This window comes from Cibotium barometz, chromosome 46 (genome assembly GCF_041138505.1).
Source record: "Cibotium barometz isolate CiBa-2024 chromosome 46, ASM4113850v1, whole genome shotgun sequence".
NCBI lineage: Eukaryota > Viridiplantae > Streptophyta > Polypodiopsida > Cyatheales > Cibotiaceae > Cibotium > Cibotium barometz.
This window is the reverse complement of record NC_141091.1, coordinates 40,269,978-40,342,066: the sequence shown is the minus strand read 5'-3', so window position 1 is coordinate 40,342,066 and position 72,089 is coordinate 40,269,978. Positions and strand designations below refer to the sequence as shown.

General features: G+C 42.5%; 2 protein-coding genes across 3 annotated transcripts; one reads left to right on the top strand and one right to left on the bottom strand.

Moving 5' to 3' along the window:
• Positions 1-26,588: 26,588 nt before the first annotated feature.
• Positions 26,589-27,874, top strand: LOC147612217 (uncharacterized). Its single transcript, XM_086784183.1, has 2 exons — positions 26,589-27,134; positions 27,176-27,874. Exons 1-2 carry the CDS (start codon positions 26,589-26,591, stop codon positions 27,740-27,742), a joined length of 1,113 nt encoding a protein of 370 aa, XP_086640309.1. The 3' UTR covers positions 27,743-27,874.
• Positions 27,875-28,290: 416 nt separating this feature from the next.
• On the bottom strand, positions 28,291-31,768 carry LOC147612216 (uncharacterized). 2 transcript variants are annotated; one of them, XM_086784105.1, is made up of 3 exons: positions 29,753-31,768; positions 29,011-29,611; positions 28,291-28,884 (listed from the first exon to the last, which is right to left on the bottom strand). In XM_086784105.1, exons 1-3 carry the CDS (start codon positions 31,667-31,669, stop codon positions 28,478-28,480), a joined length of 2,925 nt encoding a protein of 974 aa, XP_086640231.1. In that variant the 5' UTR covers positions 31,670-31,768; the 3' UTR covers positions 28,291-28,477. The 2 variants fall into 2 exon arrangements, with proteins under 2 accessions (XP_086640231.1, XP_086640230.1); XM_086784104.1 differs by having other exon boundaries at positions 29,011-31,767.
• Positions 31,769-72,089: the final 40,321 nt, after the last annotated feature.

Here is a 72,089-nt window from a genome sequence, read left to right as displayed (position 1 = left end):
CCCTCTACATGGTGATAGAGCAATCAACTGGGGCAAACCTAGATGCACCAATTGGGAAACAAAATGATGAGGCTGAGAGGGTATGTAAAAAAATTTTAAATTTTCTTGAAAATTTTTGTACGGGGCCTTAGGGGCCTGGGGAGCCCACACATGTAATCTGGCATGCATCGGGGCCCCTCCAGGCATGCCAACTGAAGGCTGGCAAGAATGGCCCTATGCAAAATCAAGGCCATCCTCGCAGCCTTCGGCTGCCATGCCTGGAGGGCCCCGATGCATGCCAGAATACATGTGTGGGGTCCCCAGGCCCCTGAGGCCCCGCACACAGACACTTTCAACTCATTTGAAAATATATTTTTTCATGTAATTGTATTTGAAATATTTTTTGATATTTTATTGTTGTAAGCAAATATTTTCTTCAGGAAATTGTCTATGTCGATGAGTTTGCAAGAGCTGGTGGAACAAGGGATGTTAGAGGAAGTCTCCAGGATGCAGCTTTGAAGGAGTATATTAGCAAGATCTTCCAAGACATCATTGTCTTTCACAAAGTATACTCCCCTGATGGACAAGCCTCTGTCATGAAGATCAAGGCTTTAACAAAGGGTTCTGCATTCAAGTCCATGTCTGTGACATCAAGCTTAGAGAGAAGGTGGTGCATGTGAAGTGCTCCAAGCTCTTATATTTGTTCAAAGCTCATCGTGGACGAAAGATTCATTCACTTGTTGGCCTAGGCCTTGCTACCGGGAAGATTGATCTTCATGCTATCCAACTCCAGCTAGAAGGAATTTTTATTGTAATTCCTTTGCTTAAAGCTCTTACTGACTTTGCTGAGCCTAGTACTAAGAGGCGCAGAGTTTAGGGTTTTTGTACTTGCTTCTATGTCATGATGTAACAGCTTCTATATTAATAAAAATATATATTTTGAATTTTTGTTGTATTCATGCAATCAACAAATAATATTTAATCATTAATTTAAAATTGAAATCACAATACAATTATGATTGCCAGATATAATCAAGTAGACACTTGGCAAGGATTTAAAAAAATATTTTCATTAAGTAAAGCATTTACATCGTGATCACATGAGATTACATTGTGGCATATACATAAGATTACAAGATCTCCCTAAACCTACAGCTCATCACCATAATCTTCCCTCCACTTTTGCATGTGTAGAACTAGCTGCATATCTTTGTTAATGATGGTGACTCTCTTGGCATGGACTGCTATGTACACTGTGTCACAAAAAATGTCCACTAAGAAAGCTTCAGCAGCCTCTTGACGAGCTTCCAAAGCTACTACTATCCATCGTGTGGGAGCCTCACTATTGCCAACCCGACGATGCAATCAAGATAACCGGCTCCCGTTCAAATCATCCATGATCTCCCTAACGAGGAGATGAAAAGGTCTCCTCGGGATCAAAAGGTCTGCCATCTTCTGATACTTTCTTATTTCTTGAAGAGCGACGGTGCCAGTTCTCCATTGACGTTTGCGATGTGTGGGCGGTGTTGGGGGCCTAATCTTCACGAGGATCAATCCTCCTGGCAGTCCGCTTGGTGCGAGCCATGTTCTTAAAGAAGATAAAACAAGAATAGAATGAAAATGAAAGACTCTAAACTTGTATTTATAACTTCAAAAACTGAAAATATAACTTATATTTATATTTTTATAGAATGAAAATAAATAACTCTTAAATTTTTTTTGTTCCATGTTTAAAGTAATATAATTTTTAGAGTAATTTCTATTATATTTTTTTTAGTAAAGATAATTTTTAAAAAAAATTCTAAATTCATTGAAATTTTATACACTTATAGTCTTTCATGCATACATGTTGTGTGAAAAATCCTAAATCCATATGAGGCCTGTGAACAAAAAAATAATGCTTTCGATAAACTTAAAAAACTATACGAGAGAAAAAGGTAATAACACCCAAGATATTGAAAAAGAAACATCAAATTGTACTTGTATTAAAAACACTTCTCATAGATTACAAGTATATTGAAACACAGGTTTACAATGAAAAGATGTAGGGGAGAAGAGAGCTTGAGCTCACAAGCACACACACACTCACAAAACCCTAAAAGAGAACACACAAGGTGAGAGGCTAAAAATCTTCTTCTTCTTCACACAACACTCAACACACCATATACAAAGATAAGAGTACACACAATATGAAAAGGTACTCAACCAAATACATACTAGGGTTCTCTGTAGTGTGAACCCAACTAAATGATCTGGCGCTATAACTATGCCAGTCTCTAGAATGGCTGTCACACAGCCTGTCATCCCACTGGCTGCATGTCACCCATGATCTCAAAACAACCATGCGAGTGGTGTAAGTGTGGGGTTTATCCCCTAGGCAGGTCATCAGTGTCCACCGCCTCACTAGATGAGCTCGATATCTCAACACTCTCCCTCGAGCTCAACTCCATCTCATGTACACCAATCGAATCCCTGAATCTATGGAGCTTCTTTGTGTACTACCCAATGCTTTGGTGAAGATGTCAGCGACTTGATCCTATGTGCTGACATAAACAAGGTCAACATCTCCTGCCAAAACCTTCTCTGTGACACAAAATGGTAGTGGACCTCTATATGCTTCGTGCGAGCATGAAAAACTAGGTTCCTGGCCAATTATATACTGCTAATGTTGTCACAGAAAATGACAACTTGCCTATCCACCACTGATAGACCCAAATCTGCAAGTAGGTTTCTCAACCAAGCTACCTCACATGCTGCCATAGCACCACCTCTGTACACGGCCTCTGTACTAAATAAGTAATCGTACGCTCCTTCTTGCTGCTCCAAGTCATAGCAGCACTCCCCAAAGAAAACATGAAGCCACTAGTAGATCTTCTATCTGAGATACTACCAGCCCAATCAGCATCCATATACACATATCTCTGTCCCAGTTTCATAAAATAGTCCACAATGCGAAGTAGACCTCACATACCTCAATATGCGTCTCAATGCATCCAAATGCGGCTTCCGAGGAACCTGCATAAACTGACTCACCAACCCAACAGCATAGCTCAAATTTGGCCTGGTGAATCGTCATGTAGATCAAGCTTCCTACTATGCGCTTATACATAGTAGGATCCTCCAAAATCTCTCCTGAATTTGCACTCAACTTCCCATTCTGATCCAATGGCACTGAGATAGGCTTACAGCTTGTCATACCATACTTGGACAACATGTCCAAGCCATACTGCCTCTGCACTAATCCAATACCATGTGGTGACCTAATCACATCAATGTCCAAGCCATACTACCTCTGCACTAATCCAATACCATGTGGTGACCTAATCACCTCAATGCCCAAGAAATATCTGAGCTCTCCTAAATCCTTCATCTCAAACTTCTGTCTAAGCCAGATCTTTACATCAAAGATCTCTGCATCATGGTCCCCCATAATGATCAGGTCATCTACATGGATGACAACAAGCACAACCCCTCTATCACTGTGTCTCACATATAGCGAGAAATTTGCATTGGCTACATGAAAGCCAATAGTGACAAGATATTCAAAAATCTTGTCAGACCATGCTCTTGGTGCTTGTTTTAAGCCATACAAGGCTTTCTTCAACCTGCACACATGCTCGGGGTGACTCACATCCTCATAACCAGATGGTTGCAACATATACACCTCTTCCTGCAAATTCCCATTCAAGAATGCATTCTTTACATCCATCTGATGTAAAGACCATTGCTTTGATGCAGCCACTGCTATCACAACTCTCACTATTGCCATCTTGGCAACAGAGCTAAAAGTTCTCTCATAAAATCAATGCCATATGTCTGCGCATATCCTTTGGCTACCAATCTAGCCTTGTACCTATTTATGCTTCCATCACTATTATGTTTTACTTTGTACACCCACTTGCATTTAATGGCTTTCTTGCCTTTAGGCAATTGTACTAAATCCCAAGTCTCATTTCCATATAGTACATCCATCTCCTCATCCATAGCTTTCTCCCAACACATATTTCCAACAGCCTCATCAATGCATGTGGGCTCTACCTATACAACTTTTGCCATGTATGCATAATAAGAAATTGTCTTTATATATACATGGTGTAACTCATTATTCACAAAATACATTTCTCTCAGCACATCCCAAAACTTGTACCTTCAAATTTTTGCATGCTTTTGCTTAGAATTTTTAGATTTTAGAGCTAAAATTTCACTAAAGTAAATTGAATTTTCTAAATATTTTAAAATTGAGAAAATCAAATTTACAAGTTGAAATAAAAATATTGCAATCTATTCATTAGAGTTTGCATATTTGCTGTTTTTGGAGGCTTGGATGAGGGACATCACATATCCATCACTACAAGAGTCATTCTAGAATATATGTCTTAGTACATGGTCTTGAGTGGATAAGGTTAAGAAACTTCTAAAATCCAACTAGATGCAGCAGCTATTTTGGTAGTTTCTTCCCTCCGTTCACTCATCTCAGAAAATTGCATGAAAATAAAAATATTAAATAGATGGTGGGTTAATGGTTGTGGGGTTTAATGATTGCATGAATATATAAAGAGTAGTATATAGACTTTTTGTAAATTATAATAGTTGAATGTAACTACAAGGAATATACCTAGTACTGACATTTTCTATAAAGACGGTGGATTATTGGTGGCTATGGGGTTTAATGATTACATGAACATATGAAGAGTTCTATATGGACTTTCCATAAACTATAATAATTGAATGTAACTACTATTAACAATCCTAATATGGGATTGATCATGGTGATAGACACAAGATTAAGCATAAGATTAAGGTGGGTTATACCACACTAAAAACTCTATTACTAGAGAGAGAGAGAGAGAGAGAGAGATTGCACACTTAACACAAGAGCTCTATTGCATATCACAATGAACCATACAATGATATAGGCTTTCTAGCCTTATCCCACTTTACACATCATCATTCATGTGGCAACTCCTTTTCCACTCTTTTGGTCAACACTCACATACTCACACACCAGCATGTGGCATTCTTATCTTACCACAATATCTTGCACCTCTAGGATGATTTCCCACACTCATCCAAATAACCCATTTATTTTACATTGCACATTTAACCACTCCTCCTCAATGTAAACTTGGTTGTATGAATACAATCTCTCCAATCAATTTGACCAACTCACTTCTCACCCCCCTCCCCAAGCAATTTGGCATTGGTAATCTCAACACTCCCCCTCAATGCAAATTGGAGTGTTCAACAAGTGTGTGTGCATGTATCTAATAGGATAAAAATTGTGATATTTTTATCTCTCCTCTCTCTTGGATCAAACCAAATAAAAAAGGGAGCTAAACTGATCCAAATCTTGTCCAAATTCATCCAAACTGAAGTTAGAAAATTTTAGAACTTAGTTGGACTCAGTTAGTGGCCTCCCTCACCTATAAATAGACCCTCATTCTTTTGTATTCTCATCTGTGAACTATACCATGCCAGTATTACATTAAAATAATGATATATTCTATTATCCTTTAACAATCCTCTACATTTTGGAGAGATTGGAGCCTCTCTCTCTCTCTCTCTCTTCAACCTTCCTTGGAGCTTTCCTCTCAACACACTAACCAATTGATTGGTTGGGGGCTTCTTCTAAGATAGAGAAGCAAGCAAAAACAAGAGGTAAAGTGTAATTTTATGGTTTTTCTCTACTATTCTCAATGTTTTCACTTCTCAATCCCTATCAAGTTTGGGAAGTTTCTAAATTAAGTGTTTAAAATGTAAATCAAGCTTTTCTTAAGAGTTGTAATGAATAATTAAGAAAAGTTTACATCTATGCTTAATTAGGATGCTTTTTATGTTTATCTCTCTCGCCCAAAAAAATGGTTATTCCTATGACCAATTCTCTATTTAAATGATGCTTCTCATTGATAAATTCTCAATTCATAAATCAAACTCTAGGCTTGTGAAGCTAGAGGTTAAGAAAGTGGCTTTTTATACTTTTATGCTTCTAAAATTATGATAATCTTACGATTTAAATCCATAAATTAGATTTACATTTAGAAGATAGTTATACTATCATAATTGTATTACTAAGTTTATTCTTTTCAAAAATATTAAAAATTATCATTAATAGCAGCGGAGCTATGGTAAAATTTTTAAGAAATTCATACATAATTCATTCTTATGCATAACGTGAAAAGAGGACTTCCTAACATATTCTAGGATTGGTCATCCTATGCTAAAAGAATGATTTTCATCACATTCAATGGAAAACTATTTTTTAAGGTTTATGTATAATTAAATAAGTAAGAAAAGAGAAAATTATGGTAATTATATTTAAATGATAAAAGAGGAATTTCCATGACATTTGGAATTCAATCATTAAAATGAAAAAAGTGAAATTCTTAGCATATTGAATTAATGGATACTTTTATTAAAATTCAAAGAGAAATTTTAGATAAATTTATTTTATGCATGAGAAATATTTAAATGATAAAAGAGGAATTTCTAATACATTTGGAATTCAATCATTTAAATGGAAAAAGTGAAATTCTTTGCATATTGAATTAATGAATATTTTTACTAAAGAAAAAAGAGAAATTTTAGATAAATTTATTTGATGGTAAAAGAGGAATTCCCATGACATTTAGAATTCAATAAATTAAATGTAAAAAGAGGAATTCCCATGATATTTAAAATCCAAGAAATTAAATGGAAAAAAGAGAAATTTTTACTATAATTCAATTTATGAATATTTATCAAAAATGGAATTTTGAGCATTATTGAAAAGTATGGGTAGAATTGATTTTTGTAAATCCCATGAATTCTTTTATTCAAAAGAAGAATATTGAATACAATTCATTTGAGAAATTGAGAAAGAATATGGAAATAGCCGTCGAAAAAAAAGAACCTTTATATAGGCCATGCAATTGGTAGAAATTTAGAAAAAGTCCCATTATCGGTATCGAAGTAGGAAAAGCTACTAAATGGGAAAAAGATGTGAATGGGATGTGATAGGATGAGAACGGATGTGATAAGATGTGAATGGGATGTGAATGGATGTGATAAGATGTAAATGGGATGTGAATGGATGTGATAAGATGTAAATGGGATGCGATAGGATGTGAATGAATGTGATAAGATGTAAATGGGATGTGATAGGATGTGAATGGATGTGATAAGATATAAATGGGATGTGATAGGATGGGAATGGATGTGATAATATGTAAATGGGATGCGATAGGATATGAGTGGATGTGATAAGATGTGAATGGGATGTGGTGTGATGTAAATGAATGTGGATGAGATGTGAAGTAAATGGATGTGTATATGAAAGAATGTGATGTAAATGAATGTGGATGTGAATGATGAGATAAGAATGAGAGGCTATGTGAAAGGATAAGATGTAAAGTGAATGAATGTGGATGTGTATGTGAAAGAATGTGATGTAAATGAATGTGGATGTGAAAGAATGTGATGTAAATGAATGTGGATGTGAATGATGAGATGAGAATGAGATGTGAGGTTATGTGAAAGGATGAGATGTAAAGTAAATGGATGTGGATGTGTATGTGAAAGAATGTCATGTAAATGGATGTGGATGTGAATGGATGTGATGTGAATGGATGTGATGTGATGTAAAGGGATGTGGGTTTGATGTGATGTAAAGGGATGTGGATGTGAATGTGATGAGATGTGAAGTGATAAAAGTGAATGTGAATGAATGGATGGATGTGAATGTGAATGAATGGATGGATGTGAATAGTCGTGCATGTGAATGACTGGATGGATGCGGATGAATGAGATGGGATGTGTATGAATGAGATATGATGTGGATAGATGTGGATGTGATATAATGTGGATAGAATATATATGATGGGGTGGTGATGAGAATGAATATGATGGAAATGAATGGATGTGATAAGATGGATGTTAATGGATGTGATATAAATGAATGTGATGAATGTGAATGGATGTGATGTGATGTGATGTGAATCGGGATAGATGTGAATGGATGAGATGTGATGTGAATCAGGATAGATGTGAATGGACGAGATGTGATGTGATGTGATGTAAATCGGGATAGATGTGAATGGACGAGATGTGATGTGAAATGGATGTGATATGATGTGATGTAATGTGGATCGGGATAGATATGAATGGATGAGATGTGAATGAATGTAATGTGATGAGATGTGGACATGGGTAGATGCAAATGGATGAGATGTGATAAGGATAAATGTGGATAGATGTGATAAGAATAAATGTGGATAGATGTGATGAGATGGAATATGATGTGATTGGATAGATGTGATAAGGATAAATGTGGATAGATGTGATAAGGATAAATGTGGATAGATGAGATGGAATATGATGTCATTGGATGAGAATGGATGAAGGACGATGGGAATGGGAATACATATGATTGGACGTGGATTAAGAAATGTAGATTGATGTGAAACAATGTGCAAAGACGAGAGTTCGTTATAGAAACTATATTTATGACCTGTTTTTAAATGACTATTTTATGTTAAGAATGCTGGGTAAGCATTTTGACCGTCTTGTGAATGAGGCCGTTAGGGGAGACCTAAGTGATAAAATTGCAACAAGACGGAGAGTCAATGGAGGACGTCTCGCGTAGCAAGGTCGGTCTTGACCAGCCTCCTCGTTGGTTTGATTTAAACGGTGAGCTTTCAGTACCGTGGATGAGGGACCAAGGAAGCAGCCTATGAGTGAAGCACTAGGTGACCTGCGAGCGAAGGATCCTAGAGGGTTCTCACCATATGGTGCTCGGGCTCTGGGTCGCCAAAGATACCCATGCTTGCATCGAGGAAGAAAATGGAACAAGTTGTTAGAGTTGTTTTTTGAACTCGGGCATGGATTTGGTTGATTGACCTTGTTGGTCCTTAACGGATGAGCCGATGGCTCTTTTATATGGATCTGTTGTGCTGATCTTCAACGGAGAGTCCATTTGGATTTTTATAAGTGAAAATATTTCCGGGTACTATGAGCTAGGAACTATTGAAAAGGCCCTTGAGTAGACAGGTGGTGAGCGTTCTGGTTGCCAATGATGCCATAGGTACACGAATGAAAGAATGATTGGAAATTAGAATTCAATCAGATATTTTGGAGGATTATGATCAATGATACTATGGTTTCATTAAAATATTATTTTAAAGACAGCTGAATCTGTGAAACAGGCAATTTCATATTAGGTGTGTAATTGGTGTGACTATCTTGAAGTTTGCATGAAGCGTCGGCAAAACATAACCAAATTCCTAAATGGATCCTATCACTACAATGGTTGGGCGATTGACTAACCCATGGGACTGGATGGGGTTAGGCTAGACTGATGGATCTCTTTAAAATGAGACTCAATTCAGTTATGGTACGATAGATGAAGTAAATCCTAGATAGTCCTTGTTCTATGGAAAAGAATCAACGTTTGTGCCTCTCCATGAGGAAAAAAGCGTTGGTCTCTATGATCCAACTGCGTCTTTTTCTTCATCTAACCATGTGACTTACGGGTTCGGTCGGATCAGTTTGGTTACTGTTGACCTTGACTACGTTAGAATAAAAATATCCATGGAGAAATCGCCCGTGCTTTGTGGGCGAGGGACGTTTTTGTGGGTTCTTCGGATTTGGAAGAACCAAGGGATTAGTCTCTTGTCCGGACATCCGTGGGCAAGGCCCCGAGTGACAGGCTCTGCCCTCTGCAAGAAGTGCTACTTCCGTTGCTAGCACTCGTGAATTCGTTGCGTGGAGGGGGCAGGGATCTTTCAGCTGGTATCAGAGCAAATTGGCAAAAGTGGAACAACTGAGAAGCCAGAAATGTCAAAAATTTATGAAGTACCAGTAAAAGATTGTAATTGTGTGATGAAATTCATAAAAATTGATATTCAGAATAAATATTCATAAATAGGTAATTGGGTCTTCAAATGGAAGTACCGCAATTGTATGGAATCCCTAACTTGCTTGAGGGCTAGACATGATGGTATTTACCTTATAATTCCAAGGACCGGGACTACCCGTATATACCGAGGCGTATATACCGAGGGTATAACTGCAGCTCTTTACTGGTAATATATATGAGTAAATTTAAGACTTTGAAATTATAAGCAAAAATGCTATCTAGATGATGAATTCCAATGCTGGTTGATATGATTTTAAAATTTTGGTTGAGAATTGATAAGTTGATTTGGATTCTGATTGAAAGATAATGATTCCTGAATTCTAGTTGAAAGATAATGATTCCTGATTGAAAGATAATGATTCCTGAATTCTAGTTGAAAGAAGATAAGTTGAACAAAACCACAATGAGGATGAATGGGACAAATCCCACTAATGATGTTAATAACTGGAATGGCGATAATGACTTCAGCAAATCACTATGAGATTAGTGGATTGTGCTGACAGATTGCTGTTGTTAACACTTGAACAGCAGATCAAGTTAAGGGATGACAAATTAAAAACCTGCTTAACTGAAATTCCCATGGAGGAATGTTTAGATGGAATTTTCGATCTAATGGACCAAAACTGTGTTAAGAATATGAATGATATGTTTTGAATGAATTGTTATCTAATAATGAGTTCTATATATTCTTCTATTAGAAGGGATCTTTATCCCATGATTCTGTGGGGGGAGGCTGACCAATCTAAAGAACCCCAGAATCAGTTGGATCTAAAGTCGTATTTGATTTATAAATAAAGGGACTTGACAAGAATTTTCAAATTGATAGGATCATGGAACGAGGTCGTTGTGGTAGGAATGATAACGCCCAACTCGATGAGGAAGAGCTTGACTTGGATGTTCGTAAAACTCTTCATAGATCATAGCCTCAACCTTTCAAGGGTGAAGGGGAAAACTTGGGCGATTCACTTTTCAAAGGCTTACTGTCCTCTATTCTCTCTAATCACTATTCGAAAGCTTACTATTCATTGCTATTCACTATTCGAAGGCTTGCTCTGTTCTATTCACTGCTATTCACTATTCTAAGACTTGCTCTATTGTTATCTCCTCGTCTTTTGCTTGAGTCTCATCCACCCGTAATAGTTTAGGCTCCCCAACAACACTCGTTCCACAACCGCAGCCTGCAAGAAGGAACGCTCATTACCAATGCTCGACACAGCAGCAATGTTTAATTACAGTCGCCCTACATGCATTTCAGGGAGACCGACGGGGAGTTCCTCAACTTTCAAGGTGAAACACCCTTCTTCTTTCTCTCAACAAGTCACACACACCACACACACACAAGATATCTAAAACTGTTCCTGTAAACATATCAGCACTCATCGCCATGCAAGCTTCTTTCAAAACACAAGCTCATCATCCTGTATGATGCATCACCATTATGCATGATGCTTGGAGGAACTGTTAAGAATGACAAGCTCTTTGGCATGGAGCATCCCTTAAAATTTGCAAGCTTCACTTCTTCCTTCCTTCTTCCTTCCATGAGGACCTGATCAAAATGGCAATCTCTTCACACTAGTATGCATGTACATCTTACTTAGTGTATTCATCACTTTCTCTATGTGTGTGTATGTAGATACCAGGGTGGTTGCAAGATGAGGGTACTCACTTTCATTCACTCTCTCTAAAATTGGGACATCCATGCATCTCGGGCGGAGTACCTCGATCGTGATAGTGCCGCGAATCAAAAGACGACACGTGCCTCCCAAGCCTAAATCGACATATCTCGATCGAGATGCCAACTAATGCCACGCTAGTAGGTCCGGGTTTCCAAGCGTCATCCATCCATGTCACCAATACATGTCACCGCCACCACAATATCTCGATCGAGATATCTATGCCACTCGGATCCACATCAGGGCCACGCTGTATCCCCGTAGGCATATTTGACTAGCACATCTCCATCGTCCACGTATCTCGAACGAGAAATTTACATCCAATCGCGACCATTCATTGTTCGAGGTAATCGGATACAATCTCCACCGTCCCCATATCTCGATCGAGATACTGAGTTCAAATCTCAGCCGTCCAAATATCTCGATCGAGATACAGAGATTCAATCTGCACCGTCCGAATATCTCGATCGAGATACGTAGATGCAATATCCACCGTCCAATTATCTCGATCAAGATACGGAAACGCAATCTATACCGTCCATTCACGTACGCTGGAAGATGCGATCTCGGCCGTTTAAATATCTCGATCGAGGTATATAATGAATCTTGACCGTCGAGATACCTTGTCGTGGTAATGCCTTTAAATCATGGCCGTCCATTTACCTCGAATGAGATAGTAATATCAAATCTCAGCCGTCGATCCTTCCCTAACCCTAGAATTAGGTGTGTATCTTGGCCGTATGTTGCACTAACCCTAATATCCAGAGCGTTAATCTTGCAAACCCTAAATTGCATGATGTTTCTGAACCTCGATCGAGGTTATAAAACCGGAAAACGTTTTTTTTGCCTCATTTTCACAAGTCGTTTTCACTCTCTTGCTCTCTTGATTTGGATTAGTATTAGTGAGCCCATTAGCTTTGTTTTTAGCTTCATTAGTGCTACTTAGCACTAAGCATTAGACCCTTCACATTAGACCCTTCACATTGGACCCTTCACATTTGGCTTAGGTTTTAGCATGGAGGGCCACGAGGAGGGCCGCTCATCTATTGCGGACCTCATCGCGGAGGTAGACCGCGAGTTAGCGGCTATCCATAGGAGTGCTAGAGACACTCCGTCTACATTACATATCGTGGCAGACTTGGAGGCGATGCTTGCGTCCCTTCGTAGCCTTCACGATATTGTTTATGTAGATGAGTGGATAGCCCACCATCGCGCTGCTCCTGTGTCACATGGCCTGATATATCGTCAGGTCTGTGATCTTGCTCCTATTAGGGATGGGGCTTTCCTAGATCTTTTCCTCGATAGTCGTGGGATGAGGCCCGGGGCGGGCAAGCCCCTCACTATTTCGCGGTGTTCGCATCCTCGTATGGCGGCACATATCTATAGTCGATATGTTGCCGCATATGGGAGGATGCCGAACAACCGCCAGATTCCCATATACTTCGCAAAGCAGTTATATGCGGAGTTTGTCTTAGGGGAGGAGGTCGATTACACCAGCCATCGTCCGGGTGGTGGTGCTGGCCGAGGCCGTCTCCAGGACTAGGGTAGGCGGCCTCCACTAGCCCTTCGTGTAGCACCTACCACAGATCCTTCATTTGTGCCATTGTCGACAGTAGAGGCTCTTGGCACGCAGGTCGGCATTGACGTACGGAGTACCACGGAGAGCATCCAGCACGTGGTGCGCCTATTCTCACGATCTATACCGACGACAGATGTGGAGGTATTTACATATATATTACGTCTTAAGTTTTTTTGGTCATTTATCTTCATGTTTATATGTACTTTTCTATATTTTTACATGAGCAGCATGGTTGATTGTGTCACGCAGGTTCCCACACCTACCACTCAGAGGCTCACTCAAGAGTTGGTAGAGGCGAGAGCGGAGATAGACCGCCTCCGAGCTGCATTACAGATGGCAGAGGCAGCTACTACTGCAGAGGCACAGCATCTGAGAGAGTCCGACATCCAGCAGGTAGGTTTCTCTTGCACGTTAAAGAGTTATAATTAAGGTCCTAAGTTACAAATTTCTTTAAGTAATACCTAATGAGAGACTAATCAAATATTTTAATGCTTTACTTTTTTGCGTAGGCTCGGACCGAGGTAGAGAGCTCCAGAGCTGAGGCACAGCATCATCAGATTATGGAGCAGATTGCCCAGCACAGGGCAGAGCAGCTGATGCTGCATGTTCGAGAGTATCATAGATCATCGGACGTGACAGTGCCTTACCTACCGTTATATCCACGGCCTGTCACACAGAGGTTTTTCGACGACCTCTCCCGCAGGATGCACCACCCTTCCTACGTGATGCGTGCTGCTGTTTATGTATCGAGGACATTGATAGTACAGGAGGATATGCCCTAGGATGTGGACATATTTTCCACTTGTCTTGCATCACCCAGGAGCTCGTCCGGTTCTCAGCATGCCCATCCTGCCGTGCACGCGTCGACCTAGCGACGTACAGGGTATTGGGCATCGATGATCTTCATCCAGGCCTTGTACGAGTAGATGCCAGGATTGGCAGGCCTGTCGACTTTACATCAGCTATCTATGGACTTGGGACTCGACGCCTTCGACGATAGAGCCCAGGAGCCTGAGGTGCCTCCTGAGATAGAGTGGAGCTCACATGAGTTCGACGCTTACCAGAGAGTCCTACATGAGAGCCAGGTGACAGCATATGAGCGCGTGGGTGGTGCTGGCCCTAGTGGCACAGCGGGTGATGGTGCTAGCAGCAGTGCTGCTTCTCATGAGCAGCGTGTCCTTACAGCAGAGGAGCTTACACGAGCAGAGTGGCAGACACGCACCATTGCAGATTATAGATTTTGGGTTTACAGACAGAGACGTCTTGCATTAGCACGACGTAGAGAGAGAGAGAGGGCCATAGCAGCTTTTGGGACTCGTGAGCTCCCGAGTACACCGGCACCAGCTCACGATCCTTCCTTTGAGGCAGACCTCCCCGCAGACATTCGACGACCCCCCGCAGCCGGCACAGCCTCCTCGACGTGCACAGCAGCCTCGACGCGCACGTCGACCGGCAGTTAGAGATGACGATTTTGATTGGGTTGCTGTTGATAGTGACTAAACTCAAACTAGCTGGGTTAGCTCACTTACATTGTACTTAGATTTTTGGGCAGTGATGACTAACCTCAGACTAGCTGGGGTAGCTCATTTTCATTCTGATGTACTTATTTGATGTTTATATCATTATGAGTTTTCTCATTATTGAGTATCATTACATTTTAGTTGATGTTCTTGATTTTATTATATTTTTTAACACTTTGGCTATCATATTGTTTGTTGAAAATCTCCATGCCATCGTACCCAAACATGCTCTGATGGGGACCAAACTTTGCAAGCATGGGGAGGGGACCCACCCCCACATGCTTGCAAAGTTTGGTCACAATTAGAACATGTTTGGATTGGTAATTGGCGCCCAGTGCGGGTTTTTGAAGTCTCTTGGTGCTTAAGAGGCCATGGAAAATCCGGGCCTTCCCCATACCATCGTACCCAAACATGCTCCGATGGGGACCAAACTTTGCAAGCATGTGGGGGTGGGTCCCCCCCACATGCTTGCAAAGTTTGGTCCCCATCAGAGCATGTTTGGATTGGCAATTGGCGCCCAGTGCGGGTTTTTCAAGTCTCTTGGTGCTTAAGAGGCCATGGAAAATCCGGGCCTTCCCCATACCATCGTACCCAAACATGCTCCGATGGGGACCAAAATTTGCAAGCATGTGGGGGTGGGTCCCCCCCACATGCTTGCAAAGTTTGGTCACAATCAGAGCATGTTTGGATTGGCAATTAGCGCCCAGTGCGGGTTTTTCAAGTCTCTTGGTGCTTAAGAGGCCATGGAAAATCCGGGCCTTCCCCATACCATCGTACCCAAACATGCTCTGCCGATGGGGACCAAACTTTGCAAGCATGTGGGGGTGGGTCCCCCCCACATGCTTGCAAAGTTTGGTCACAATCAGAGCATGTTTGGATTGGCACTTAGCGCCCAGTGCGGGTTTTTCAAGTCTCTTGGTGCTTAAGAGGCCATGGAAAATCCGGGCCTTCCCCATACCATCGTACCCAAACATGCTCCGATGGGGACCAAACTTTGCAAGCATGTGGGGGGTGGGTCCCCCCCACATGCTTGCAAAGTCTGGTTCCCATCAGAGCATGTTTGGATTGGCAATTGGCACCCAGTGCGGGTTTTTCAAGTCTCTTGGTGCTTAAGAGGCCATGGAAAATCCGGGCCTTCCCCATACCATCGTACCCAAACATGCTCCGATGGGGACCAAACTTTGCAAGCATGTGGGTGTGGGTCCCCCCCACATGCTTGCAAAGTTTGGTCCCCATCAGAGCATGTTTGGATTGGCAATTAGCGCCCAGTGCGGGTTTTTCAAGTCTCTTGGTGCTTAAGAGGCCATGGAAAATCCGGGCCTTCCCCATACCATCATACCCAAACATGCTCCGATGGGGACAAAACTTTGCAAGCATGTGGGGGTGGGTCCCCCCCACATGCTTACAAAGTTTGGTCACAATCACAGCATGTTTGGATTGGCAATTAGCGCCCAGTGCGGGTTTTTCAAGTCTCTTGGTGCTTAAGAGGCCATGGAAAATCCGGGCCTTCCCCATACCATCGTACCCAAACATGCTCCGATGGGGACCAAACTTTGCAAACATGTGGGGGTGGGTCCCCCCCACATGCTTGCAAAGTTTGGTCCCCCGATCAGAGCATGTTTGGAATGGCAATTGGCACCCAGTGCGGGTTTTTCAAGTCTCTTGGTGCTTAAGAGGCCATGGAAAATCCGGGCCTTCCCCATACCATCGTACCCAAACATGCTCCGATGGGGACCAAACTTTGCAAGCATGTGGGGGTGGGTCCCCCCCACATGCTTGCAAAGTTTTGTCCCCATCAGAGCATGTTTGGATTGGCAATTAGCGCCAGTGCGGGTTTTTCAAGTCTCTTGGTGCTTAAGAGGCCATGGAAAATCCGGGCCTTCCCCATACCATCGTACCCAAACATGCTCCGATGGGGACCAAACTTTGCAAGCATGTGGGGGTGGGTCCCCCCCATATGCTTGCAAAGTTTGGTCACAAGCAGAGCATGTTTGGATTGGCAATTAGCGCCCAATGCGGGTTTTTCAAGTCTCTTGGTGCTTAAGAGGCCATGGAAAATCCGGGCCTTCCCCATACCATCGTACCCAAACATGCTCCGATGGGGACCAAACTTTGCAAGCATGTGGGTGTGGGTCCCCCCCACATGCTTGCAAAGTTTGGTCACAATCAGAGCATGTTTGGATTGGCAATTAGTGCCCAGTGCGGGTTTTTCAAGCCTCTTGGTGCTTAAGGGGCCATGGAAAATCCGGGCCTTCCCCATACCATCGTACCCAAACATGCTCCGATGGGGACCAAACTTTGCAAGCATGTGGGGGTAGGTCCCCCCCACATGCTTGCAAAGTTTGGTCCCCATCAGAGCATGTTTGGATTGGCAATTAGCGCCCAGTGAGGGTTTCTCAAGTCTCTTGGTGCTTAAGAGGCCATGGAAAATCCGGGCCTTCCCCATACCATCGTACCCAAACATGCTCCGATGGGGACCAAACTTTGCAAGCATGTGGGGGTGGGTCCCCCCCACATTCTTGCAAAGTTTGGTTACAAGCAGAGCATGTTTGGATTGGCAATTAGCGCCCAGTGCGGGTTTTTCAAGTCTCTTGGTGCTTAAGAGGCCATGGAAAATCCGGGCCTTCCCCATACCATCGTACCCAAACATGCTCCGATGGGGACCAAACTTTGCAAGCATGTGGGGGTGGGTCCCCCCCACATGCTTGCAAAGTTTGGTCACAATCAGAGCATGTTTGGATTGGCAATTAGCGCCCAGTGCGGGATTTTTAAGTCTCTTGGTGCTTAAGAGGCCATGGAAAATCCGGGCCTTCCCCATACCATCGTACCCAAACATGCTCCGATGGGGACCAAACTTTGCAAAGTTTGGTCCCCATCGGAGCATGTTTGGGTACGATGGTATGGGGAAGGCCCGGATTTTCCATGGCCTCTTAAGCACCAAGAGACTTAAAAATCCCGCACTGGGCGCTAATTGCCAATCCAAACATGCTCTGATGGGGACCAAACTTTGCAAGCATGTGGGGGGGACCCACCCCCACATGCTTGCAAAGTTTGGTCCCCATCGGAGCATGTTTGGGTACGATGGCATGTTGAAGGCCCGGATTTTCCATGGCCTCTTAAGCACCAAGAGACTTGAAAAACCGGCACTGGGCGCTAATTGCCAATCCAAACATGCTCTGATGGGGACCAAACTTTGCAAGCATGTGGGGGGGACCCACCCCCACATGCTTGCAAAGTTTGGTCCCCATCGGAGCATGTTTGGGTACGATGGTATGGGGAAGGCCCGGATTTTCCATGGCCTCTTAAGCACCAAGAGACTTGAAAAACCCGCACTGGGCGCTAATTGCCAATCCAAACATGCTTTGATGGGGACCAAACTTTACAAGCATATGGGGGGACCCACCCCCACATGCTTGCAAAGTTTGGTCCCCATCGGAGCATGTTTGGGTACGATGGTATGGGGAAGGCCCGGATTTTCCATGGCCTCTTAAGCACTAACAGACTTGAAAAACCCGCACTGGGCGCTAATTGCCAATCCAAAAATGCTCTTATTGTGACCAAACTTTGCAAGCATGTGGGGGGGACCCACCCGCACATGCTTGCAAAGTTTGGTCCCCATCGGAGCATGTTTGGGTACGATGGTATGGAGAAGGCCCGGATTTTCCATGGCCTCTTAAGCACCAAGAGACTTGAAAAACCCGCACTGGACGCCAATTGCCAATCCAAACATGCTCCGATGGGGACCAAACTTTGCAAGCATGTGGGGGGGACCCACCCCCACATGCTTGCAAAGTTTGGTCCCCATCGGAGCATGTTTGGGTACGATGGTATGGGGAAGGCCCGGATTTTCCATGGCCTCTTAAGCACCAAGAGACTTGAAAAACCCGCACTGGGCGCCAATTGCCAATCCAAACATGCTCTGATTGTGACCAAACTTTGCAAGCATATGGGAGGGACCCACCCCCACATGCTTGCAAAGTTTGGTCCCCATCGGAGCATGTTTGGGTACGATGATATGGGGAAGGCCCGGATTTTCCATGGCCTCTTAAGCACCAAGAGACTTGAAAAACCCGCACTGGGTGCCAATTGCCAATCCAAACATGCTCTAATTGTGACCAAACTTTGCAAGCATGTGGGGGTGGGTCCCCTCCCCATGCTTGCAAAGTTTGGTCCCCATCAGAGCATGTTTGGGTACGATGGTATGGGGAAGGCCCGGATTTTCCATGGCCTCTTAAGCACTAACAGACTTGAAAAACCCGCACTGGGCGCCAATTGCCAATCCAAACATGCTCTGATTGTGACCAAACTTTGCAAGCATGTGGGGGGGCCCACCCCCACATGCTTGCAAAGTTTGGTCCCTATCGGAGCATGTTTGGGTACGATGGTATGGGGAAGGCCCGGATTTTCCATGGCCTCTTAAGCACCAAGAGACTTGAAAAACCCGCACTGGGCGCCACTTGCCAATCCAAACATGCTCTGATTGTGACCAAACTTTGCAAGCATGTGGGGGGGACCCACCCCCACATGCTTGCAAAGTTTTGTCCTCATCGGAGCATGCTGGGTACGATGGTATGGGGAAGGCCCGGATTTTCCATGGCCTCTTAAGCACCAAGAGACTTGAAAAACCCGCACTGGGCGCCAATTGCCAATCCAAACATGCTCTGATTGTGACCAAACTTTGCAAGCATGTGGGGGGGACCCACCCCCACATTCTTGCAAAGTTTGGTCCCCATCGGAGCATGTTTGGGTACGATGGTATGAGGAAGGCCCGGATTTTCCATGGCCTCTTAAGAACCAAGAGACTTGAAAAACCCGCACTGGGCGCTAATTGCCAATCCAAACATGCTCTAATTGTAACCAAACTTTGCAAGCATGTGGGGTGTCCCCTCCCCATGCTTGCAAAGTTTGGTCCCCATCGGAGCATGTTTGGGTACGATGGTATGGGGAAGGCCCGGATTTTCCATGGCCTCTTAAGCACCAAGAGACTTGAAAAACCCGCACTGGGCGCCAATTGCCATTCCAAACATGCTCTGATGGGGGGACCAAACTTTGCAAGCATGTGGGGGGGACCCACCCCCACATGCTTGCAAAGTTTGGTCCCCATCGGAGCATGTTTGGGTACGATGGTATGGGGAAGGCCCGGATTTTCCATGGCCTCTTAGGCACCAAGAGACTTAAAAAACCCGCACTGGGCGCTAATTGCCAATTCAAACATGCTCTGATGGGGACCAAACTTTGCAAGCATGTGAGGGGGACCCACCCCCACATGCTTGCAAAGTTTGGTCCCCATCGGAGCATGTTTGGGTACGATGGTATGGGGAAGGCCCGGATTTTCCATGGCCTCTTAAGCACCAAGAGACTTGAAAAACCCGCACTGGGCGCCAATTGCCAATCCAAACATGCTCTGATGGGGACCAAACTTTGCAAGCATGTGGGGGGGACGCACCCCCACATGCTTGCAAAGTTTGGTCCCCATCGGAGCATGTTTGGGTACGATGGTATGAGGAAGGCCCCGATTTTCCATGGCCTCTTAAGAACCAAGAGACTTGAAAAACCCGCACTGGGCGCTAATTGCCAATCCAAACATGCTCTGATTGTGACCAAACTTTGCAAGCATGTGGGGGTGGGTCCCCTCGCCATGCTTGCAAAGTTTGGTCACCATCAGAGCATGTTTGGGTACGATGGCATGGAGATTTTCAACAAACAATATGATAGCCAAAGTGTTAAAAAATATAATAAAATCAAGAACATCAACTAAAATGTAATGATACTCAATAATGAGAAAACTCATAATGATATAAACATCAAATAAGTACATCAGAATGAGAATGAGCTACCCCAGCTAGTCTGAGGTTAGTCACTGCCCAAAAATCTAAGTACAATGTAAGTGAGCTAACCCAGCTAGTCTGAGTTTAGTCACTATCAAGATAGAGATCTAGTCAGCAGCACCCTGTTTAGCTCTCAACTGCTCTAGAATGCTCTCATGGTCATCCACTCAAAGCCGAAAACGAGGGTGAGAACTGTGTTTTCGGCTCTGTACTCGAACAAGAGTGAGCCTGGTAGCAACCACTAGATGAGAGAACTGAAATGCCTCTAACTCCCACTTCCACTGCTGGAACTCAAGACTCCCCCGATGAAGTCGAATCTGCTGGTAGAACCGGCCTGCCACAATCATGCTATGGGCGTCATAAGAAAACCCATGATCATCCACTGTATCCTGGTCAAGCATGCACTTTGGCCTAGTGCAACTCATCAGATAGTAGTCTACTCCCTCGCTATTTCCCTCACTGGCAATAATAGCAAATACATCACCCTCCTGTAACAAATCTGTCAGGTCATCATAACTGACCATGAACGCAGGACCTGTGTGCTCACCACTGGGATGCTCGGGGGAGAGGAATGTCTGTATCCATGCATCTGCCCATCCTCTCGAGGCACAATGTGACCAATCGCCATCCATACATGCTCCACAGAAGCATGCAAACCGTCGTGTGTAAATTGTGGGGGCCGCCATGCACGTGCTCCTGATGGAATGTAAGCCCAAGGTGCCAGGTACTGTGTCACAATCATGGGAGGCTCTACGGTCAATCGTGCCACCATCCACATGCCAAAAAAATCTCCTGACAATCCGAGCATCACGTTTGGGGTACGATGATGCTGCACTCCCACACAAATGTTGGGAGCACCACTCGACTACGTGGCCCGCATCTCTGAACCACTGAGCATCCTGTCGCAGCTGATGACGCCTCAAGGCACGTTTCACACACGTGCTTGCACCATCATGCTCACCCTTCCCGTGACCAGTCTCAAAGAATGACCAAATCATTGGGATACTAGACTGCACATGCCACCTATAAATCCATAAAAGATAGTCTTAGTTATTGTTTTCTTTAAGATGTTCTAGTGAATTTAGTTTAATTGTAAATGTAAGAAAGCCATAAGTACAACCTGTAGAGCCAATAGAATTGACATGATGACTTGAACTGTGCGCCACAACCATCCGACCAAACCCATCGCTGGACATGTCTGATCCCACAATCTCCTAAAAAATCGTCATGGAGACGAAAACAGTGTTGCACAAAATGTGCATCATGTGAACGATCATCTCTGATATAGAAATGATACTCTCGAATAATGACACGGGTCTCGGGGGTACTCGCTATCCCATCTACATGAGCCTCTGCATGTCGATAGCTAATGTGGACCAAAATAGCAACCTGGTGAGGTAAGCAATACATACGTTTAGGACACAAAAAAACAATTAAGTAATGTAGCTCAAACATAAAACAAATATTACAAAATATAACCATTACCTGCTCTGAGAAGTAATACTCAGATTGTATCTCCTGAAAAGGTGTGAAAGTGTAGTTCTCTGCAAAATCAATCACAGAGATGACCACACCAATAGGAAACTCTGCTAGGCATGCTCGGAACTGACGATCCTGCCACTTGGCACAATGACTGTGCCGTATGTAGGGGTAGATCTGCTCCCTAAATGTGGCTGTGAAGTGACAACGTGGTGTATGTTTGTCCACGAGCTGCAACTTCCTGGACTGTCCACCACTCTGGAGCTGGTGTGTCACATACTCATAACGTTGCCATGCCACTATCTCTTGGTCACTTGCATCAAGATCTACCATATGTAGATGTGCAAGTGAACCACATGATGTGCAATTGCTCTCCACACAAGGCATCCTATGGAACTGGGCATCCTCCGTGCGTGCACACAAAAGAGAGTGGATGAAATCACGTGGACTACGAGGCAACTCTCTATGCCCACTAAGAGAACGGAACACATCATAAAAAAGTTTGAACTCAACATGGTAGCGACAACAACATGGTAGCTGACGTGAGTACCTCACAAACCAAGGCTTACACCCCTCAAATGACCTTTGCCCAATTTTAAGCTCTAGATACGAAGCCACAAACTGAGAATACAACTCAGTTTGGGACATTTCAAGAAAGCAAGCACCGTGCTCAATGAACACTCCTCTTGTCACTCTCTTACGCAAAGCTTTCTTGAAAACTGGCGATGCACGACAATTCTCCTCCCAAAAACTTTCTATCAAGGTTCTAGTGGTTTCATCTAGTAGGCGATCATGCCTAGCTAACGACCACTACTCGCCCACATAGCACCAACCTCATTGGCATCTAAACTTTGTCGCCTAATAGACCCAACTCTAAGTGCGTGTGGTGCTATGGAAAGGATGCGAGATGTGGCACTAACCTTACCCTTCATTTGGGAGCTACTTATGGCTGCCACAATAGCCCGTCGAGCAGCCAAAGCGTCCGCAGAGTTCCTCTTCTTGTTAACTATATAGGAATGACGAACACTTTGTAGCACCGCCATGCCAGCTCTCCTCTCTCTTCGACCTCCAATGTCGAAAAGCGCCCTGCAGTTGGCCATGTTGGGCAAATAAATCAAAGCATCAAGCACACATGCCTGTGATGAAGACGTGAGGTCTTTGAAATAGGATTGGAAGATTGCATGGGCACGACGATGTGCCCCTGACTTTGATAGTTCTTTCCTATCCACACGAAGGGCGCCCAAAGGAGGGGGGGTGGGTTCTTGTAGAAGAGAGGACTCAAGAAGGGCGGGTTCATGTGGATTATCTAAACTAAGGGGTAGTGGGGGGGAAGAGGGCAAAGGGAGAGGAAGTGGAAGAGGAGGAGCAAGGCTTGGATCATCGCCAACAGAAGGTGTTGCTCGTTGACGTGCTCTCCACTCTCTCTTTCTCTCACGAGCTACCCTTCTCCTCTCCTCCTCTTGAACTTGGTGGATGGGGGGGAGTCTAGTCCTATCACGTTTCTGACTCCTACGACTTTGAGAACCCATTCTCAAGGAAGCTAAGAGAGAAAATATTATAAAGGCTCAATGATGGGATAGTACTACAGATAAGTGTGGGATAGTACTAGAGATGTGTGATTATATAGGAAAAATAGGTTATCCACTTCAAATCTCACTGGATTTCCTATCTAAGATTGATTGGATAACTAAGATAAACATAAAGATAATTAAAGATAAACTATTATCCACTTAAAAATTAATATTATTTATAATATTTATTAACAAGTCTAAATATTTATCATTACTAGATATATAAATATATCTTTAAAGAAATCTTTTATTTTATAATTATATAACTACTTTTTTTTAAATAAAGTATTTTTTTCATATTTTATTCAAAGGTTTATTCTACATAAAAAATTTTCAAGAAATATAAAAATAAAAAATTTATTTTTTTAAAAATTAATAATATGATCTTTAATAATATTTTTATTGATCTAATCCCAAAATATAATCCTTTAAAATTAGTGATTTTAAATTCTTTTATTTAATAAGTTACATATATTTTATTATTTAAATTTCTATATTCTATTTCTCTAAATTACTAAATTAACTTTTCCAAAAATATGTTTTTGAAAAAAGAGGGGAGGTGGGAAGGAGATGCCATGTGTCACAAGCGTGCATGACACGTGGCATTCTCTTGACATGTGGCACTATTATGGTTGATGTGGCAATTCCATGATGTGGCATGCCATGTCACCATGTGCGAGGTGGCATGCAAAGGTGGCAAGATGATGTGGCATTAATGATGACTAGGATGATGAGGTGGGGAGTCAACTAGGTTGACCATGTTGACATGGAGGGTGGAGGTGGCAAGCTGCTTATGTGGATCCTCTCGATGCTCACGTGGACATAAAGTGGCATGCATATATAAGGTTTGGGCTTACCCAAGCCTCACACATGGAATGAAACCTAAGCTGTGAAGTTTACCAAGCCTAGATTTCCAAACCTAACTAGGATTGGTTTTAGACTTGAAAAGGAGAGAGTGGACACAATATGGGAATTTTCACTTGGGAGGATTGAAAATGGACCTTCCCATACTCAAATCAAGCCAAATTTTTTTTAATAAATTTATGGCAACAAGAGTATTGATCCCTTGAGTTTTTAGATTGAAAGATTCAATATTTAATTTTCTAGAATTAAATTACTATTGATTTAATGGGCCTCTGAAAGTCATAATAAATTTTCCAAAGTAAATCTACAAAAATCAAACCGTTAGATTTGTAATTTTATCTTATACCCACATTATACTAATCTTTCCCAATCTAATCATCACTAGATCCATACAATTTGAGCATTTTAAATGGTAGATGTGGTGGGAGGATAAAATAGTATGTTTTTTAACAATTCTAATATCTTTTAAATAATATAGAAAATAGTAGAATACATCAAAAATTACTCGATAAATCAAGTTAAGCTCTATGTTATTTGTATTTGTGATATGCAAAGTGGGAACATTGTATGAGTAATAATGTAAAAGTTATAGGCAATTTACTCACATTCACTATACCTGTCTAAACCTAGGACAGGGCCTGTATACAAACTTGGTTCCCAAAGAAAAGGGGATTTGCAATTATTGGATATTCGATCAGATTATAGTTTTAGGTGCCCAACTTTGCATATGATGTTTCATTAGAAGACCTTGAAGTGAAACTCCTTGGCTAACTATGAGAGATTGGCTATTCTTCTTGAAAAAATGCCTGTTTTTCAGCTAAAGCCAAGGGCGCCCACGACATGAAACTAGATAACCTCATCTTGCAACCACCCACCACATGCTTAGAAAGGCTATTTCATTGGTATCTCATTATTTTTTCTAACCCTAATTGGGAGTTACTATGACATTGTCAATACCACAGATTTTGGATGTTTCTTGAGAATAACATATTATGGTGTATTGTCCATCATTAACTAAACTTTCGTTCATTTTGCTTATAATTCATGTGGTGCAGGGTATAGCTAGTTCTAGAGTTGAGCATGTGATGGAGTTGTGCCACATAGCAGCTAACAAAAATACAGTTCCAAGAGATGTTTCTACCATTTTTCTTGGAGGGTAATCTAAAATTTTTAATACTCTAGATTGGAATAGTGATCATAAACACTATTAAGACTCAAGAGCTAGTTGCTTATGGTTTTTATGTTGTTTAATAGCTTTCTATGTCCTACAGCCCCTCTCTTTCTCATGAACTATCACTCCCTCTTTCAATTTTAGACATGACATCCATTGACACTATATTTTAGGACATACTTGCATGTGGAATGTAGAGATTTCCTCATTGTTGTCTGATACATTGAGTTTCTTTCCATTGTTATTACAGTAATTAGGAAGAGTAATCTAAAATTTTTAATACTTTGGATTGGAATAGTGATCATAAACACTATTAAGTGCTGGTTGTTCTATACTTTCTAGTCTCTCTCTTTCTCGTGAACTGTCACTCTCTCCTTCAATTTTAGACATGGCTAAATTTTGAGAAGGTGGCTAAATTCTTTGATATTGATGTGCCCACCGAAGAGTAAAAAGCAAAATGGCACATATTGGTCGCCCACCGAAGAGTAAAAAGCAAAAAAAACTTGACCAAATGCTTGGGTTGACCAAATGCTTGGCCATCAAATGCAAGCATTGATGCAAGTCGGGCAATTGATGGTCGGGCAATTGATGGTCATGGTGAAACTTCAGTAGCAATTGCCCAACAAGAGAATGCTGGAAGTAAAAAATACAGCAGGGTGTATTTGGACGGTTGGAAAACAACGTATCCTTGGGTTTGTGTGATCATAAATAACAAGGGCAATGAACACTTGAGGTGTAGATGGTGCACATTTTCAAGAAAGGGGAATCCTTTCGCAAAAGAAGGGTCTTCATCAATATAAAAGAATGCACTATGTGTGCATGGCAACTCCAAAGAACACAACGAGGCAAAACAAATATGGAGAGAACATGAGAAAAGGTCAGTTGTGCCTATGGAAAAGCATATTGCAGCCATGACAAATGATGAAAGAGGTAGGATCATAACAGTCATTCAAACTTTATGGTATGTCATGTGAACCTTTGGAAGAATTTCATTATCAATGTAACCTCCAACGGTTTTTTAGGACGCCAAATATGCCTATAGTGAGTGAGTATTCCTCTTACACAAGTACAAATGCTGGTAAAGAATTTGCAAAGGCAATCAAATTAGTATATTGGGATATATTGAAGAAAGAAATCAATAACAGTCCCTTTTACTCCATTCAGGTTGATGAAAGCACAGATATCACCATACACCAATACATGATTATCTATATAACTTTCGTTGAGGAGGGAGGGAATGGGTTAATCACTACAAAGTTTGTAAATCTTTTGCAAGTAAAAATTGCTACAGTTGAGGCTTTACATAATGCTTTGATAGGCTTTTTACAAGAAATGGGTTTACCTTTGTCGAAAATGATTGGAATTGCCACGGATGGAGCAAGTGTGATGATAGGTTCTAGTATAGGTTTGGTTACAAGGTTGAAGAACCACATTCCACATCTAGTGGGCTTCCATTGCATTGCACAGAGAGAGGCCCTTGTAGCTGGAGATGCTTTTAATGGCTTCAAAGAGTTTAAGCTCATGGATACGATAGCAAAAAGGCTTTATGCATGGGTAGCCAGGTCAGCCAAAAGGCATGTGATTCTCGCTGATGTTGTGAAGGAATTTGGTCTCGGTAGTATCATGTAAGCTTAGACCAAGCATTGTGGGAGAGGTTTAAAGCAGATTTTGATCTTTTTGTGGCATCAAAGTTCTTCAATCCAAAGGACTACAATGAGGATTTAACAAAGTTGGATGTCTCCACAAGAGAATGGCTACAAATTCTGTGTAATCACTTTGGACAAGGCCCGAATGCATTCATAAATGAGCTGGAGTGTAAAGGGGGACGTAGGTCTTTTATTACAAGAATGAGGAATTGTTTCAAGGGTAAGGATATGCACTCAGCTTGGCAAGATTATTGCAATCATGAAGAGTGGGAGCAGTCATTTCCATGGACTATGAAGCTTTGGAGAGTTCTTTTAGTGTTACCCCTTTCATCAGTGGCATGTGAGAGAGGGTTTTCAAAGATGAATAAGATCAAAGACAAGTTCCGAAACCATTTGTCGCTTGATATGCTTAGCTTATCAATGTTTATTGGTTTGAATACTCCAAAGGTAAAATACCGTGAAGATGTTCTTTGGGATGAATGTTTTGAAGCTTGGAAGCTTTTGAAGAACAGGAAATCTATACCCATGCAGACAGCTTGACTTGGGCTTGTGTTCTTACCATCCTTCTCTATCTATTATGCTGTAAATGGTGCCACTTGATGCTCATGAGTTATGGTTTTTTCTCACCTATCTTTTTGTTCCCACTCATGAGCCTTTTTGTGTCCTCATGCCAAAGGCTTTCCAATTATATATATGAGCAGCTTTGTACTAATCCTCTTTTGCAAGTAAACTTGTATATGTTTGGCATACTAATACATTCTATGTTACTTCTTGATTATTATTCATATACTCTTTTGGAAGTAGAAAAATTTGTATAAAGACTTTTGCATGTCAAAGGTTTTTTAAACATGTTAGTAGAAGGGCTCACTAAAAATTTGCCATGCTTACAAAAATGGCAAGACAACAGGCTAAATGTCTTTTGAAAATCCATGGTGCCCTTCAAATCCTAAGAGTGGTCTCCCCACATGTTAGTAGAAGGGCTCACTAAAAATTTGCCATGCTTACAAAAATGGCAAGACAACAGGCTAAATGTCTTTTGAAAATCCATGGTGCCCTTCAAATCCTAAGAGTGGTCTCCCCACTAGTTATATGGAAAAGGCCACTTTCAATTATGTGTACAAGACTACAGGCTAAATGTCTTTTGAAAATCCATGGTGCCCTTCAAATCCTAAGAGTGGTCTCCCCACTAGTTATATGGAAAAGGCCACTTTCAATTATGTGTACAAGAGGACTATAGACACTTTTTAAGTACAATGGCACTATTGAATGAGCGAATTAATGTTTGAAAACGCGTTTTGATATTTTGGGGCGATTTGGCGTGGCTTCTGTAAGCATCTTGACCACTTCATGCATGGTAGGGCGCTGGCGAGGCAGAGTTTGCGTGCAGTGGAGCGCAGCGAGCAGCAGGCGCACCATTTTGTCCAGGCATGAGGAGGAGGAGAGTCTAGGGTCCAATATTTCACACCTAAGCAAATGGTCGATCGCGACTCTCCCAACACCTTGCAGCCGCCTGTGCACCCACTTCACGATGAGCTCCGGGCCGAAGTCGGTGCCCCCTCCAGATTCCAATTCCGGGTCATGATCGATCAGCGCCGGCTTCCCCGTCACCAGCTCCATCAGCACAACGCCGAAGCTGTACACGTCACTTTTCTCCGTCACCCTTCTGATGTTGTGGCAGTGCTCTGCCCACAGTACGTAAAACTGTTAATCCACTTATAGCATAAGCATCGAAGCATTAACAAAGAGGGTTTGCATGGCCAGGAGAGCAACATCAGACAACCACACAATTCACATGAAGCAGCCCTCACCTGGGGCGATGTATCCAGGCGTACCCACCACATTTGTAGTGAACAGCACTTGCAAATTGTTGAGAATCCGGGCAACTCCGAAGTCAGCCACGTGAGGCCGGTAAGCAGCGTCCAAGAGTATGTTGTCAGACTTGAAATCTCTATGAACAATGGGGGGATTGCAGTCATGATGGAGATATGCCAAGCCTTGCGCTGCCCCCACGGCTATTTCGTACCTCCTTGCCGGATCAAGCACGCCGGAGGCTGAAGTGTCACCACACAGTGCATCCTTCAAGGTTCCGTTCTCCATGTACTCGTACACCAGCAGGCTAGTGTCGGAATTGTTGGAGTAGCAACACAGCAGCTTCACAACGTTGTTGTGCTTTACCCTTCCAAGAATTTCTATTTCTGCCTTGAATCCACCATCAGATTTCTTACCGGTTGCTTCTTTAACACGAGCGCCATCTTGGTGAATATGATTAAAGCAGCATCGGAGGTGTTTTACAGCCACAGTCTGGCCATTGCTCAATCTTTCTCTGTAAACATTTCCAGATGCTCCTGTCCCAACTAGGTTACCATTACGAGGAGTCCACTCCGTGATCTCCCGTGGCTCGAAGTCGAGCTTTTGGAAGGGTATCCACAAAGCGTCACATGGAGTTGTGGCAGCATTATTGTATGGGATATAACAGATCCTAATGAACATAATGAAGCCGAAGACAAGCAGGAGGAATGATGCAATGAACATTGATACTACAACAATTACCATTAAATGATGAACATTCGGCCTCGGAATTGAGCACGGTTTCACTCCAGGCAAGCTTTGGGCTGCAGTGCACAGGTCCGGATTCCCCTCAAAACCAGGTGAAACCCCCTGATCAAGCAGGAGGCCATCTGGGATGGGCCCTTGAAGATTGTTTTGGGAGACGTTAAAGAAACTGACCTTGAGATCGCTTAAAGAGGGAGGAATTGACCCACTCAGCTTATTCATGGATAAATCAAGAGAATTGAGGCTTAGCAGGCGACCTAGAGTGAATGGGATGGAGCCAGTGAGATGATTATGAGAGAGCTCAAGGTTGGAGAGGCGGGTGCAATTTCCCAGCTCGGCCGGTATATCTCCTGAAATCGCATTGCCTTGGAGCTGGAGGTCACTTAGGAAGACTAGGTCTCCTATGGAGGAAGGGATGTTTCCAGTGAGCTTATTGTCACTGGCTAATAAGTGAGAGAGATTCCAAAGGTGGTTGATTTCAACAGGCAAGCTACCGGTGAAGGCATTGTTCTGCAGGTAGAGAGTGGAGAGGTTAGAAGCCATGCCAATGGAGGATGGGATGTCGCCTTGCAGGAGGTTATTGGCGAGATCCAGAATGTTAAGACCGGGTAAGGTCCACACGCTCGGCGGAACAGTGCCGCGGAGACGGTTGAAACCTAGACGGAGGCGTAGCAGAGAGTAGCAGCCTCCGTAAGCAGCAGGAATGGTCCCTTCGAAGTTGTTGTATAGGGTGCTTACGTAAAGCAGAGCGCCCTTTCTGCAAAGATGCGGCGGCAGCGCTCCGCTGAAGTTGTTGATGGTGAGGTCGAAACTCCTGAGGTTAGAATAACTGCCAAACTCTGGGGGGAACTCTCCGGTAAAGGAATTGCCCGAGATTGTCAAGTCTTTCAACGGAAGCTGGCCGAACCCGGACGGCAGATTTCCCGTGAGGTGATTGTAGGACAACCTCAAAATGCTGAGGTTCTTCAGCGAAGAGAAACTGGACGGCAAGGAGCCGGAGAGATGATTGTAGGACAAGTCCAGCGTTGTGAGAGCAGAGAGCACTCCGATGTCGGCCGGGATGGGCCCCACCAAGGAGTTGTTCCAGAGCTCCAGCGCCACCAGTCGGCGGAAGGTTGTGATGTAATCTGGAATACGCCCTGTGAGGCTGTTGAGCGCGAAGTCCAGGGTTTGGAGACCAGTGAGGCTGGAGAGAGTGGGCGGGATGTGGCCAGTGAGGCCGCAGCTAGTGAGCCAGAGGTAAGTCAGGCGCGTGAAGTTGCCAAGCTCGCGCGGTAGGGGGCCAGGTGTGAAAGGGTTGTAGGCCAGGGCAAGATACTCCAGCTGCCGGAGCTGTGCCAGGAAGGGAGGGAGACAAGCGCCGACGTTGAGAAGGTTGCCGTTAAGAGCTAGCGTCGACAGCCGCGGCAGTCTGCCGAAGCTCTCCGGTATGGCGCCCGTGAAATTGTTATTGGACAAGTCAAGCACTTGCAGGTTGGGCAGGCGGTCAATGCGCTGCGGGAGGGCGCCCACGAGCCAGTTGCTGGAGAGGTTGAGGGTGGTGAGGTTGGTGCAAGAGTCGAGCAGCGCTTCGGGAAAAGTGTCCCCAAAGTCGTTGTAGTAGAAATCCACGGACGTGAGGGTAGAGATGCCGCACATGAGCGTGGGCACGGGGCCCGTCAGGCCTAAGAGAGGGAAGCTGAGCGCAGTGACTAATGAATCACCAGAGGGGGGATGGTCACAGATCACCCCTTTCCAGCCGCAGGGAGAGTCGGAGGAAGCCGACCAGCTCTCTAGTACATGCTCAGGATCTCCCAAAGCTTGCTTCATTTCTAGGAGAATGTGACCATCACGCGAAAGGGGCAGCCCAGTGGGTAGTAGCAACCAAAACAGCAGCACAGCAGGTAGCAGCACCAAGGTGATCAAGGTCGCCATAGCTCAGGCTTCTTGAGTTCAGGTAAGAGTCTGGCGGCCATTTAATTCACACCTAGTCAAGCGGAGTCAAGCTTTCGGACCTCGTGCTCCTAAAAGAAAAGCTATGTGACGTGGCATTATCTCCAATATCTCACACAATGATGAGAATAAGGCCACCAACATTCACATCCTAATAGCAAAAGCAAGAAAGCTGACGTGACCCACATTCATATCGTAAAAGCGAAAGCAAGGCTTTGTAAAGGCTGTTTTTTTCCAAGTATTTTTATCTAGTGTTAATCCACCTTTTTATTTTTTTGCTTTTTTTGGGAACAATAATTTATCAATATAATAATATCTACAATAATGTCACCAATTTGTACAAAAGGCTTTCTGCTTGAAAACTCCTCTTAATCCCACTTTCTATTAAGAAGATCACATACCATGTCCCACATCTCATCTTCCCATACAAAAGAGGATCTTTCCCAAGAGAAATGAAAACCCAAAGCAGTCAACATCACATCAGAGGTGAAGCCTTTGGGTGACTATTCTTCAAAGTCAGCAAAAATGCATACATTTGAACATACCTTCAGTAGCCTCTACCCCCTGACTAGTCCCTTTACTGAATATCAACTCATTTCTTCAAATCCATACTACCCACAAGCGACAATATCTTATAATACAATAGATTAGATCAATCTCATCTGCCTCCTTGCATAATCTCCCTGGTAACCAATCCCCGCAAAGTCCCCTCACCCCCAAGTTGCCTTCTAACCATTTAACTATTTTCCCCTAGAACCCCCTTAATGCAAGACAGTCCCCAAAAAGCATGTTTCCCCTCTTCAATAGATTTTTTACATCTAGGGCATGTCCTAGCAGTGAAATTCCTTTGGAGAAGTTTAAACCCAAGAGGTAAAGCCAGTAAACATACTCTCCCACTAGACATACTCTCCACATAATGTTTTGAGCTTTCATTGGGATAAAGCTTCCCAGATCAGATTCCACCTCTTCCTCCAAGTGTTGAGATCCTAGCTAATTACTCTCCAAACTTTGTTGTAATATTTAACATTAATTTCACCTTTACACATCCCTTCATGTAGTTCCTTAGTGTTAATTCTGTCTAGTTTCCATTGAACGAGTTCCAATCCTAAAACCAAGAGGCTTCATTAAATGTTGTGGAAGACCAACGTTTCTCAACCCCATCTAGTATTATTGAGCTCAAGATCTAAACCTCACTCTGTTGTGGTTTGAACTCCCTCAAAATCTATTGTAGTTCTTTCCACAGCAAGTTCGGGAAAAGTCCCAAATGTCCCCTAATTTCCTTAGACCTCTATTATTCAATCTTTTGGAGATCTTTGTATCAAGGAGAGCTACAAGGGGTTTAAACTTACGAGTCCACTAGATACTCAGGTTTAGTAGAGAATTCCCAGTCCACTAGATCTTTGTATCAAGGAGAGCTACAAGGGGTTTAAACTTACGAGTCCACTAGATACTCAGGTTTAGTAGAGAATTCCCAGTAACTCTGGTACACCCATTCCAACTAATCAGGCCCATTACCTCTTTCCAATTAGAGCATAAGAATTTACAAAAAGGGGAGTTCATCATTTTGTGGAGAGAAAAAAAAATTAATTTCTCCTTCTAGTCTAGTCCAGACCATTTGCCTCTAAGTTGCACTTCAGCATCTTCTATCTCCTCTCTCATCATCTTAGCCCATATTCTTTCTTACTTAAGGAATTTAGGGAGGCTAACTATCACTCTAGCCTTAGCATGAATAGGTATATGTAATATCCCCAAACCTACTAGAATTTTGGGGTAGGGCAACCTTCTCCCAAGCCAACCAAGAGAGAACCTTTTTTCCATTTTTGCCATTCCTCCAATCTCTGATAGGAGCAATAATTCTTTTCCAATGACATTTCTTAAACTCTATTACAGGGCAGATAAACAAAATATAAGATCAAGGGTTGTATTTACTGGCAATCCTATCATGGAAAGACACCCTGACCCCTTCCCATTTCCTAAGCTTAACATAGAATCTCTCAATTGCCCAATCTGTCAGGTCCTTGTTGCTCACTCCCACCTCTAGGTGTATAATGAGCCTTCCTTTTTTGATGATATTGAACATCCCCATCTTTCCATATCAAAGTTATCCTCCTCAGTCAAGCTTATGATTTTGGATTTATGAATGTTACACTTAGATCCAGAGGCTTTGGCAAGCAGCTATACAAATTGCAAGGCATTTCTCATATTCTTATTGTCAGCTTTCAAAAATAGGAGGGGGTCATTAGCAAAGCATTGGATATAATCAACTATGCTCCCCATTTCTAAGTTTGAGCCCAGAAATTAACCCTTTTTCACTAGCATCTTCTAAGGCTATTATTGGAGGATGAGATGCCACAACAAACAATAAAGGAGCTAGAGGACAACCTTGTCTTACCGATCTTTTGATTTCAAAGCCCCGAACTAGTCTCCAATTTAATAATAACTTAGAATGTGGTCCAACTGTAAGAGTATAAATGCATGAATTAATCTTGTCATTCTTGCCACAAATGACCAGTGTATTCTATCACAAGCCTTCTCTAAATCCAGATGGAAGATTACACACTCCTCGGTCGCCTGTCCTCTCTTCTATATCTTTACCGATCATTGTTGAAAATATATTATCATAAATGGATCTACCTTTAATGAACCCATGTTGTTTGTTAGAGATCGCCTCTTGTAGAGCTGGGCTCATTCTCAGAGCTATGACCTTTGCCAAGATCTTGTAGATCATTGTGAGTAAGGTAATAGGCAATGGTTAAAGTGGATACAAGTAGGCTATTTGAGGATTAACTTTATCATCCCTTATCGTCGCAGATCATTATCTAACTCTCCTCAAGAGGCCTTCTTACAAGTATCCCATATCAAGTCTTCCAAAAAGTCCCAGAAGGCTATAAAAAGCTCAACTGATAGCCCATCCCAAACTAGTGATTTCTCCTTGACCAATTTGTTTAGGGCTTCCCAACATTGCTCTATCTCAATCTCTCTGTCCAATCATCTAGCTTTGTTTGCTTTAATTATTTTGTTGACCAAGTCTATAAGTTTGGTTTTGACCTGAAAACTTTCCTGAGAGGTATCTTCCTTAAGACTCAGAGTAGTTCTCCCAAAAAATCTACCCACTTTAGAGTAATCTACTGAATATCCCCTAGCTTCTGCCCATTCTCATCTCTAATTTGTCCTTGCAATTCTCTACTCCCTCTTTCTTTGGTAATCCCAAACAAGTTTTGGCTGGTTTTCTCATGTTATTGTATACTTTCCATCTATTCCCTTTCTCTCTTTCCATGGCAAATTTGTCATCTTCCTCTTTTAGGTGAGTCTAACATTATACATACTGGTTCATCTCCATCCTGGACATATCATTAAATTGCCTCTTCTTTTATAAAACATCTAGTAGATTCCCCCAATATTGCCTTTCTTGTCTTTTTTTATCAGCTAACACCATATTAGTGAATTTGGGAATTTCCCAATTCCCATTTTTGAATACTTAAAAAGGGGGACATGGATAACATGTTTGTAAGTTTCTCAAAACCCTATCATATGACCTATCGTTGGAAATCGCTTGAAAAATGGAATCTAAAGAGCTATAAAGCGCTCATTTTGGATTAGTGGTGTTCAAGTTATGGTTAATCCAAACTTTTGACCACGTGTCCCAAACTTGTGGGAAATTCCCATATTCCCCAATATGGTGTTAGCTCTCAATTTACCTACCCTTCTAATGATGCCCTGCATCTCATTTGCAAATTTTCTCTAGGATACCCCTATCTCTCCCTCGCTCTTCAGCCTGTTAATAGCCTCTTTTGTGATAAGTATGAATAGATCATCATGTAGCAAGTTGTTGTGCACCCTCAGCTTTCTCACTAGAAAAATTTTAAGTTCATCCTCCCCCCATTCAGCTATCTTCCAATCCCACATTAGAGGCATATGGTTAGACAACATAGAGAAGGTTTCCACTTTGAGAGAAATTTTGTGGGGCACCCATGAAGCGTGATGACTAAAAAAGACTCTATCTATTCTAGAGGATGACCCCATATATTGGAGACTAAAGTAAGTGTGTCCCACGTGAGAGCCCCAAGGCCCCAGTTTCCATCTATTAGTGAATCCCAGTTTTCCTCTAAGTTTATCCCATTTATTATTCTCTTGTCTCATCATGACTGTGCTTCCCCACATATGCATAGTTGCTTCTCAACCACATTGAAATCCCCTATCAGAATACAAGGGCATTGGATGTCCAACTTATTGATTCACTCCCACATTCCCCCCTAATTTTGTGGTTATAAGCTCATATATGTTGATTAACCATAACTTCTCTTTATGTAACTGGATCTCCACAACTAGAATCCTACCATTGGGATGGTTGGCAATATTAGTAGGCTTTAAGTCTTTCTTAATGATAGATAGAAACCCACTATAGCCTGATTTCACCCCCCCCATACAATACTACCCAATGTCTAAAACATTATTAGATTATGTTCATGGATAACCATTATGAACAGCTTCTAATCATTTCACCATCCCCCAAAAAGTTGCTTTTTTTATCCTTCAAACCTTTAACATTCCAAGTGCATCCTCTGAGCTTGTTTACCTTATTCATTCTAAGGCAGTTAGTAGGAACCATCTCTACCTCTAGCCCATCTTCTCCTCTTGTTTCTGTCCTTAGCTCTCTAGCCCCTATTTAACTCTCCCTCCAAGTAGTATCCACTTGCCAACTGAACATCCCCATGGATGAGGTCTCACTATCATCCCCCAGAGGGCTAAAGGGATTATAATATAAAGGAGGACTGCGCCCTTCCACAAACTTGCCTGCTTCTACCCTTGTGTCAATCTTCCATTCTCTCATAATGGTCCCATGAACTATGTAAACTCTCCATCTCTATGGTTGTAGATGTGTATCCCACATTGTATGAGGATTGGGAGCTAGTTGAGTGCATCACTGGAATTATGAATGTGGTTCATGCACACATTGGTCAGCTACTACAGTATGCGGGGAGGAGCAACAAAAGCCTTGTAGATGCAGCTATCTTTTTCTATGATCATTTCTTCCATCTGCTAAACAAGAAACACAATTGTGGCCGCTTGGAAGACGTAACTTGTCAGCAAGGAGTAAGATCTTCAAGGATGTGCAACTCTCCCTCTATTTTACGAGAGAGCATTCCAACTCGTGTAGTGAGAATTATGGTTTACCTACCAATTAATGTGTTTGTGGAGCTTTTTAGCTTATTCCAAGTGAAGATAGCAAGAACCATGTTCATCTGCAAAGATTTGGATACATTCCTCTTAGGAAGACTTCTTGATGAGGGATGCCAGAGTACAATTTTTTACGATATCCATTGTAACATTGCAGTGGAGACAATAGTTGTTGCAAAGTACATGATTATAACTCAAACTTTTATCTTGTCCTTCTGGTATAGCAGGTCCCGTTACATCAATGGAGAATTGGTGCTAGTGGATCAGGAAGCCGCAAGTGCAATGGACAACAAAGTCAAAGACGTTGAAGTGATTGATAAAGCTTCAACACTGGTGACAATTGTTTCTATATGGGAGAAATACAATCTACAACAACTAAGGGAGGATATTGTCGAAGAATCCTTGCAAGACATGCTGGCACACTTTACTTTCATTTGCAATGGAAGAAAGGTCCTCCTTAGAAGGGAGCGACTAATACAATGTAAAGAATTGGGTAACATAGTCAAGATCATTCCTACTTGACTTTACCCATTTCAATGTACTCTTTTCACATAATTAATCAAGTCCATCTTCTTTAATGACACTCCTACTTGACATTACCCATTTGAATGTACTCTTTTAACATAATTAATCTCAAGCGCCTTTTGTCTAACTTTTATTTTCAAAAAACAAGACATTGTCAATGTATACTATTTTTTAGGACACATTACTTCAATGAGAATAGGATAGTTGAAGACATTACATTACAAAAATGGGATCATCTGGGTTACCTTCGAAAGGAAGGGGTGATATCCATGTTCCAATGGGATTATACATTGCCTTTTTAGGGGTATCATCAATTAATAATGTATTTGTGGAATCATAGGGATGTTGGATATCCTCATAACACTTCATATGCAATAATAACCCAGGTTTGTTGTGGGATGAAAAACACCTAGGTCAAGATAACAGTGCCTTTGGTCATATACAAAATACAATTCCGTCTCCTCAATCTTAGATTCTCTCAAAACTAGCGTGACAAGAAGCCTCAAATTATGAGTCATCATTGAGGACCAGATGGCCAATCTAAAGTGCTTAGTTACAAAGTTAATGAATTGATATAGTTTGGGCCTTAGCATGACATGCATGCCCCCGACTTTGTAATTCCCTACAACACTTGGTCCAAAGCTCTTGGGCTATCGTTTGAGCAGCAGTCCATTCACATCCAAGATGATAAGCCTCCTCAGCATCTGGAACCATTATTAACATGATTCATACTTCTAATCAGTGTTAATATGATTGAAACTTATAATCATTGTTAAGGGACAAGAAGCACTTAATAAAAACAATTGTTAAAATTGAGTTGGTTACATAACATCTGGTACATTAGTCTTGGGATCTTCATCATGCTTGTGATCCTGACTAGCCTTGGGATCCTCATCATGATGCCTTGGGTTCTTCATTGTTCACCTCCTCATCTATACTTGGCTCTGTCTCTTCAGTTTGCTTTGCCTCTGTCTTCTCTTCAGGATTTGGCTCTGTAGTCTTGGGTTCTTCATTGTTCACCTCCTCATCAGGCCTTGGCTCTGTCTCTTCAATTTTCTTTGCCTCTATCTTCTCTTCAGTCTTTGGCTCTGCCTCTTTAGCTTGCTTTGCGTCATCAGCCTTGGGTTCTTCATTGTTCACCTTGTCATCGAGCCTTCACTCTGTCTTATCTTCAAGCTTTGGCTCTGTCTTTCCTTCAGCATGTGCCTCTATGTGCTCAGAAGGCTTTGGCTCCCCCCTTCATCCCTGAAGAAGCATCTCAGTAATTGCAGCATTGTGGGAGTTCGGCTGGTTGTTATCAGTCATCTCCGTAGCATTCTTTAGTATTAAACGTACCATAGTCACTCTATAGCGCTCCACATAGTTGCTATCATAGTTTTGTGTAACGTAGTCTGGAGCACACAAAATTCACAATGTCAAACTAATCTAGCTAAATCAATGTCCACCCGATGATTCATCCATTTACCTTGGACACGAAGGGATTCATGAAGAAGAGACTCTGGAGAATATATTATGCATAGATCATCACTCTCCAACGACAAGAGTGTGAGTCTCCTTGCTTGGGCACTTGAACCTGCTTGATCTCTGACTTGTACAATTCATAGTCTCCATATTGGGCACCAAGAATAGCAAGAAGCCTTTTTATACACCTGCAAAACAAATAAGCTTTCACAATAAGATACACTACCAACTTCAAGCACTCTAAGATACTAGAGGAAGGTGCTTTGGATGTTTACTTACAGTCTCAACTGAGGATGTGAACTTGGTATTGAATTAAGGGTCCACACAATTCTCTTATCCAATTCTATGCATGCAAGGCTCCAATGGTTCCTACAAAAGCAGAAATTTCTATAACTAAGGCATCCCCTATCTATCAGATGCAAATGACTAACAAGATAGAGAAGTAACATAACCTGACTCATATGGAAGAATTACTATTGTAACCTCGAGAATGTTCAAATACGAGAACCACTTTTGTATCTGTTATTGGGAAGTGCTCTTTTTTCTTTAGCAATGGTGCCAGCTGTGAGTTCAGATAATAAACACCTCAGAATGGATCTCTCGACGAAGCTGGCACTTTATTAAACTGTAAAAACAAGGGTATCTCATTGAGGAAAAGGAAAAACCTAAGTAACAAAGGACCATATCATTAGTAAAGGCATTTCACATACTTACTTTAGGCACACATATAGGATTGTGTCTGAGACCTATGCTATCCTATCCATGAGAGTCTTGAGATCCATCGGGTCAAGGGAGAGTTGTCTCTCACCATCTTCCATTGCCACAAATACAAACACACCCCTCTTAAAGCTCCTTAGCATCTCCTGGTTGGCTACTTCCAACTCTTCTGTTTCTTTGATTGTATTGTTCGTGCAGATTTGTTAGGGGTCTATTCACTTGTTGCTCCTTTTCTCTTCTGATCGTGTTCTCTTCCTCCCATCTGGCCTCCTGTTCTGCCCTTTCTCTCATGTTAACATCATGTGTAATCTCTACAATTTTTATTTTATCCCTTAGAGCTCTTGCTAGTGGAATCATCAGGATATCTCTCATCTTTGGATCTATAAACTCTACACGGTGAAGAAGCTTTTCATATATCCATCTAAACCTCTTCAGTGTGTCGCTGTCCTTGGGCATTATTGTCATCCTATGTGCGTGGGAACACACAACACATAGGTCATTGAAGTACTCTAGGAGAAAATCTTTAGTAGCCTCCTGTAGACAGAGCAAAGCGGTCCTCTTCCACCTTAGAGTTAGGTTCCATTGCTCACAAATGGACCTGCATAGCCTCTGAAAAGGGAGCTTTGGAACACACAACTCTACACACTTCTGAGCTTTCCTGATTTTCATCAGAATGTAGAAGTTTTGGGAAAACCTTCTTGTTCTGGCTTGTTTCAGAATGTGGATAGGCTTTCCCTTTCTTGGCTTCTTCTGAGACGCAACCTTTTCTATGCTAATCTAGGCCCCTTACCTTGTCTCCTTGCAGTAGCTTTTGTCCTCGCCATGAGCTATGAATAAGCTTGGAAAAAAGAGCCAAAACTCTCTCTCTCTCTCTCTCTCTCTCTCTCTCTCTCTCTCTCTCTCTCTCTCTCTCTCTCCTCTCAATGTGTGCCTCTTGGCGCGCAATATTTATTCCATTTAGCATGCATTTACATTATCGCGCAAACCGCACACACATACTACCCCTCTCTCTCTCTCTCTCTCTCTCTCTCTCTCTCTCTCTCTCTCTTTGTCGATGTCCTATGCGTGCGTGTGTGTGTGTACGTGTGTATGTCTATTTGGAAGCTACCGGCATGCATTGGAAGAACCCGGCATGCGTTGGAAGCTACCGACATGCATTGGAAGAATCGGACATGCCTAGGTAACTATCGACATGCCTAGGTAACTATCGACATGCCTAGGTAGCTACCGGCAGGCCTTGGTAGCACCTGGCATGCATTGGAAGCTATCGGCATGCCTAGGTAGCACCAGGCATGCATTGGAAGCTAGCAATAGGCTGTAGAGTGGTTCTCTCTACCGTGCAATATAGTGCTCATAGAGTACTACCGATCAACAAATGTGTTAAGAAACACAATGTCAATCCGAGGACTCGACCCGATTAGTGCATGAAGGCTTGTCCCATGAGGGAGAGCTCACATACACACCACTTGACGATTCAACCATTCAACACCTCAATCAATCTCTCAATCCCTTAAATCCACTACACTAATCAAGAGAACAAGCAATGTATGGCAATCTCTTAATCCCATTCAAACATTGATTAAATCTTAGCTTTCCCTAATGCCTGCAAACTCATAAGCGTGCATCTACTAACCCACAAGCTTAAGCAAGCATAGAATGTAACATTCACAAACCCACAAGCTCATAGAGAGAGTCTATCCATGAATAACTCATTGCCAATGAAGTGGGCAAGAGCTTGCATCAATGTAGACTACACACACACACACTACAAGCATGCAGCATACACAAGAGAAAGAAAGAAGCATTCAACTAATCATAGATTAATCTACTTCAATGATGCTAAAACAGATTAAGAGAAAGAAGTGGAGCTATACTCATTCGAGCTTGATGCTCATTAGAGTACAATAGAGAGAGTTAGAGAGTTGCCATAGCTAGAGAGCTCAAGAGCTTCACTCAAGAGCTTTACTCAATAGCTTATGAGAATGGCCAAAAACGTCCACTTTCTTTAGCTAACATCTCTTTTGTAGAGATGTCACTAACCCTAACCGTAGCCTCTTTCACACATGGGCAGACAACCCCATAAGTGAGCCTTGCTTAATATACTTAGAACTCTCATTTAGAACCCACATTGGCCTAAAACGATTTACATTGCACTTCGGCACAAAAATATGAAAAAATTATGTGCGTCTTTATGTTCCCATGGCTACAATCTCGCTCTCTTGCATTAATTGCTTCCGGCCTCCTTCCATAATCCGTGTTCTCGTGAGAGTTCCTGTGGAACATTCCCCCCTTCCTAAATCGCGCACGTCCTCGGGCGCGATAAAAGCAAAAGCTACAAAAAACAATGGAAGACAAGTAAAGCCTTTTATTTAAAAAAAAACCAGCAAAATGACAATCTCACACGTGAGCATGCAAGTGAAAGGCCGATTAAAGTTTTAAAGAGTGCTAAAAGAAGTGAGTAAAGACTAGTCAAAGTGAGACTAAGTGGTAGATAGTGCTATGCAAAAACAAGTGTGCTTGTATACCACAGGTTATGACCACAGTCTCAATGTCCTACAAGTGTTTAAGTTATTCTTAAGTGGCAACCCTACTCCTAAATATGAGCAATGGTGATTGGACCTTTCTTTCTTTCTTTCTTTTCTTCTCTTTTTTTTTTTTCTTTGTGTGTGTGTGTGTGTGTGTGTAAAAGATGATAAAGAGGAAGGTTCCATCCCAATGAGACCCAAGCAATGGCCAAGAGACCTCCGCCAAGAGAATCTAAAGGCCACTAAGTATCTCAAGGGCAACAGACCCTTTTCTTTCTTTTTGACATAAGAAGTACCCCATGAAGATGAGGGCATCGGTCTCGAGGGCCCATAATGTACCCCAGAGTCCTACCAGCATCTATCAAGGCGATAGAGTCCTTGAAGGTCTTCTTCTTAATCTTTTAGATGTCAGTGTTCACCCCATGGAAACCAAGGCATCGGTCCCAAGGTGCTACGACAATCCAAGCTCCTACCAAGAATTCCACATGGCTGTAGACATGTCATGTCTTGATTCACTTGTATATATTTTTTAGGGCATGATTTTCGTAAATTTTTTATTAATCGTAGCACCTAGTCCATACCTAAGAGGTAGCTACCACTAGGGATAACTAATATACTTCGAGAGCATAAGAACTTGGCATACTCCGTTGGCATATATCTTACACCGTCTTCAAATAGAAATACCTTCTACTAAGTCCTCTAAGAATCTAGAAATCACTCACCACATGGTGACAACTAATTTAAAACTTAAACCAGCCAACGGTGTGTGAACATGCAAACAATATATGCAAAAGTGAAAAGCACATAAAGAATAAAAGATTATGATTTGAATACACCTGTTGTAGTGCTCGTTGATGTTGTGCGTTTGCATTGATGCATTGCTGATGTTGTGCAGATTGCTTCTCTTTGCTCTTTGTAGGCATTGCATGTCTCCCCCGTTCCTAATTTATGTGCACGGTAGGTGGATTATTGGGGCGTGTTTGTATGCTCTTGTTTAGTTGAGATCTCTACACCTAGAATGAGTTTAAAAAGGAGCAGCACTATAACCCCCGCGATGTTCAGGTTGAGTACTATCAGGGTCAATGCATGGTGGACATGTATCTCGCCAAGTATCCATCAGGAGGTATCTGGGCATAGAACAATGAAATTTAGAAACTTTAAACTTTATACACTCATATCCATCATTACAATCCCTATCAAAAATAATGTAGATAAGATCATCTCAAAAAGAAAATCCTGTAAAGGCATAAGGAACCACATTAGTAAAAGTGAGACTATTCAAACACTGATCTACCAAAGAGCTTCAATTGTAGTGTTAATGCCTTACCTTTGGTTTTGGGTATGTCCTTCTTAAGACGTGGGAAGGTTAGCAATTGTCGAGGAATTTGAGCAAGATAAGAGGATTTAGGCAGTGAAGTGCTAGAATCTATGCTCAAAGGAGACTCATGTAAAGTTGGATTTGTCTTAGGTACACAAGTTGATGGTGGAATTATGTAACAAGGAGAAATTGGGACAACTGGTGATTCAATACATGTTTGGAGAAGGTCAACACAAGTAGTTTTGTAGGTGCTATTACAACCACCTATCCTATCTTGAAGAGGTTGTGTTGATTTCCTTTGCACCCACTGATATGAAAAACCAAGAGTGGCTTTTGGAATCTTATTGATACACTCTTTTGCCTCTAGCAAACCATGGCATTTGGGAAGCCAAAGTGCTGTTACACCCTCATAATAGCCTTGTGCTTTAAGAACATGCTTTGGGACCCAATGAGTAACAATCTGAGGTTTAGGCTTGGAAAAGATATGCTTTTTAGGAGGTTTAGCAGCTAGGCTAGATGGTACAAGTTTGTACGCATCTTTGGGTAGCCAAATTGACAATTCCTTCTTGCCTGGCCTTCTTTGAGCAGTGACTAGAGTAGTTGGAACATGCCAGCCACCCATGGCCCTCATTTGAGGACTCATCGATTATCCACATCATTTGTCTTGGAGCTTGAAGAGCAAATGTTGAAAGTGGGTTGTGTAAGGTAGAACTACCACCCTTTTGACATGATAAAACTCGTGGAGCAGCAGATCCCAAGATGCAATCAAAATCAATTTTCAATTTGTATTGTCTATTCTTCCAATCTAATGAACAATTGGTAGCACTTAACCACGATCGACCAAGAACAGCCTCTACCACACTGCCTTGGACTTACTAGCCATATAAAAGGGAACTGACATCTGGTGATCCTGAATGGATATCATAATGACACATTTTCCCTCTATAGGGTTATCTTCACCTGAGAAGCCTCATAAGTCAATAGGAATGTGCACAAGTGTTGGTTGTCCCAAGGCTACCCATGTGTCAAATGAGAGAACATTATAATCTGCACCAGAGTCAATTAAGGCAGAGACAAAGTAGGTAGTCTCATGAGAGAACATTATAATCTGCACCAGAGTCAATTAAGGCAGAGACAAAGTAGGTAGTCTCATGAAGATGAAGACACAACGTGAATATTGAAAGGATCGACATATTATTCATCAGTAGCCAGCCAACTGTAAGGTCAACACAGAAGCCTTGCGACGCTCCTTGGCTTTTGCAACTCTAGATTTAGCTTCTTCTTAAGCCTGACGTTTAAGTAGGTCATGTGCTTCTTTCCATGTGTGGGCAACATGCATTTGTTGAAGCATGACTTCAGTTAATGGTTCATTGTATTTCTTGAGACGACTTCCATTAATGAAGTTAGGCATTTGCTCACCTTCTAGTGTCTCTAAATGCACTGCACCACTTGCAGTAAGCTCATTAATCACAAACAGTCCTAGGCCACGTTTCTTGAGCTCTCTTATGCTTCTTAAGTGTGTACAAGAGCACAAGGTCCCCTTTTTTTGAATCGGCCAGTTGTTACATTTCTATCATACCATTGCTTTTGTCTCCTCTTCTCGGCATACATCCCCATTACCGCCAAAATAAGCAGGTCTCATCCAGATTTTCCAATTCATCAATGCATTGAGAAAGCTCATGACCAGTCCAGTCCAATTGTTTAGCAACTCGTAGAGTAGGTACAAGAAATTCAATGGGAAGAATTGCATCTAGCCCAAAAGCAAGCTCAAATGGGGTTGTGCCCACAGATGTTTTGTAGGCTGTTCTATATGACCAAAGAACTGAGTGCAACTTTTGCTCCCAATCAGTCCTATGTCCCTCAACAATCTTTGTGAGTGCTGTGCAGAGAATCTTGTTAGTACTCTCAGCTTGACCATTGGTCTGGGGATGATATGGTGCAAAACGCTTGTGAATTACCAAAAATTCTTGAAGTAAAAACTCTATGACCTCATTCACAAAGTGCACACCTTGATCACTAACGATTTCAATAGGTAAGCCATAGCGTGTAAACACGTACTCATACAAGAACTTGGTTGTGGTTCTGGCATCATTTTTGACTGTAGCCTTTGCTTCTACCCATTTGATCAAATAGTCAGTTGCGACTATAATATATTCGGCATGCGTGTGACGAATTGGAGGTTTAATGGGATCGACAAAATCAATACCCCATTTATTGAGATTGTGAGTGACCAAGGTGTGCATTTTATCAATGAATTCATTACCTTTCTTTTGGAAGACTTTATGGTCATCCATAAGAGATCAGCGCCTTATCACCCGCAAGCAAATGGTCAAGCTGAGAGCACAAACAAGACTCTTTGCACTGCGCTTACAAAGATTGTTGAGGGACATAGAACAGATTGGGAACAGAAACTTCACTCAGTTCTATGGGCTTACCGAATTACTTACAAAACGTCCATAGGCACAACACCTTTCAATCTAGTTTTTGGATTGGACGCTATCCTTCCGATAGAATTTATTGTACCTACACTTTGAGTTGCAAAACAACTTGAGTGGACGGATCATGAATTCTCTACACGGATCGATGAATTGGAGAGGCTAGATGAAGACAGGCTATTGGCAGTCATTGGCATGTATGCTGAAAAACGACGCCAAAAGCATTGGCATGATACGCATGTGAAGAAAGGTCGCTTCAGGAGAGGTGATCTAGTGTTGCTTTACACATTGAAGAAACAAAAACGCAAGCTGAAAATGTGAGGACTTGGTCCATTTGTGATCAACAAGCTTGGTGCAGTAAGGTTAGAAACCTTAGATGGAGAGCCAATGACTAACTTCAACAATGGTAGCCGCTTGAAGCGCTATGAAGAACCTCTGACAGATGATATGCTGATACGCATACATGCTAGTCAAACACGTAAAAAAGCTCAAGCTTTGTTACAAAGTCAAGCAAAAGAAGAAGCTAAGGCTAGAGTAGCACTAGCACGAGAGCGCCGCAAGGCAACTATCATGGCCATCCACTTGAATGATGATGAAGACTTTGTAGATACCTTTCATATTGAAGTAAGGATCCCTACTCAAAGAGCAATCTTTGCAGCGTCTGCACTTATAGATTCGGGAGCTGACTGTAATGTTTTGTCTTATGAAGCGTGGACATCATTAGGCCAACCTTTGCTCACCAATGCATCATTGAACTTCCAGAGTTTCTCTAGTGATGAAACCCCAGCCCTAGGCAAGTGCTGTATTAATATGTCCATTTAGGATCAATCTATGCACGTGACTTTTTATGTTGCTAAACAACAGCCAAGCAGTGGTGGATGTTGTTCTAGGCAGATCATGGATTAGAACCACCAGATGCAGTATGGATTGGAACTCATGACAATACACCTTGTTGGTAAATTCTACTCACCTTACAGGATCAAGTGCTTCGGCACTCCCATCTTTTCAAAAGGTGGAAACCATCACTACTGTGATAGAGACAACCTCAAAAGATCCAATGATTTGGGTGAATAATGACAATGACAATACTCAAGGATGGCATGTGCCAACATCTCTCTTATATGCACAAGGCTACGGAAGGGGGGAAGCACTTAGAATTCAAATCTGGTTACCTAAAGCAGCTCGCAAGCCAAGACCCAATGCTGCCAAGGAACATCCAAAGAATACAAAGCTAAAGAGGAGGTTCACCAGAGCCAACAGTTTCACCTCCAACAAGACCACTCAACAACGGTGGATCCCAAAGAAGGTTCTGCAAGCACAAGGCTACTACGAGGGTGCTACTACCTTGTGGCTACCAAAAAAGAATGCAAGGACTACTGTAGCAAAACATAATTATGTTCTTGAATCTACTCAAGAACAAAAGCAGTCAATACCACCTCACTTACAGAAACCAAATCAATACTGGAAACCACGCCTTACCAAGCCTGAAAGAGTCCAGGTGGAAACACAAGCTAACGCGTCAATCGGACATCATCAGAAGGTCTCGAACAGGAAGGGATACTCCAAACTGACATGGGAAGAAAAAGGCAAGTGGGTACCTTTACTCACTTCTATCTCAGAGGCAACACATCAGAAGGAGGATATTGCAACCGAATCAAGTTCAAAGTCTATTCCTCAAAACACAAGCAATGTCAAAGTTTGTCTTACAAAGCCGACAACTTTCAATTAGGCTCCTACACAAGTAGACTCCCTGACTATCAAGGAAAGAGCGTTCTTCCTACAACTCCAACTATTTGGAATGTTGTCGGTATTCTACTCTTTCCCTAATCAAATTACATTACCAGCCATAAGTCTACAGGCATAGGTGTTAGAGTTGGGCACTCTGGAGACCCAAGAAAATTTTGGAAGCCCAATGGGATGGCAAGAACATAGCTGCCATATGGTTGCCAAAGCTCAGAAGTGTTCAAACATCTCCATTCACACCTCCTCCTATTTGTCCCAATGCATTTCCTATGCCCATCGCTAAAATCTCACCTCCGACTAAACTTCAATCTCTTGCACGTACTCTGAAATGGGTACCAAAAAGAGTCCAACAAAAAGGAACCTGTGCCATAGGTCAACACCCCACAAACAATTTGCATAATGTTACATCCAAAAGCAAACTCAGGTATTGGGGAATGCTTCCCATATATGTTGGCAGTGTCACACATACTTCCGTCGCTATGGCACTGGTATGATGCAGCAGATCATGGGGGTTCACACCTCAACGACATAATCTCTGGGCAATTATGATGCCGCAACGTGGACCCAACCAACAAAGACTCCCGGAAGAGGAAAGAGCTCAAACATGGCGTAAAGACACCCTTCGTTTGCTAACCCCTCCCATTTTGCAGGTTATTCTTCCCCATGAATCTACATGTCAGTTTTGGCTCAATGTGAGTGAGTCTTTAGAATGGTTTCAAAACCATAGGTGCCTCTTTAGCCTTCCTACTGTGCCCATACCATATGTTAGTGACGATGCACTTCTTCCCTTGCCATCTACTCCATGGGTAGGATTATATTCTAGGTTATCTTTACATCCTGGAGCTATTGATGTCCACCCACCTGAGAATGCAGACATACATCCACCCCCAGTGCAAGACTAGCACTTGTACTCTCTTAATAAGAACTAGAAGCCAGGGCACTTTTTCCCATTGGGTTTTTTCCCTCAGCCAAATCCGGTGTTTAGCACCAATGTTTCTTATTTTTTGTCTTTTTAATTTTCTTTCTCTTTAGTTTGTTTTGTTGGAATAAAACAGATACAAGCACCAAACTACATCTTCCGCTTCAGTACCGCCAACAACTGGCACTCATACAATCAAGTGCAAACAATTCTTCACCAAACGAGCGCTTTAACAGAAACAGGTGAACTCATGCCAATCTCTAATATTTTCTGTATTTTTCTTGTTGCTTGATTGTTTATAAATTTCACTTTACTAAGCATGGCAATATGCATCTCCTTTGGTCTAGAGTAGGGATAGCATTCTAGTGGCTTTAGACTTGATAGTGTAAGTTTGACTGTAATTGTTTTTACTCGTTTAGCAATACAAAGTAATTAGTGTTTTGTGCTAAAGGTAGAGTTCCAGACCTAGGACAACGAGACTAAATTAATCAGTGGACCATCAGTGGATACTAGGACATTGCGTAGGGACAATCTAATAAACCTTCCATAACAAAAATTGGCATAACAAAAAGAAAAGAAAAGTGTATATGTTTGTGGCCTATTGCCTTGTTATTCATGGTAGGCGAGGGAGGTCTATACCTTTCCCAGACTAATGCCTTGTGTAGCAAGGAATAGCCATACCGCGGGTGCGCAAACATGCTCTCCTCTTTTTATTTTTTTTTAAGGACAGAAAGGCACCAAGAGAAATGCTTGTCTAATCCAGGATGGTCGCCGTTATGCTTAAAATATTAAACCAAAACACTAAGCAATATCAAGAGTCTGCTACATAATTATGTTAGATTTATTAGTATTGAACCGACATCTTTGACTTAGCATAGGCTCAGTATACTACTTGATAGTCCCTCAATTAACTGTTGTCTTTTGCCTTCTAGGAAAAGAATAATACATTTGGCATAAAACATTCTTTACTTTAGTTAGCTGCAGGTAGTAATTATTAAGGCTTGAACTAACTATTCAATCTCTACACTGCTTCAATGTTTCCTTCCTCTAGCTAATTGGACGTTTATTGCCATGTCTTATTCAGTAAAATTGCTTGTTTTGTTATTATCTGTCAGTACTTTTGCTTTCAAAAAAAAAAAAAAGAGAGAGAGAGAACACACAAACCACCTATCATTTTGCTTGCAGGTACACACTGGAGATTCTACTCTTCCTTGGCATCTACGCGCTCGAGGACGTGCGCAAAATAGGAAGGGGGGAATGTTGTGTGACGAGTGGTGATCAAGGCAAGGATGCAACACAAAGATGGAAGCAGGAAAACAAGAGACTTGACATTCTTATTTAGGGCTCTTGTAGAGAGTTCCAAGTTGTAGGTGAGTGTGGGAGTGGGCTTGAGAATAATCCCACATGGGAAGTTTTGGGAGATTTAGGAGTTTTAGTATAAATAGCGGCTCATTTGAGAGCTCACACACACATTGGGATGAACTCATGCTTGAGCTCTCTTGAGACTAGCTCTCCCTCTTGTTCATAGAGGTGCAAGCTCTTCTCTCTCCCCATCTACACTATTGTATGAGAAATGCTCTTCTAATTCAATGCAATGAGATGATGTTTTTCTCTCTTCTCATCTCTATTCTCTAGTGTGCATGCTTCTTTGTTGATGCTTGTGGATTCTCTATTAGGCTTTGTGTGGTAGTGGACTTCTCCATAGCTTGTAGCTTATCCATGGGCAAGGCATTGCTTGAGTAGTGAATGAGAATGCATGTTTATTTCAAGTTCCATTAAGCTTCAAGGTTTGTGTGCATGCTAGGGAAGTAAGTGCTTGAGAATGAAGTGTGCTTTGAGCTTGTGTGCTTATGAGTGAGCTTGTGTGTGCATTAGGTTATCTTTCTTCTTGTATTGGATGCATGAATGAGTGGGATGATGAGTGAATGAGCTATGGCAAGATTGAGCTTGTGTGTGTAAAGTCTATGTCAAGGTAGTGGTGTTCATAGCATTCTCTCCCCGAAAGGGATAAGCTTCCATGCACCTAACCGGGTTGAATCCCTTAGTGATGAAAGGAGTGTTTATCATTCCATTGGTGAGCTAGGAGTGTAGTCTACTTACCTATATTACATACGTAGGGAGACGACCATCTTTCCAGTGTTCTATATGATCATCACGCTCTTGTGAGTGAACACATAAATCATCCATGAAGATCTCAAGAAATAGCCTAAGGTACTCCTTGAATACATGACTCATTAACCGCTGAAAGGTTGTAGGTGCATTTGTTAGACCAAATGGCATAACATGATAGGCAAAGATGCCATCTTCAGCAAAGGCTGTCTTGTGTTGATCCTTTGGATCAATTGACACTTGATTGTAACCGGAGAATCCATCCAAGAAACTATATGCCTTTTTCCCTGCAACTCGTTCCAAAACATGATCCGTAATTGGAAGTGGGTAATGATCACGTACTGTAGCTGCATTTACCTTCTTGAGGTTTACACATACTCGAAGTTTTCCATTTTTCTTGGGCACCACTACAATAGGGGAGACCCATTCAGTGTGTTCAATCTCATAGATAAATTTTTCCTCTAAGATCTTGTCTATTTCTTCTTTTATCTTTCGTGCAAAATTCTCATTGTAAGTATAAGGACGTTGCTTGGAAGGCTTTGCATCCTCTCGCAATGGAATTATATGCTGACATATGCTTGGATCAACTCCTTTGAGGTCTTTATAACTCCAAGCAAAAACATCGCGATACTCCTTTATTGTTTGAATTAATAACTTCTCCTCATCTAAGGACAAGTCTGTGGCAATCCACACATAGCAAGGCTCTTCTCGTGGCTTAGCGATATCAATTTTTTTGCATCTTCTGGACCATCATATGAAACCCCTGGCATGCTTGGCTTTTGTCGCATGGGCTGTTGAAGAACAATCTTCTGATCTTGAAGAGTGTACTGTGTGAAGTTGGGGGGAACATTGAGACCTTGTTCTTGTCCACTTGAGTCATCACTAATTGAAGACCATGCAGTTTTGAGCTCTCTTTTGCAATCTTGCATCAGAGTTTTTTGTTCAACCGTTATCTTTGCACTTCCGACGCTCTCTTTTGAATCAGTTTGAGACTTGAGTTTTGGTTTTGGTTTCTTGGTTTTTTTGCGATTTTTTCTAACAGTTTTTAGCTTTTCTCCTGGTTGGAATCCATCTGATCGTTTTACTTGGTCTTTGATACTATCTTATGCTTGGACATAGTATAGATATCCATTCTTTCCTGAGAAGTGAGGTGGTGGTCGAGAGTGTTCATTCTTAAACTCCTCGTCTTCTTTTTGTATTCTCTCACATCGTTCCCTCTCATCTTGTTTACGGATTCTCTTATGGCTCTTACAGCATTTACGTTTAGGTCGGCTTCGAGGGATCTCTACTTGAACCTCCCTTCCTCTCAAGAGTAGGCATGCCTTTCCTAACTCTTCCTCGGGGACTATCACATCATCATCCAAATCAGAGTCCCATCCATCTTCCTTATCAGCATCATTAGCAGATTCGAGTGTTAAATCCTCCACTCAGACTTCCTCTACATGCAGTGCTGTTGTGGATGCATCCCCATAGTACAAATCATCTAGAAGGTCACGTGGTTGTACCATTCGTATAGGAATAATGTCATATCCATCTGAGTCACAAAATTGAATTAGCTTAGGTAAAGCACATGTTGATAATGTTGCAAGGACATGACTCCATTCTAGGGGATCAATTAAGTGCTCAGGGAAGGGTTGTGGAATGTATGCCTCATCTGATACACTTCGATTACTCTGAGTGTTGAAATCCTTACATGAGGCTCCACACATCCACAGATCTTCTTGCCCATCTGACAATGTAACTCTTGAGCCCTCAGATGAAGCAGAGTCAAACTCATCTATTGGAGACCTTGTTACATCACGATATGAGTGATTCTTTAGGTTGACCCTTGTGATGACAGAATCATGTCGGAGGTACAAATAATTGTATCCCCAATCTTGAATCATTTGAAATTGTCGCATGAATGGTCTACCCAATATCACTTCATAGTTTGGATGTTTTCCAAAATCCACTACTGCAAATGTGTGCTCATATTCAATCCCACATGTGGTGACCAATATGTTCTCTAGCAGCCCAATGGGATGTTCTAAGCTTCCATCTACTAGCTGCAACAAGCGCATCCTGGTACTCCTAATAGCTGGTTTGCCCCACTTTTCTCAAATGGACCTTGTCGCAATGCCCACTCCTACACCACTGTCAAGTATTGCAGTTGAAGCTACTTTTCGCACTTCTAATGGGAGAGTAGCATTTCCCTGATCGTCCTCACAAAATTTTCCTACTTTGTTGGATAGGAATTGGCATAACATGCTTTGTCTCAGGGTGTATAGTACAATGATGGTGACTCTTTTGTAGCAATACCTGCTCTGACAAACATGTGGCAATATCATTCCACAACTCTGGTCGAAGCTTTATCAAATCAAGCAAAGGTAAGGTATAAGCCACTGTTGCTGACAAAATAGCTTGCACGATACCCATATCCATCTCCTTTGTCAACCTTCTATGCATGGAGGGTATCCTCAAGGTTTGAGAATAGTTCTCATATTCTCCCAAATAAGATGGTAAGGTTTTCATTGTATGCTTACTTCTAGGAGAAACAATTGTTTGAACTTCCTCCTGGATGCTTGGGCATCTAAAGTTGTTTTCTGTGCCCCTGGTAAAATCCACTTCAGAGAATGGAGGTGAAATAATAGAGGACATATTCTCATTAACTTTCTCATGAATTGCTGCCCACATCTCATTTGCCATGTCCTCGTTAAGCATCATAACTTCATCATTGCATGGGAAGGCAAGACTAAGTGGCGGCAGAATGCCTTCTTTCAATGGGGTGTCAATTGGTGCAGACTTCTCGCTATGAGCTTGTGAGATCAGCTCATTTTCATTTCCCAACTTGATGACACTTCTGGTATGGTTTCTAATAATGTTCGCTTAAGAGAGATTGGGCCCCGAGGGATAGGTGGAGGTGGGCCCTCAAGTATTGATTGAGCTTCCCTAATGAGTTGCTGATGTACAGCTAGATTGATCTTCTCCCCTCACGAGGGTTTGGGTATTCTTGAAGCTTATTGGGTAGCTAAGATAAAGCTGCAATGCGACTTCTATGAGCATCAATGATGGCATCTAGAGTCTCGTTCACCTTATCCACAAAAATAGAACCCCCAGAACTATCCTCGGTTGTACTAGCCTCATCTTGTTTAGCACTAGGCCCAGGTTGAGGTTGATGCTCCTCATGCACTTCTTGGGATGTAAAAGCTTGATCCTTCATGTTTTGTTTAGAGACTTCTTGAGAGCTAGTGGATGCACTCTTAGTTTGCTTGTTGCGGTTCTTTTTCCTCCTAGTGGTCCTTTTTCTATTGGAATGTGGGGTCTTGTCACTAGATTTGCCTTTGCATCCCTAGTTCGAGGTGTCTCATCAGTCTTCATTTCGGCATTTCGTGTCTGTGATCTAGTCATGACTCTAAGTGGCACGACATCCTCATTCTCTAATGAAGGTGGCAATGGAAATGCCTCTACAAAGTTGAGTGAGACCTTTGGTTGAGAGGTGCCTTCCTCATGTGGTTTCAGCAAACAATCCTTTGGAAAGTGTTCTACACAACACCCTAGACAATATCTTTCAATTGGTGGAAACTGTGGTACTGTTGTATTGGATCGAGCTACTTGCCTTGGATGATGTGGACAATCACGAGCCCAATGGGGTTCTCCGCACTCATAACAGGAGCCCATTAGTTTGGCTTCTACTTTCCTTTGCTACCATTTACCTGAGGGGCCTGGAGTCCTAGGTTGGTAGCTGCCTAGCAACATCAAAGAATTTTGTTTCCCCAGTTGAGTCTCCAGTGCTTGGCTTGGATATGCCGGACTTTCAAAGAGATTTTCCTTGGACGAATATGATGCATATTCCTCCTCCACATAGCTTGGGTTTACCAACTCTCTACACATATTTGAATTGTCGTAGTCAACAAACCTCACAGGAGTAGTCCTAGGAGCAGGAGGTTGAGCTCCAAGTACAGGTCGTGCTTGCTCTTGTGCCATTGGTGGCTTACGTTCAAAATTAGTATACTGTTGATGCATTTGTGGAGGCACTGCACCCCTTTGCTGCTCACGCTCCTATCTCATTCTTGCAATGTGAGTACATTCTTGTGTGGTGTGGGTATAATTCCAAGCACAGGCCTGGCACCACTTCTTTGTGGGTTGGTTTATGACTAGAGGAGAAAAGGTATTACATTCTTCGGTTTTATGGTTACCGCCACATGCTCCACAAAGATGAGGACCTGTAGGTAGTACACTCCTCATTCGCTGCTGCTGTTGTTGTGGCTCCATGGGTGGGCGATAGGTTTGTCCCAATCTCCTTAGTACTAGGTTAGCTATGTGGTCTGGATTTACTAGTGCGCTAGACCCTGAACTTTGGTCATCACCCCACTGATCTCTAGGTTGCAACTCAGGGCCAGTACCATCTTGGAATATTTGAAGTTATCTGTGAAATCCATAGCATCATGGCAACACTCATTGAAATTTGTATGCTTCTTTGCATAGAGATGTGTGTGCAGTGTTGAATTTTAAGTCCTTTTAAGAAGAGAGAAATTAATCGACTCTGGGTGGGCTTCTCATCTTCTGGGCAACGATTAATGTACTGCTTCATCCTATTTACACAGTCTCTAACACTCTCAGTCTCGCCTTGCTTGAAAGAGTAGATGTTTGCTATTGTGTCATGCTGAATCCCCATCAAGGAAAAAGCAGCAATGAATCTCTCTTCCAAAACTCGTAAAGAAGATTTGTCTAAAGCCTCTAGTGCCTAAAACCAAGCAAGGGCCTTTCCCTCAAGAGTGAGCCCAAATCCTTCAATTTGCGTATGCTTGTCAGTCACTTGCTCAGCTCGAACTGCTTGCCTAAATGCTGCTACATGGTCATATGGATCTCCCGACCCTTCGTACTTCTTTACCAGTTTTTGAAGAGTTGATGGCCTTACTCGTCTTGAATACTCATCATCGGGCCTACGGCCTCTCACTCTCAGTGGGAATTGTTCCCCTCTTTGGTAAGATGGTCCACATGCATCCCAAATTGGTGTGGGTCCCCTATTACCTGCCTCACCAACCCCTTCCAAAGATCTTGTTACTCGCATTTCAGGACGTGCATTTATGGGAGGCCGAGTTGGCTCCCCTACCCTCCGATTGTCATAGTGAGAGAAACGTTGTTGTGGTGTGATCTGTGGTCGCACTTTTGGTGTAGGATAATATCTTGGTGCTAGAGTTGGGCTACTTGCAGTCGTCCACTTTGATGTTGAGGGTCCCTCTCTAGTGAACTCTCGTGGGGGAGGAGCAACAGTTTCTCCAAGAAAGGCTATCTCTCCTGGTTTAGCTGTATTAGTTGAGAACACTTTCATGAATAATGGCTGTCCTCTCTACGTGAGCTCACGAATCTCCTTCCAATCTAAGGTTTGGTATTCATTGGCCCATTTATCAACAATTCGGTTCTTGTATCCTGCAAGCTTCTCGACTACCACCACAAGTGCTAGAGGAAGATCTAGCTCTGGCAATCTAGTTGTGGCATAATATCCTTCTAAAGAGTCCTTATAGACCTCTTGAAGTGGGTCATCCTGAAAGACCTTTGTCATTGGAATTTGTCGTACAAACTCCCATTGGTTCTCAGCCCCCTGATCCATTTTGCTCTTGCCTTTCTCGTCCCTTTTCAAATTTAGATCTACAAAAAGTAAATCATCTATGGATGGCTTTAAAAGGACTGGGCATTGGATGGTCCAGGCATGTCCGGCTCAATGAGCCAATCATCTCTAGACTCCCTTGCTCTGGAAGGCTTTGATAAGTCTAAGAACTCACTTTTAGAGAGCTCCCCTAATTTGTCTACATTCTCTGGATGATAGGTGACTTCGTAGCGAACACCATCTCCACCCATGTACATGTTACCCTAGTCATTGACTAGAGGTGCTCTATCAAGCTCTCAGAAAAAGTCTGCGATCTTAACGAGATACCGTTGTTGTGGATCCCTAAAGATCTCAGCTCCTTGAGCATTTGTGTAGACATATTGAAGTCTCACATTAAGGGGTAACCCCATGATGTCGGCTTCAAATGGATTAAAAGATCTTGTGGGTGTTCTATTTGGGGCTAAGGGATGACTATTTGACGGCCCTAGATTGTCCATAGACAATGAGCTAGTTGTCCTGGAAAGGGTATCAGATTGGGATTCGGAAAAGGTTTCAGCAATATCTGCCAAATTTCCTACCGATTGGGTCCCACTTTCCTGCGTAGGCACTCTAGAAGGTGCCCTAGACCCTATGGCAGTGTCTATATGACGTCCCGACTGCAAGTGCATAAGGTCAAATTTTAAGGGTTTTTTTTTTAATTTAAAAAAAATCCAAAAATTTTTAAGTTGGCTCAAACTTTGCCAGAACCCATTTTGAACCCCCTCGAACACATTAGGCCAAAAAAATAGCGTATTTTTTTGGATCAAAAATCGCCTAAAATTTACCAGTTTCCCATACTGACTCACTATGGGAAAATGGTTCCGGGACCGAAATTTCGACGATGGGTGTTTTCTAACTCCTCTCAAAAAGTTAGATAACCTCCCAATTTTTTGCGGCGGCAGAAAATGAAAAAAATTTCAAACTTTTTTTTGGCACCCCTTTATCCGCCGATGCGGTGGCGGTCTTTATGGTGCGGTGCGCTGTTCACACATAACCGCCTTCTTTTATTATTATTTTTTCTTCTTTTTTGAAGTGCGTGTGCAATGAACTCAATGCGTGTGCAGCTCTGTCAGATTTACAGCGAATTCAATACATGTGCTGGGAACTCAATGCATGTGCAGCTCTGAGATTTGCAACAAATTCGAAATGTTCAATCTTCATGTGTGTGTACAGATTTCAGTTTCTCTACAGGTGCAGGTTTAACAGAGAACTAAAATGCAGGTTTAACAGAGAACTAAAATGCAGGTTTAACATACACAAAATTAAAGATGCAGAAAACTAAACTAAGCTAAGAACAGAAAATAAAACGAACATGCAGAAAATTGAAACTGTAAAAATTAATCTCAGACAGCAAAAATTATCCTCAAACAGAATGACAAAAATGCAAAAAAAGGCCTCTCTCTTTCGCACACAAATTGAAATTTGCACGTTTAGCGCCTACCTCCAATCCTTCCCGTGTGTTGAATCCTTGTCCTGACCTCAAGGGAGAAGCGTAGCTAGCCAATCGTACTCAAATTGCAAGACAAATAAAGAGAATTTAACAATAGATTAGTCTTAAATAAATACCAAAATTAGTCCCAAAGCCTGCTCTCCTATATCCAGCAGTTTTGCAACCGATTGGAGCTTAACAAGGAGTGGTAGTGTGTGTATGGTGCTCAACTAATGTAGGCACTCGCTCCCCGACAGCGGCGCCATTGTAGAGCGGTTCTCTCTACCGTGCAATATAGTGCTCATAGAGTACTACCGATCAACAAATGTGTTAAGAAACACAATGTCAATCCGAGGACTCGACCCGATTAGTGTATGAAGGCTTATCCCATGAGGGAGAGCTCACATACACAAACCACCACTTGACGATTCAACCATTCAACACCTCAATCAATCTCTCAATCCCTTAAATCCACTACACTAATCAAGAGAACAAGCAATGCATGGCAATCTCTTAATCCCATTCAAACATTGATTAAATCTTAGCTTTCCCTAATGCCTACAAACCCATAAACGTGCATCTACTAACCCACAAGCTTAAGCAAGCATAGACTGTAACATTCACAAACCCACAAGCTCATAGAGAGAGTCTATCCATGAATAACTCATTGCCAATAAAGTGGACAAGAGCTTACATCAATGGAGACTACACACACACACACACTACAAGCATGCAGCATACACAAGAGAAAGAAAGAAGCATTCAACTAATCATAGATTAATCTACTTCAATGATGCTAAAACAGATTAAGAGAAAGAAGTGGAGCTATACTCATTGGAGCTTGCTGCTCATTAGAGTACAATAGAGAGAGTTAGAGAGTTGCCATAGCTAGAGAGCTCAAGAGCTTCACTCAAGAGCTTTCTCAATAGCTTATGAGAATGGCCAAAAACGTCCACTTTCTTTAGCTAACATCTCTTTTGTAGAGATGTCACTAACCCTAACCCTAGGCCTCTTTCACACATGGGCGGACAACCCCATAAGTGAGCCTTGCTTAATATACTTAGAACTCTCATTTAGAACCCACATTGGCCTAAAACGATTTACATTGCACTTCGGCAGCACAAAAATATGGAAAAATTATGTGCGTCTTTATGTTCCCATGGCTACAATCCCGCTCTCTTGCATTAATTTCTTCCGGCCTCCTTCCATAATCCGTGTTCTCGTGAGTGGTCCCGTGGAACATAGGCCTAGGTAGCTACCGGCATGCATTGGAAGCTATCGACATGTCTAGGTAGTTATCGACATACATTGAAAGCTACCGGTATTCCTTAGTATCACTTGGCATGCTTCATGCATAAAGCATATGCATAAGCCTCATGCATAAAGCTTATGCATAAGTCTCATGCATGAGGCTAAGGCATATGGCCATCTCTTGAGAGAAGCATAGCTCTCAAAAAACTATCCATAGAGCATGGGAAAAAGCCCTTAAACTTACAAACCCTATAACATGTAAAAGCATAACAGAAGAAACATACAAGAAATAAATCTCTTATCTTGTGAGGCTTGTATGTATTGAAAACCCACAAAATCCAACCAAATTAAGAAAACAAAGTATTCATAACAAACCCTAATCTTAAAGCCCTAAACTTACAAAGCTAATAAACATGTAAAAGCATAAAAGAAGAAACAAACAAAAGAAAGAGGTCTCTTGTGAGGCTTGTATGTGTTGAAAACCTACAAAATCAAACCAAGTTAAGAAAAAAAGTATTAAGAAAAATCTTACCGTGGGAGGCTTTCATGGAGAGCTCTTAATTAGGAAAAAAGAAGAAGGGAAAATACTCTTAGGGGTTAAGCTTCAATAAGAAGGAAAAAAGAAGAAAAGAAAAACTTGAAAGAGAGAAAAGAGAAGGGAAATATTCACAATCTTAAAAGAGAGGAAAGATAAGGGAAATACTCACAAGAAAGCTTTTATGAAAAGCTTTTTTGCATATGAGATAAAGGAAAAGAGTGCCTTACTTGAGCTTGAGGAGGATAGGGTAGGAGAGATGGAAGACATAAACCTGCAAAAACTTAGAGTACCAAGTTTATTGCATTCAAAAGATAAAAACTACACGGCGGCAAAAGAAGCGGCAAAAAAGGGAGATATTTTTACAGTTTAGTAGTGTTTCTTTGCTACTATAAATGTTACTGAGCAGAAAATTTTCACTACCAAAAGAATTGCTGAGAGTAGCAAAAAATCATTGCTCAGTAGCGTTAAAACCTCTGATATTTCCCTTTCGAAAACATTGCTAAAAACTATTGTTGTGCTCCCGATGTGATGTAGTGCAACATCTCAATTGGTACCCTCACACATCTCCATGCTTATATTAATTGAACACATCAATTAATCCCAATATCGTCATGAGATATAGGCAACCATAAAAATCAAATTACATGTACCAATAGGCACGACACACACGAGCATCCCTGATATAAAATAAGAATTATGATTCCCAGTAAACAAGAATAATTCACATATCATGTACTGACATGTGGCATGTGTGGTGGCAACACATGCATGAACTTTGTAAAGGGGGGTCTCTCCTAAAAAATAAACCTTGTAGAAATGTTTTTATATATAACTCAAGCATGATGTAGCCCCTATGTCCATGTCATGTTATTAGTGAAGGTGTATGATAATCCCATTTTTACCATGCATGAACCTTGTAAAGGGGGATCTCTCCTAAAAAATGACCTTGTAATAATGGTTATATATAACTCAAGCAAGATGTAGCCTTTATAGCCATCTCATGTTATTAGTAGGTATATGCTAATCCCATTTTAACAAGGTGATGGCAAATTACAAAACCCAGATGCGATTAGAGGCCAGCAAAAAGCGCATCACTCTCACAGAAGTTCCACCAAGCCCATAACCAGTGATTTCTTGAAAAACACCCTCCCGTTCTATCTTTTCTTGATGATTGCTTGTGCTTTTATAAATGCTCTAGCCAACCTTCTACAACATTCCAGTCTGGCTTCCTTGACCTTCCCTTCTTTGGCTTCGCTTTCCACCTCCTCCTTCCCTTCTTTCTTTGGCCGATTGTTACCTTGCTTGATAGTCATCACAGAGAATGCTACTGCCTGAGACACACCAACCATTTTCTTGTGAAATCCCTATTACTACTTACATGTAAATGTGCCAATCTAATTGATGTTTTCCATCTTTCTTAATTGGAGTTATCGCTGCTGCCACGTCAATGGCATTAAGAAATTTTGGAGGTCTTTTGTAGGGCCTTGTAAGAAATTCACAAACTCTTATTTTCTCTCTCTAGAAAAATTGTTCAAAAGATAGCATCATTAAATGTGTACTTGACAAGAAACTATCGCAAGTTACAAAAAAGTGGATCTGACAAGGTATTGAAATATGTGCACTAGTAGCTACACATCGCTCTCAACTTTTTGGGATCGCAAAAGGCACACACGTCATTATATGGCACCTTTTTCAAAATTTTCATATTACTCTTCTAATAATCTACCCTTAGTAGTAGTTTGGTGTAGAATCTGGTGCTTTCGACATCACCATTGTGTCTAAAGCGGCCAAAAACCCCCCAAAACAACTTTTGAATCACTTAAATCGAATACCCGGAGAGGCAAAGACGACCAAAACAAGGGGAGAACAGACTCATAGCCAGTTGACGTGCATAGAGGCAATGGTGATGTCAAAAGCACCAAATTCTACACCAAAATATCATCAGAAGAAATTTGCAGACTCAAAAGTCTACAAAGTTTAGCTTTGAAGTGCATTTTCTTATCCAATGACGTAAGCCGTACATAATAAAGTAACTCTACCTCATAGAGTGTTGGTCCTTTTGTGTGGGAATATTATGTAATGATGTGTAAAGGTGACACCTATTAGGCACACTTGGCATCATGTACTGACATGTGGCATGTGTGGTGGAAACACATGCATGAACCTTGTAAAGGGAGGTCTCTCCTAAAAAACAACCTTGTACTAATGTTTATATATAGCTCAAGTAAGATGTAGCCCCTATAGCCATCTCATGTTATTAGTGAAGGTGTATGTTAATCCCATTTTAATCATGCACGAACCTTGTAAAGGGGGGTCTCTCCTAAAAAATGATCTTGTACTAATGGTTATATATAACTCAAGCAAGATGTAGCCTTTATAGCCATCTCGTGTTATTAGTAGGTGTATGCTAACCCCATTTTGATCATGTATTAATATTGTTGACTAATCTCCTCTCTCTCTTTACCTACACCATGAATCTACTCCTACACTGGTATCAGAGCTAGAGACTATATTTCCCTCATGTATGATAAGTATGTAGCCTATCCTTGCCCTCATTATGTCCTATTGTTTGTGCCATTGACCCTAGGTTGCAGTAGTGCTACCCAGACCTCCACCCCACTACACATCCCAACCGAGTAGGGGATTCTCCCCTTATGGATAGAGCTTATGATAGCATCACTCATCAACTCAACTGGCTAAGATGAGGGGGGGGAGAGAGATAGATTGATATGAGCCATTGGTCTTGGGACTTGAGATGCCTACTACCCATTTTCTATCTTATAAAGCTTATCCTTTTCTACCCGTAGGTAGTTGTTTCCTCCTCGACCTCTTGCTTTTTTCCTCATCTTATGCAAGGCACAGCCGCTGACCTAGTCTTCTAGAATAGAGTTGCCCAAGAACCTAACTATCTAACGTAGGGCTTTCACTTAATTTGTTGGAAAGCTACCCGACTAATCGGGTCCACCCGTCCGTAGGATGGTGCCGTCAGGGCATTCCATCCTCCCACTTTCCACCCTACTCACGCATCAATTTGTTTTCTAATTAATACTACCACACTGTTTGACATAAATAAACATATTCCTTAATTAGGGCCCTTCTTCACAAGGTTCGTAAAAACAGCTTTCTTACACAATACAATCATACCAAAGACAAGATGTAATTATATAAAAAGTTTATACATGAACCAATTCCATACAAGCCAAACTGGCTCTCTTATTCTTATTCTGTCGATGATCTAGAATTCGGCCTTCCAGCCTCTACATGCTGGGCAAAACCCTACGGGACCATACACCTCATCGTCGGCCGCTGGCGAGGACTCAAGCCGGCCTGTCGCCCTCTCAGGCTCCATCGCTCGATCCTCCCGCCCCTCAGAGGGATGTCTGCACACTAGGGTGGGCTTATTTACCGCACTAGCCTGGGCCCTCAGAACTAGGCAGCCTCATAATCTCTCGCCTCAATCGGCGATCCTTATTCTCCCAAAGGTATGAGGGATACCTTGGGCCATTCCCGGGCTTTGCTAATGACGCCGCCCGGCTACACAAGCACGGAACGGAGTTAGCGTTGAAGCAAAAAAAAATCTTGAATTCCAAAGATAACAACTTCAATGCAATTTTCTAAGTATAGCATTCACAATTCATGAAGATAGCAATTTCAACGCAATTTATCGAAAACAACATCACATAATTCGTAATTTCATATAATTTTTATGTCCTCATTTTAAAAGAAAAAGACACCATTCATTAATACTAATTTAAGGAAAAATCTCTTCTTTTGAAAATTAACCAAGCTAACCTGGCCACCGTTTCCTTGAGGGGCTTGAAAAGGGAGGACTGGAGCCGCATTGGGCGCATCTCCCTCCATCTCGTTGTTATGTGCGCCTCTTGAGGTAATATTTTGCCGTCTCCGGGATGAGGCCATCTTAGGCGTCGCCTTGTAGAGCTCGCTGCTGCGATCGAAACGCTTCAGTCGGATCTGAATTTCGAGCTTGTTTGCTCACCGTATGAGCAAAAGAATATGGCACACGAACCCTCGCTTGAGTCAAAAAACCCTTACTAAAGTCTACGCAAATGGGGGGGGGATTGTGAGATGTCCTTAAGGGCAAAGGCAAAAACGTGGAGAGGGCTGGGAGGGGTTGCTGCAGGCCTCTCTGTAAGTCTATTCACACGGGTGGGGGGGGGGGAGAAGAGTTAAGGACACTGGCCTCTAGCAAGAAGGGGATGGAGGAAAATTGGCTTATCTGAAAAGAGCCAAATGAGGGGGTGTGAGAGGGGTGGCTGCAAGGGCGGCTGTACTTGCAGCAAGTACGCTACACAGGGACGGACAGCGGTACGGACGGCGGCACAACAGGGCATACGCTACACAGAAATGCGTGCCGACTGAGGAGCACCCCGGGGGTTTATATAGCTGAGGGGTGAGGGTGCGGGCGCTGCGCAAAGCAAGGACGAAAGGACGGTGTACCTTCAAAGGCTATGGATCAGTGGCCTGCATGGGTCTAGGGAAAAGGTACGGTGTCGGTTGTCTGGGAAAGGAGTGGTACGCATGTGCCTTATCTGGTCTAGGTGTCTGCCTAAGGGTACGCGTGGACCATACAGTGGGCGACCGTCCTTTGGTTCTTGGGCGGCCATTGTACGGGTGCCCTAGTAAGTGTGTACGGACCAAATTTTGGGGCGGGGTACCCAAATTTAGGGCGCCCGCCTCGATTTGCGTGCCGGACCGCCCCGGGGGGCGGAAATTTTTTTTGTCCGGGAGGTTCTCCTGGTCGCAGGGGTTCAGACCGTTCGTCAATCGGACGTGTGGTCGTGCATTTATTAAGGTTTAAAGGTCGCCGTTTTTTAACTAAAATGATTGAAATTAGCGTATAGGCTTGATCCGGTGTCCGTTTTGGATGCTGTAAAATCCTATATTAGGGTAAAATCGCGCGCAGATTCTAAATTTGGGCTCAGAATTTGAAGATTCTAAGTAGAAATGACTCAAATAATAAAATCATTGATATTTATACCATAAAAACTCATAATTACATGGACATTTCTTTATTAGTGAAGATGGGTACGTTACATCCTTCCCCCCTTAAAGAAATCGAGATGTCCTCATCTTGTCATGAATTGGGGATAATACTTTAAGAGTGTAGCTTCATCTTCCCAAGTTGCATCCTCTTCAGGGTAATCTTTCCACTAGACTAGATGTTCTACAAGAGTTCTATTTCGGAGTTGCCTTTCCCTAGAATCTATGATGCTACTGGGCTGTAATTCAAGGACTCCTTGAGTAGGGATTACAACTTGTTCATCATCAAGAATATGATCGAGACTGGGGACATATGGCTTTAACAAACTTACATGAAATACATTATGGACTTTGATATGGGCTGGGAGTTGGAGTTTATAGGCACTTTTACCTAGACACTTGATAACTGTATAAGGACCACAATACCTAGGGCTGAGCTTCTTATATTTCCCAAGTGATAGAGAACTTCGTTTGGGTCGCACCCGTAGAAGAACTTTGTCTCCTTCCTTGAAGATCCTTTCAGACCTCTTGTTGTCAGCATAATGCTTTTGTCGATCTTGGGCAGCTTTAATATCCCTTTGGATAGCTTTGGTTTGTTCCTCCGTCTCTTCGAGCATTTTCCTGGATGCCTCAACTCTTATGGTCGGATCAGAGAAATTTAGAGGAGACAAGCATTCTTGCCCATAGAGTGCTTTGAATGGTGACATTCCTATGCTTTGATGATAAGACGCATTGTAGGCAAATTCTACTAGAGGAAGGTATTGAATCCACCTTCTGGGTTCCCGTCCACAGTATGCTTTGAGAATGTCTTCAATTACTTGATTGACTCTTTCAGTCTGGCCATCGGTCTCTGGATGATAAGCTGTGCTAAAGCAAAGTTGAGTCCCCATAGCTTGAAATAGAGACTGCCAGAATTTTGAGGTGAAGTCAGAATCCCGATCACTTACTATCCTTTTTGGGAGACCATGAAGTTTGAGGACTTCCTTGATGAATATTCGAGCAACATCAGAAGCTTTGAAGGTCTTTTTTGCTGGTATAAGGTGAGCTACTTTGGTAAGTAAGTCCACTACTACTAGAATGGAGTCATATCCTCCTTGAACAGTGGGGAGACTTGTGACAAAATCCATACTAATGCACTCCCACTTCATTTGGGGAATATCTAAGGGTTGAAGCTTTCCAGGCATCTTGACCCTTTCAGCTTTGATCCTTTGGCATGAGAGACATTGTTTCAAGTACCGAAGTACATCATTTTTCAAGCCTGCCCAATGAAAACTCCTCCTTACCGCATTTAATGTTTTTGCATAACCTGGGTGTCCTGCAAACAGCAGGGCTATCATGAGCTTCATGGAGGATTAGTTTCTTTAAAGCAGGATCCTTAGGGATACATAGCCTATGATTGAAGTAGAGGCTTCCTTCATGAGTGGAGTATCCCTTGATTAGATTCTTTTCTTTCTCTGAATGTCCCCCTTCTTCTACTAACTTTATCATCCTCTGATAATCTGGGTCATGAGATGAGACTTCTTCCACCTTGACCAGTATGGGATAATTTGGCATTGAAATTGCATTCAAGAAAGATTTGCGGCTAAGTGCATCAGCTACCACATTATCTTTCCCAGGGCGGAATTTGATGTCGAAATCATATTCTTGTAGAATTTCAATCCATCTCCTTTGCCGCATGTTGAGGTTAGGCTGGGTGAAGATCCACTTTAGACTTTTGTGGTCAGTTACAAGCTGGAATTTGCCTCCCAAGAGATAATGTCTCCATAATTTGAGGCAATGAACAACTGTTAAGAGCTCCAAATCATGAGTGGCATAGTTTGCTTCATATTGCTTCAGCTTGCGGGAAGTATAAGCGACTGGTCTTCCTTCTTGGCCTAAGACACCACCAAGTGCTAGACTACTAGCATCGGTAACCACTTCAAATTCCTTGGAGAAATCAGGAAGCTTTAAGATTGGGGCAGAAGTAATAATGACTTTCAGCTGATCAAAGCTGTTTTGATGGATTGGCAGCCACACTATTTTGCAATCCTTCTTAAGAAGATCTATTTCAAGGGTGCAGCTACCAAGGCATAATCTTTGATAAAAATCCTATACCAACCCGTGATTCCCAAGAACCCACGAATTTCACGAACTGATTTAGGGGGTGGCCATTCTAGAATATCCTTGACCTTGGCGGGGTCTACTGAGATGCCATCTTTGGAGACGATGAATCCAAGATACTCAATTTGATGAGTAAAGAAGGTACATTTGCTCTTCTTGGCATAGAGTTTGTGTCTGCGCAGCAATTGCAGAACTCTACGCACATGCTCCTCATGCTCTTCCATTGATTTGGAGTAGATTAGGATGTCATCAAAGAAAACAAGCACAAACTCATCCAAGTACGGGCGGAATATATCTTGCATTAGGCAGTTGAAGGTTGCAGGAGCATTGGTTAACCCGAATGACATTACAGTAAACTCATAGTGGCCATAACGGGTATTGAAGGCTGTTTTGGGTATATCTGCTTCCTTGACTTTGATCTGATAGTAACCAGACCTCAAATCTATTTTTGAGAAGACTTTGGCCCCATGAAGCCTGTCAAGAAGTTTATCGATGCGAGGGATAGGATACTTATTCTTGACAGTGACTTGATTTAGCCCTCGATAATCTATGCAGAGGCGGAGAGTCCCGTCCTTCTTTTTTTGGAAAAGAACAGGTGCTCCCCACGGAGAGCTACTGGGGCGTACAAATCCTTGTTCAATGAGTTGGGAAAGTTGGTCCTTAAGTTCAATGGCTTCAGGAAGGGACATTTTATAGGGAGTTTTTGAGCCGGGTTGAGCTCCAGGGATCACCTCGATTTCATGGTCGACTTCTCGAGGAGGCGGTATCCCTGTAAGCTCGTCACTCAGGGAAGATGTCAGAGAATTCTTGGAGCCAAGAGGGTTCTGTCTCCATACTAGGTTCAATGATTTTGTTGAGTTTGACTAAGAAAACTTGCTGACCCTTACGTGTTCCCTTGAGAAGATGTTTTGCCTTGACTACCCTAGACTTAGGTTTTCCTGTGATTCCCTGAACAGATATTACTTGGCCATGCTCATTTTCAAAAGTGATACTCCCCTGGTTACAATGAATGCTAGCTTTGTTTGCAATTAGCCAATCCATCCCAAGGATTCCATCATAAATTCCTAGTGGCAAGACTCTAAAGTGACCATGAGTTTGCTCATTACCCAGCTCAAAATTAAGGTTTCCTATAGAGTGGCGAGATACTACTTCTTTCCCACTGGCTAACTCTACAATCATTTTTCTAGCTGTTTTTTGACTCAAGTTTAATTTTTGCAAGCACCTAGGAGAAAGGAATGAATGGGTACTGCCACAATCAATCAAAAGCTGAAATGGCTTACCGTGATGAGTGGCGGGGGCTTGGATTACACCAAATTGTTTATTCGGACCTTGGTGTTCTACCGCCGCATGGACGGTGGCGCGCTCTTCTTTAGCCGTTTCCAAGGTTGGTTCTTCACTTATAACACAGGCAGTTCTAGCAACTGTTCCTCCGCGGCCTCTGCCACGGCCACTGCCTCTTGCACCTTGGTGGGTAGGGGTTCCACGGCCTTGATTTCCTCTGTTACCTTGGGGAAATGATGTTGCCATCTTGGGACAGTTGGCTCTAAAGTGTCCCGGCTCATTGCACTCAAAACACAGAGGGCCTTCTCTGGAAGAAGCAGCATACGAGCGGGGGGCAAAAGAGTTGCCTTGTCGCCCTCTGTTGTAGTAGGGAAAATTCTGTTGAGGTTTCTTGTAGGGTTGATCTCTAAGGTTTGCCTCAGGGTAAGATCTCTTTTGATTCTTCGGTTTGTTAGCCTTCATTTCTTTCACAAGGGGCTTAGCTCGTATGAGAGCATCCTGTAATGTGCTTGGCCTCATTGCTTCAAGGCGGGAATCTAGGGGTTCATTTAGCCCTTGGCAGAAACAAGCCACTTGCTGGGAAGTAGTCATAGCTGGGGCATACTTCCGAAGGGTAATGAATTTGGAATAGTAGTCCTCAAGAGTTAAGCTGCACTGTCTAAGACTAAAGAACTCATTCATCTTTATGGATTCATGGGATGGAGGAAGATATCTTTCCTTCACTGCCTGCTTGATGTCTTCCCATGTTTGAGAATGCTCGGTGACTTCCTTGTCACGGCACCACTGTTTCCACCAGAGTTTAGCATCTCCAGTGAGGCGAAACCGTGCGAGCATAGACTGATTTGCTACTCCAGTACCGGCAGCAGAGAAATAATCGTCCATCGCCTCAATCCAGACTTTAGCATCCTTCTCAACCTTTGAACCTTCTCCTTTAAAGGAGGGAGGTTGCATTTGCTTGAGCAGGAGCTTCTTCTCCTGGGTATCGGTGTAAAGCGCATTGGGAGGTGGAGGGTGGTCGTCCTGGCCATCATCGTAAAAACAATTTTTAAGATTACAAGATTCATATTTGCACAACGCTTAATTTTTGGAGAGTAAAACATTGAAATTATTTTATTTCCAAATATTTACAAGGACAAGTTTTATTACAAAGTTCTGAGACTATAATCAGTCTTATTTGCTATGAAGGGAAATTCCTAGGCTTGACTATGACATAAGGGTAGAGCGGTCCACATAGGTGAAATATGGGGATTCCGCTGTAGTTTCTAAGACTCTAAAAATTGATGGTAAGGGTGGTAAACTCTGGATTGGGGTAGGTCCCAACACTGCTACTCTATCAGCAGGTAAGACCTGCATCACTTTGTCATACACCCAACGATCCTGAGGTATGCGAACCCCATCTATAATCACCGAGGTGTCGGCCCTGGGGGTACCGACGAACCAAAATAAGCGGATCATCTTCAGCTTCTCAATCCAACGAATCCGCTTAAGGTCGGTGGTGAGGTTCCCAATCTGATCTGCTCGGATGATGAAGTATCTCGGCCCACGACTCCAGAAATCTCTACCCCATCCTCTCTGAATACGAGAGAAATGAGGGAGGGATATCTTCTCTAATATCTGCACCATGGTGTCGCGAAACTTGAAATTCGAGGAGTGACTAGCAGTCTCGAAGATGCATTGGAAAACTAGAAATTTGGAGTAGGCATCTTTCTCTTCCTACAATCATTCAAACATCAATTTAATTTATTTGTTTTAGTAGGATGTCTTTACTAATTAGCATTATGTTAGGTAAAACATTTATTACAAAACAGTCCTTAAACTGCAATTCCTAGGAGCTAACCTGGCTCTGATACCAATTGTAAGGTTCCTCCCTTTAAAAATGGGAGAAACACTTAAGATAGTCCGCTAAGTCTTATCTTGGGAAAAATTTCCTATTCATCGACACCTTGACCCTGTAGAGATTCAAGGATACGATTCATAGGTATGACCTAGCTCTATCCCGCAGGGGGAGCGTGATTTTCTAAACATACAATCACCCATAGGGCAATTGATCAAAAATTGGGCAACTACTAGACTTGATTTCTAGAGACAACGCTTTTTTCCTCATCTTATGCAAGGCACAGCCGCTGACCTAGTCTTCTAGAATAGAGTTGCCCAAGAACCTAACTATCTAACGTAGGGCTTTCACTTAATTTGTTGGAAAGCTACCCGACTAATCGGGTCCACCCGTCCGTAGGATGGTGCCGTCAGGGCATTCCATCCTCCCACTTTCCACCCTACTCACGCATCAATTTGTTTTCTAATTAATACTACCACACTGTTTGACATAAATAAACATATTCCTTAATTAGGGCCCTTCTTCACAAGGTTCGTTAAAACAGCTTTCTTACACAATACAATCATACCAAAGACAAGATGTAATTATATAAAAAGTTTATACATGAACCAATTCCATACAAGCCAAACTGGCTCTCTTATTCTTATTCTGCCGATGATCTAGAATTCGGCCTTCCAACCTCTACATGCTGGGCAAAACCCTACGGGACCATACACGCCGCTGGCGAGGACTCAAGCCGGCCTGTCGCCCTCTCAGGCTCCATCGCTCGATCCTCCCGCCCCTCAGAGGGATGTCTGCACACTAGGGTGGGCTTATTTACTGCACTAGCCTGGGCCCTCAGAACTAGGCAGCCTCATAATCTCTCGCCTCAATCGGCGATCCTTATTCTCCCAAAGGTATGAGGGATACCTTAGGCCATTCTCGGGCTTTGCTAATGACGCCGCCCGGCTACACAAGCACGGAACGGAGTTAGCGTTGAAGCCAAAAAAAATCTTGAATTCCAAAGATAACAACTTCAATGCAATTTTCTAAGTATAGCATTCACAATTCATGAAGATAGCAATTTCAACGCAATTTATCGAAAACAACATCACATAATTTGTAATTTCATATAATTTTTATGTCCTCGTTTTAAAAGAAAAAGACACCATTCATTAATACTAATTTAAGGAAAAATCTCTTCTTTTGAAAATTAACCAAGCTAACCTGGCCACCGTTTCCTTGAGGGGCTTGAAAAGGGAGGACTGGAGCCGCATTGGGCGCATCTCCCTCCATCTCGTTGTTACGTGCGCCTCTTGAGGCAATATTTTGCCATCTCCGGGATGAGGCCATCTTAGGCGTCCCTTGTAGAGCTCGCTGCTGCGATCGAAACGCTTCAGTCGGATCTAAATTCCGAGCTCGTTTGCTCACCGTATGAGCAAAAGAATATGGCACACGAACCCTCGCTTGAGTCAAAAAACCCTTACTAAAGTCTACGCAAATGGAGGGGGGAGGGAATTGTGAGATGTCCTTAAGGGCAAAGGCAAAAACGTGGAGAGGGCTGGGAGGGGTTGCTGCAGGCCTCTCTGTAAGTCTATTCACACGGGGGGGGGGGGGGGGGAGAAGAGTTAAGGACACTGGCCTCTAGCAAGAAGGGGATGGAGGAACATTAGCTTATCTGAAAAGAGCCAAATGAGGGGGTGTGAGAGGGGTGGCTGCAAGGGCGGCTGTACTTGCAGCAAGTACGCTACACAGGGACGGACAGCGGTACGGACGGCAGCACAACAGGGCATACGCTACACAGAAATGCGTGCCGACTGAGGAGCACCCCGGGGGTTTATATAGCTGAGGGGTGAGGGTGCGGGCGCTGCGCAAAGCAAGGACGAAAGGACGGTGTACCTTCAAAGGCTATGGATCAGTGGCCTGCATGGGTCTAGGGGAAAGGTACGGTGTCGGTTGTCTGGGAAAGGAGTGGTACGCATGTGCCTTATCTGGTCTGGCCGCCTAAGGGTACGCGTGGACCATACAGTGGGCGGCCGTCCTTTGGTTCTTGGGCGGCCATTGTACGGGTGCCCTAGTAAGTGTGTACGGACCAAATTTTGGGGCGGGGTACCCAAATTTGGGGCACCCGCCTCGATTTGCATGCCGGACCGCCCCGGGGGGCGAAAATGTTTTTTGTCCGGGAGGTTCTCCTGGTCGCAGGGGTTCAGACCATTCGTCAATCGGACGTGTGGTCGTGCATTTATTAAGGTTTAAAGGTCGCCGTTTTTTAACTAAAATGATTGAAATTAGCGTATAGGCTTGATCCGGTGTCCGTTTTGGATGCTGTAAAATCCTATATTAGGGTAAAATCGCACGCAGATTCCAAATTTGGGCTCAGAATTTGAAGATTCTAAGTAGAAATGACTCAAATAATAAAATCATTGATATTTA

What these genes read in the sequence shown, in the direction of transcription:
- LOC147612217 (XM_086784183.1), top strand. Translation starts at nt 26,589, where the DNA reads ATGCCTATAGTGAGTGAGTATTCCTCTTACACAAGTACAAATGCTGGT. An exon ending in CCAGGTCAGCCAAAAGGCAT is followed by an intron (nt 27,135 to 27,175) that starts GTGATTCTCGCT and finishes TGGTCTCGGTAG; the next exon opens with TATCATGTAAGCTTAGACCA.
- LOC147612216 (XM_086784104.1), bottom strand. Translation starts at nt 31,669, where the DNA reads ATGGCGACCTTGATCACCTTGGTGCTGCTACCTGCTGTGCTGCTGTTT. An exon ending in GCCTGGATACATCGCCCCAG is followed by an intron (nt 28,885 to 29,010) that starts GTGAGGGCTGCT and finishes TACTGTGGGCAG; the next exon opens with AGCACTGCCACAACATCAGA.